Raw genomic sequence first — 72089 nt, 5'->3', positions numbered from 1 at the left:
AAACTAACATAGTCTATGACCCAGGAATTCCACATTTAATTATATGCCAGAGAAATGTGATATAAAGCTAGAGACAAAAACAAGTACATACTCTATACTTTCTTTTATAAAAAATTCAGAAACATAAAAGTAGCAAACAGTGAAAGAAGTCAACATAATGTTTTACTTTGGGCTTGGGAAGTATGGCTGGAGGGAAACACAAAACACTGGGAAGCCAGTAATATTTTATTTCTTGACCTGGGTGATGATTACATGGGACATGTTCATTTTGTGAAAAATATAATTATATGCTTACAATTTGTGCATTTCTCTGCAAGTATGTAGTACTTAAAATACATATATTAGATAAGGAAAACACTTGTTAAAAGAATATATCAAATGATCCTTTGTTAGTTTAAAATACACATCTCCATAGGGAAAGTTTTAAATTATTTATATACCAAAATGTTACATTTTGGTGGGTGGAAATAGTAATGATTTTGATTTTCTGCTTTGTACTTTTATTTTTTGGGGGTGGAAGTAATGTGGAAAGACATGGACATCATGAAAGTTTAGTCCAAACCTTTAGTAAACCAAAGAGATTTATACTATGCCTTTAAGTTGAACAGATTTGAATCAGGCAGGCAAGAGAAGCAAATGCTAGAGAAATATCTCCATAGATCAGCAGCTTCCGGGTTTCAAGGTCTGTGCAGGAGCCCATTGTAAAGGCTCAATATAGATCCCCTCTGTGCTGGTACTACACTGCTCATTCTTGAAGCACTGAGGTACTAGGTTGAGTTAATGTTGACAGTGAAACTTGAGGGTGATGTAGGGAGGCTGAGACAGGAAAAGAACATTTTTCATATTACTCTCATGGCCCTTAGGGATTTTAGATTTGGTACCTTAATAAAAGAATGAAAAGGAGGGGCTGAAAAATATAGAGGATACTTGTAAGAGACCTTTTGAGTGCTAAATTTCTATGTACCTTTGAAACCAATTTCTTTATTTTCCTTTCAAATGCATCGCTACCTACTTTGTAGTTGAACCTTAAATATTAAATTTGTGATTTAAAGAATAGATATATGAGTTCAATTGGTGAAATTTTCTTAGCAATCTGGAAAAGGTCAAAGTTTTGGCCTCATGATTTGCATGCTTTGTCACAAGCCAACTCAATCACACATGAAGTAAACAGGTCTAACATGATTTGACTGGCCAAAAGCCAGCCAGTTGCTGTGGCACTGTCTCTTAGCTCACAAGTTTTGAACAGTGGTTGGGGCTCTCTAGTTCCAGGTGCATATGAAGTACAGGTTCTTTGGGCAGCTTCAGTGGGTGCCACCATTGTCCTAGCCTATTTTTCTTTTATAACCACAAATAAATTAAAAATTGAGAAATTCATTTTCCTGTTAGAAATAAGAAAGCTAGATTCCATTCAGACAGAATAATTATTCAGGCAAGTTTCTATGGTTTATCTCATAACGACAGATATAATACCACATTTTTTTTTTTTTTGGTATTTTCAAAATCAAAACATCAAGGTGGGGAAAAAGAATACTAGTCAAACAGGTTTCCAAGAGGTTTTTTTTTTTGTTTTGTTTTTTACTTAGAGGGAGCTATCTTTTGGGGGTATTTTATTTACATTCTATTATTGAACCATCACAACAATCCAATGAAACAAATACTATATCAAAATCTCCATTTTATAAATGAGGAAACTGAAACAAAGAATTCCTAAGAAACTTATCCAAATTAGTTAGCAGAGCAGGGATTCACATGAAAATCCATATTATTGTAGAGACTAAATTCTTAACCATTCCAATATATTCCCCAAATATAGGTGCTATTCAATAATAGAGCAAATATATTTTTCTTGATACTTCTTTACAGCAATTCATTAAGGGAGACATTAATATCATATCTATTTATAGATATACCTATTACTTTAACCACCGCTGCCCAACCCAGTGACTTTCCTTACTCTCTTCTTTACCCTATCCACCAGCTTTGAATGGAAACTGGAAGCAGTACCTCACTAAAGAGTTAATGATACTTTCTTGAGAGAAGTAGTTCTCAACTGGCAGATATTTTATCCACTACCTTCCCCCTACCTGGAGGCACATTTGCCAGTGTCCGGAGACATTTTTTGTTACAACTTGGGGTGGGAGTGCTTCTGGCATCTACTAGGTAAAAGCCAGGGATGCTGCTGAACATCCTATGATGCAAAGGACTTCCTCCCCCCGCCCCAAAGAGAATCACCTGGCTCAAAATGTCAGTAGTGTTGAGGTTGAGAAACTTGGGGGTAATCATAAATTGCCTTACAAGGCTTGTTGTATGAGCTTATCTGGGACAATACCAGTTCTGTAACTAGGCTGCTACCTTATAAATTCTCAACAGCTTTAATGTACTCATGTTGGCTCCTGTGAACAAAAAGAATTGTCTCAAAGATTGTTTCCCAAATGTTTATAGGATTCTCATGCAATGGGATAATAATTTATTCCAAGTAACGGGAAACAAACAACTGAAAAGCAAGCCACTCCTTTTAAGGGAAGAAAGAGAGGGAGATGCTCTGAAAGAAGTTGATTCATACATTAGATTATTTCTGACCTCATGTTTAGTAACATATACCTTGACAAAGATAGTCAAATACTGCCCCCAGATATTTGTGTGGAACTCTTAGATGTCAGCCAGAGATACAATGAGGGTATTCCAAGCATTAATATTCTCCCCAAATATTGTAAAATAAGAAAATGCACACATCTACAGGTAGACTAATAGATAACATTAAAATTGGAGCCACTGGGTGTAAGTCACTCTGTCTTAAGCATCTTTAATGTCCTATACTTTATATAGGTGTGTTGTTTTAAGTGGCTGTGTTTGGACTTCTAATGTGCTGTGCAATCAGTTACTGATACATCTTCAGAATATTCCTGGTGTAATATTAGTGCATGGTAGAAGGTTTTGGATAGAAATAGACTCAAACATAGTATGAGGTATTAGGGAGCTGATGAAGATTATTGATCATAGGAGGTGGTATCTCTTGTGTTGACTTAACTTTACAGAATTCAATGGAGTGAAGTGGAAAGGGCTCTTTTTTAAAAAATATATTTTTTCAGTTTTTATTTTTCAATTACAGTTGACATATATTATATTAGTTTCAGTTGTACACTCCAGTGATTAGACATTGTATAACTTACTATGTGATCATCCTAGTAAATCTCATACACATCTGACATCATACATAGTTATTAGAATACTAGAGGCCTGGTGCACGAAATTCGTGCATGGGTGCCATCCCTAGGCCTGGCTGGTGATCGGAGCATGAGAGTCTGGCATGGAAGGGCAGGTCCCAGCTGACCTCTGGGCCCTGGGTAGCACCTGGGCCTCCAAGCCCCTATGCACTCCCCTCCACCTGGCTCTGGGACCCTAGGTTAGGAGGCCTGGTGTGGGGCTGGGACTCCTCACTGCTCAGGGGGACCTATGCAGCTGAGATCTCACTCCTGATTTTAAACTCCCACAAGTGGGTATGGAACTAGTCAATTCCTCTTCTCCTCCCCTCTTACCAGTCTTGATGTGGCTTCTTTTTAAAATACCTAGTTGTAGGACTTCCATTCAGCTATATTTCAGGTGGTTATGAATGATGGTTGTTCAGTAGTTTACTTGTAATTTTGATGTAGCAGTGGGAGGATTTGAGTACCACATTTACTTACACTGTCATCTTGACTGGAAGTCTTGGAAAGATAGACCTGGATCTCAGTTGTGGCTCTGCTATTTTCTTGTGGATTGAGTAGAGTTACTTAGTTTCTATGCCTCAGTTTCCCCACAAGTAAAACAGCATACTGTGAATTTTACCTAAGAAACTTGTGAAGATTAAATGAGATTATATATGTAAAATGAGAAGCACACACTACCTGGCACATGTTACCACTCAAGATGTATTAGTCTTCTCCCATATAATTTTCAAAAAATTAATTGATGAAGTTAATGAAACTTAATACACAAAACAGTATGGAATTACATTTTACATTTATTTGGTGACCTTTTTGACCATCTGAAATCACACTAGCAGCTAGTAAAATTTTTTTATTACATTCTAGTGATATTCAGGATGTAAGTGAAATTTACAGAGAAATGTAAGTAAGAGATTGATCAGATAACAAAATCACTAATTTGACTTCATCTATAATAATAAATGTGTAATATGCTAATTAGACTGGACATCCTTCCGTATGACCTTCTGGACGAAGCCGGGGCTGTGAGGGCCAAGACAGCCACTGTGGCTGCGAGGGCTGAGCCTCTTGCATGAATTTCATGTATCATGCCTCTAGTCCTATATAATAAAAAGGTAATATGCAAGTTAACCCTCATGCCCTCAACAAGATGGCTGTCTATGACCAGGCCAGTAGGAGGGTGAGTGAGGGATAACCAAACAACTGAACAAGCAGGCTACGTGGGATGACCAGGCCAGTGGGGGGCTGTGAGGGGTGACCAGACCAGCAGAGGGGGAAGCTGGAGGTGACCAGGACAGCAGGGGGGTACTTGGGGGTAACCAGGCTGGCAGGGAGGGCAGTAAGGGGTGACCAGGCCAGTAGGGGGGGCACTAAGGGGTGACCAGGCTGGCAGGGGCAGGCAGTTAGGAGCAACCAGGTTGGCAGTGGGGACAGTTAGGGGTGATCAGGCCAGCATGCAGAGGCAGTGAGGAGCGATCAGGCTGGTGGCGGGGGGGCAGTTAGGGCCAACCAGGCAGGCAGGCAGGTGAGCGATTAGGAGCCAGCGGTCCAGGATTGTGAGAGGGATAGGGCCTAAACCGGCAGTCGGACATCCCCTGAGGGGTCCCAGATTGGAGAGGGTGCAGGCTGGGCTAAGGGGACCCTCCCCATGCACAAATTTCATGCACTGGGCCTCTAGTTGTTATATAAAAAAGTAATTTTCCATAAAGATCAATAGAGCATCTTTCTGAATATAATTAGTAAATTACAGTAAATGTGGGATGCAAATAAATAGGAAATATTCTTTTTTTAAAAAAATCTAGGACTGGGTCAGGGTTTTTAAACCATACTGTGAAAATATTGGCCTATAGCTATTATGTACCAAGGATTGTCAATGTTCTCTGATATACTTCTGGGGGTAATGTGAGTTGGTACAATTTTGGATGGTAACTTAGAAATATGTCTTAAGTGTGAAAACAATTATTCTTTTTTATTTCTAATCACAATTCTATGGACGTATTTTGAGGAAATAATACTTAACAATTTATAGACAAGGATGCTTATCTAAATAACTTTTATAACAATAAAAACTTAAAATATTATAAATCACCAAAAATAGGTCAAATAATTTATCATATCCATGTGATAGGATGCTATGAAGCCACTTAAAAATGTTGACACAAGAAAATGCCCAAATATAATAAGTACAAAAAAATGGAATCTAAAACTTATTTTACAACATAAAACTGATTTTATTATATATATTAGAGGCCCAGTGCACAAAAATTCATGCACCAGGAGGGGGTGGGTCCCTCAGCCCAGCTTGCCCACTCTCACAGTTTGGGAGCCCTCAGGGGATGTCCAGGCTGATCAGGGGAAGGTGCCACCCCCATCACCACGCTGCTGCTGCCATTGCTGGCCGCTGTGGTTGTGAGGCCTGAGCCCTGGGCCTCACAACTGCCAGGGCTCATGGCTGCCTGAGCCCACAGCTGCCTGAGCCCCAGGCTTCGCAGCTGCTGTGGCTTTGTCCAGATGGACGTCCAGATGGACGTCCAGAAGATGTCTGCTCTGATTAGCATATTACTCTTTTATTAATATGTATATATATATATATATACACTAGGGGCCTGGTGCACTAAATTCGTGCACTGGGTGTGTGTGTGGGGGGGAGTGTCCCTCAGCCCAGCCTGCCCCCTCTCACATACTGGGAGCCCTCAGGCGTTGACCCCCATCACCCTCCAATCGCAGGATTGGCCCCTTGCCCAGGCCTGACGCCTCTGGCTGAGGCGTCCGGCTCGGGCAGTGGGGACCCGCAGCTGCAGTGGCCCCACGATCGTGGGCTTCACTTTAGGCCCAGGCAAGGGACCCCTAGCTCCTGGGACTGCCAGCTTCGACCGTGCCCAGCTCCCATCGCTGGCTCCACCCCTACTTCCTGCTATCACTGGCCAGGGCGGCAAAGGCACCTGATTCTCCGATCATGGCTGGGGCCCCAGGGCCGCCTTTGCCCTGCCCCCCAGCTCTTAGCTCCCCCCGGGTTTCTGATCACTGTCAGTGGCAGGGGGCTTCTTCCTGCTTTCCCTTTTGCCTCCCTGCATTGTGCCTACATATGCAAATTAACCGCCATCTTGTTGGCAGTTAACTGCCAATCTTAGTTGGCAGTTAATTTGCATATAGCCCTGATTAGCCAATGAAAAGGGTAGCTCTTACGCCAATTACCATTTTTCTCTTTTATTAGTGTTGATATATATATATATATATATATATATATATATATATATATATATATAGACACATTTACATAAATAAAGTGAATGTTCCAACAACAGTGGTTGCATCTGGGTGGAGGTATTATGGATGACTTTTGTTTTTACTTTATACTTTTATTTTGTAATTTTTTTTAGCAAAAAGAATTACTTTTATAATCAGTATATAAAATAAATACTATATGATATATAGTTTTGGAGGGATTTCAGAACATGCAATTTTACTTCAGCTCTGAGGGATGGGCCTGCTGGTCTGTCAGGAAAGAAGAGAGCCAAATTAGTGGGCTAACCAGCCTTGGAGAAAAATCTAGAGCAACAGACTCTTTAAGGGCCTAATTAACAAGTAAGCTGTGTCTAACTAATTTAAATAATAGGCTTGTGTACCTGCAATTTACCTAATCAGTGTATGGTTTATACATTGAGATTGCCAAGCTGTAAGTATTTTTTTACTCCAACTGGCTGACTGAGCAAGTGTGTGCAGTAGACATGGTGCAGAAGAGTTTGGCAAGGGAGAAATAAATAAAAAATACTGGGAGCCATAGGGCACAGAGTTCAGAAAATAACCAATCTATTTGTGTGTATGTTTACATTTTTATGTTATTATTCTACAACTAAAATTTTTTTGGTTGACTAATACTATAAAATTTAGTCACAAAATGTTCATTTAGTGTGTTATCAGCTTTTCTCAACTATTCTAAAATTTTGTTTACATCTTTGTTTCCTTGGTACATTCTATAAGGAATACTACATCAAAGGGTATGAAAATTCTTTAACTTTTTGATACATGTTGCCAAATTGCCCCCCAGAAATTTATACCAATTTGCAGTCCTATCAACTATGCAATTGATTTACTTTATAGACTTTGAGATATTCTTAAGTAGAATAGGATAAAGTCTGGATACAAAATAAAATTTGAAGTAATTTTAAAGGCACTTTAGAAAATTCTCATGTGATTTTGTTCTTGATGATAACTCTGAAAGCTCCCTCTTTCCTATATTATGGAATCTAGATTAAAGCATATCTATTCTTCGGTTCAGCAAGCAACAAATATTTATTGAGCGTGCTATGCTCCAGGCCTCCTTCAAGACACTGAGCATACACTGTTGAACAAGACAAGGTCCCTTGTCCATGAATCTTGTAGACTGGTAATCTGCAATAAGCCAACCATTTCTTCTACACCCCCTTTCCAACACAAAGTCTTTTGCTCTAGTCAGAACTGTATCATTGTTTTCTGCTCATTCTTGCCTGATTACAGTTAACTTGTCCCATAAGTCCTAATTGTTTCAAGACTTATCCTATGTCCTCTGTGAAACTTTCCCTAGCTATTCTAATTATCTGAGCACTTAAATCTGTACTCACAATTTAGCACTTGATTATTTATTGTCTTACACAATTTTCTAATACCCTCCTTAAAAAGCTTCTCCATAGCACTTAGTGTGTTTATGTGCCAAGTAGCCTTTTTTCCCCCCCAGAACCTTGCTTTAATACAGTAGAATGAGATTCTAAATAAGGCTTCTTTGTCTTGGACCAACCCTTTCCAAGAAGACTTTATTACAGAGGTCCCAAAGGTTTTCATGTCAGTCTAGTTGCATGTATGAGGCAGAACCTCTGAAGTCAGTGTTTGAGTGGGGCTCCAGCAAATAGCATGGGCCTGGGAATCAGTTTCCTCAAAATGATACAATTGCCACCTATTTCATAGTGTTGTTAGGAGGATCAGATGAGAAGTTATATGTGTGAAGTATAAAATGTTATATGTGTAAAGTATAAAGTGTTATAGTTTTCTATTTTTTTTTCTTAAAGGGGGAAAGGAGAAATGCTCCAACACCAAGTACAGGTGGAGAGGACTCTAAGATAACTGCTTGCCAGAAATAGCAGGGCTGGGCATAAAAGGACACTGTCATGCCATTTTTTTTTGTTTTAACCTTTTCTTATATAATGGACCATCTGATTTGTCCCCTATGACTTTTTGGTAGCAGGAAAACTTAATAGAAGAGATATGGCAAGGCAAAGAAAGGAGATGTCAATGGGACAGCTTGAACTCCCAATTTGACAAAGAAAGTATGTGTGTTTTCCATTGGTCAAATGGATGCCACCAAAGGTAGCCAGGCTTGAGTCTTCTTGCCAGTATGCTACCCAAGGGCTTCTAGGTGATGGAGGTGTTCCCTGCAGTCAGAGGCTCTGAGGTATATTAGTGAGGCCGGCTTGGAGGAGGGTGCAACTGTATGTCAGAGAATAGTGAGAAGAGGAGCCACGTGCACATACAGTTCCAGACGACCTCACACGCCCTCCTGACGTGGATACCTGCCTTGTAGAAGGCATTGACGACCAGTAATTCATAGGCAGGAAAGCAGTGCCAGTGAAATGCCGATTAGAACTGGAGCTCTTCTCATCCCCAACCCTGCAAAGGAGAAAGGGACTCTAAAAGAGAGGGGGGGAATGAAAGAGAACAATTTATTACCTCACCACTCCAAGTTCCTTGAGCTGAAGTCTGGCTGTTACTGGAGGGAGAGAGAAAATGAACAGTAAACAGGCAATGAATTCAAGTTTTAAAATGGATTGGACTAGTTTGGACTTTTTAATACCTATAAGTGACCAAAAAGCTACGGGATATGCCTGAGGTATTGTTTTGTTTTCCTCATGTGTTTTTTATTTTTTTTAAGTTGAGGAATAATTGACATATAACACTATATTAATTTCAGGTGTATAACGTATTTGTATATATTGTGAAATGATCATGGCAATAAGACTAGTTAACATCTGTCACCATAGTCACAAAATTTTTGTGTATGTGATGAAAACCTCAAGATCTACTCTCTTAGCCACTTTCAAATATACAATACTTGGCTCATAGCTCAGTGGTTGAGCTTCGACCTATGAGCTGAGAGGTCATGGTTTGATTCCAGTTGAGGACACATGCCTGGGTTGTGGGCTCAATCCCCAGTGGGGGTGTGCAGGAGGCAGCCAATCAATGATTCTCTCTCAGCATTGATGTTTCTATCTCTCACTCTCTCTCCCTTCCTCTCTGAAATCAATAAAAAAACAAAACAAAACCCACCAAATATACAATATTAGTAACTATAGTCGCCATTCTGTACATTACATTCCCATGACTATACATTTTATAATTGAATGTTCACATCTCTGACCCCCTTCTCCCATTATACCTATGACACCCCCCTTGCCTTTGTTAACTACCAGTCTGTACTCTGTATCTATGAGCATTTTATTTTTGTTGTTACTTTTTAGATTCCACATATAAGCGAAATCACATGGTATTTTTTTTCTCTGTCTGACCTATTTCACGTAGCATAATACCCTTAAAGTCCATCCATGCTGTTGCAAATGGCAAGATTTCATTATTTTTTATGTCTGAATTGTATATGTATACCGCATCTTCATTATCCATTCATCCATAAATGAACACATAGGTTGTTTCCATATCTTGAATATTGTAAATAACACTGCAATAAAAATAGGGGATGCATATATTCTCTTAAGTTAGTGTTTTTGTTTTCTTCACATAAATACCCAGAAGTGGAATTGCTGGGTCTTTTGGTAGTTATATTCTTAATTTTTTGAAGAAACTCTATACTGTTTTCTATAGTGGCTGCACCAATTTACATTCCCACAAACAGTGGACAAATGTTCCCTTTTTCTCCACATTCTTGTCAACAATTATTATTTCTTATGTTTTTGATAGCAGCCATTCTAACAGGTGTGAAGTGTTGTTTCATTGTCGTGTATAGAAATACAACACATTTTTGTATATTGATTTTGTATTCTGCAACTTAATGAATTTGTTCAATACTTCTAACAATTTTGGGTTGAGGAGTGCTTATGGTTTTGTATATATAATATCATGTCATGCAAATAGTGTCAGTTTTACTCCTGAGGTATTTTTAAGGTTCAGAAAATAAAGATTTAGCACACCATGGTTAAAAGCAGTAGCTAGAAAGAAGTTCCATGCATATCCACTATGATTCATCTTAGAATAGGTAATAGAATTTAATACCTATATCAGGAAATGTTGCTGTTTTCTAGCTCCACAGATTATTTTTTCATGATGAAGTCATGAAACAGCAGTGTGAGTGTTTTGCTCTTAGTTATTTAGAAAAATGAGACTAATACGCATTGCACCTATTTCACTTGGTACACCTCATTGGAATGAGCAATTAAAATTGGTAAAATGATTTAATGGAAAGGTATTATGTAAGAAGTTGTATTATAATTTTTCATTCATTCAAAAATAATATTTCCCAGTAAGTCTTAATTATATAGCTCTCATTATTTCTAGACACAAAAGATCTAAACAAATGAATCAGCCTGTAAATGCACACTGAGGCATTAGCTAGTGTTATGTAATTACAAGACGGGTGTATCACCACTCTTAAGCCTGAAAACAATAGTATCCCCAAAACACAGGGTAATGGGAAGCCTAAAATCTTAACTACCAGTGACTGGTTGCAGCACTCCACTGTGTCAATAACTATAAGAATACTTATAATAGACCTGGACTTCATTTTATTTATAAGCCCTCCTGACCATGGGTGTTGGTAGAGATCTTGGTACTGGTTTCATAAACTCATCTCTGATTCTAGGAAGTCCATGTAACTGATTCAATTGATTTGTACACTGAATCAGCCCTCCTCTCGTCAGTAGTATCCCAAAGTGATTCCTACCTTGGAGAAGTGAGATATCTGGCAGATGTTAAGGTGTTATCATTTCAGGCTGGTGATGAGTACTAATTATCCTTGGTTTATATTTTAAGAGGAGACTAACTGAGAAGGAGGGACAGATGGAGGGGAGACTGCCAAGAAAGGGAAAACAGTTTGATAAGAGACTAGGTTAGGCATGATATGGGTGAAAGGAAGGAGAAATAGAAGTAAACAACAAAAAGGAGGAATGCTGAGAAGAGGGAATGAACTTATAGAATAATCAACAAAGGCTAAAATGGGAAGGAGAAGCTCCATAGTATGACTACCGGGAAAAGCTCAGGTTCTAATAGAATTGTGTTTGAGTATCAGCCGCTGCATTTTCCAGCCCGATGACCTTGGACACATCATTTCACTTCTCTGTGCCTATTTATTCATCTGTAAAAATGGAGAGAATAATGGTATGCCGATTTGGGGGAGTTGTGAGGATTGAAAATAACATTTATAAAGTACATGTCATATGGCAGCTAGTCAAACAAAGGGTAGCTGATGCTATTACTGTTGTACTGTTGTGGTGGTTATCATTATTGTTAGAGGAAGTAACAGTATTGCTGTTAGTGACAGTATTGTTTGACAGTAATGAAACAAACAAATCAGATAGCCTTCCTTCTAGAAGTCAGTTTAAGCAAAGGAAGCTAAAACATCACTGTACATGGTGAAGGAGGAAAGAAATCATTATTTTATTCACATATTAGACATTCTATGAACATCACTTGTATATTAAAGGATGTCAGCCAAGCAAGAAAAAATAAATGTTATATTTTATATCAGCGATTTTCAACTGATGTGCCACAAGAATATCTAAAACATGCAATACCTGACTATTAAGTCAGGGGCACTGACCTCTTTTCCCTTAGATTGAAAAAGAATGAAAAGAAAAGAAAAGAAAAAGAAAACAGCCAACAAAACAATAGCTTTCTGGTGCAAGTGAATTAAAATTATATCTATTTTTTTTGTCAGATTGGTAAAAAATATATTTATTGGTGTGCTGCAGAATTTTAGTAGTTTATGTGCACCATGACATGAAAAAGGTTGAAAATTGCTGCTTTATACACATGATTGTTTTTTTTTCTCATAGCAATTCTTTTTCCGGTTCTCTAGAATATGTAGTAATGGCAACTCCCAGTTTGATCTTTATTAATTAGAATAAGATATTGAAAATTTCTGCACATGAACATAGACAATATTAACATATTCTTTAATTTGTTTTATCTTCTAAAAGGACTCTAGTAGTTGGATTTCAGTTAGGTCCCATAATGAAATAATCTTTTAATGCTTGCTTTTATTTAAAAAGATAACAAGAACAATTATTCTATTGATCATATGAAGTAAATAATTTCCTTAGGTGAGAAAGCAAAAAATTAGGCACTGAATTTCTGAAGAGCTAGAGCACATAGTTCTGATACAAAATGCAAACTGGCAGTAAGCATGCCTTACAACAATGATTTTAAAAGGAGAAATACAAATGTATCAAGGGTGAAGACTAAATATTTCTCTCCTTTAATGCATCATTACAATAGTATCAGACAACTAGTTCAAATTAAAATGTTTATTCACTGTTGCTAACAATTTAAAGAGTACCCCTATTGGCTCCATAATCAAGCTTTCAAGGTAATAGAATTAGTATTAATGTACCAAAGAAAGCCCTTATCTGTCCTGGGAGAGAATTTTTTAAATTTATTTTAAAAAAATCCACATTAGCTCCATTACCTAAAGTGATTCTGATATCTCTTATATAAAAGATTGGTTTAGTTAAAGATACTTCAAAAAGGGGGGAGGGGGAAGCTGCATTACATGGTGGTTAGTTAGTGAAGTATCTAAATGTTCAGTAGGCTCCAAATCCCATGTGTTTGTTACACCCCAGAGAAAAATATGTGTCTCCCTTTGTTTCTTAGCTGTAAGTACTAAAATTCAGCCCTCTGAACACCCAGGACTGAATGTCTTCAGTATGAATCAGTTGAGTCTAAATCTCTCAATGGTGAGTGACCCTTGCAAATTAACTATGTGAGACTCAGCTGGGAAGGAAGCACCAAATGCTGTCTGAGTTGTGACTTCTTCAAGGAGGAAATACAGATCAGCTTATTCAATATTACTGAAGAAGAGATTAAACAGAGTTTCATCTATGTGTACTGTTCTTTTGGATAGGGAGGGTCAAATGATGCTTAATTATTTCATGTCATCATTAATGCTGATGGACACACCAAGACTCATGCAGCAAAAATCCTGCAGAAAAAGCATTTTTAAACATCTTGTCTTCATGTTTGTATAGTAAAGTGGTTTGTGAGCATAAACTTTAGTCAGATAGTCTGGGTTCAAATATCAGATCTGTCACTTACTAGTGGTATAACTTTGAGCAAGTAACTTAACTTCTCAGAACCTCTCTCTCTTCATTTGTAAAATGGGGATTATAATAGTTCCTACCTCAAATGGAGTTCTATGAGAATTAAATGAAATCATAAATGTATAGCGCTTAACACAGTGCCTGGCTCGACAAACAACTATATCTTCTCTTTTCCCATCAAGTATCTCCTTCCTTCCATCTTCCTTTTTTCCCCCCACAGCCCATTCCATTCCACATGGCCTTTAAAAATCTATGTAGTAGTGTGAGTAGGAATGTAAATTGGAATCACTTTGGAAACCTGTTTGGCAACATCTACCATGATCCAGAAAGTCCACTCTAGATCTACGCCTAAAAGAAATATACACAGAAGATATGTTACAACAAAGTTCATAGCCATACTCTTCAAAATAGCCCCAATCTGGAAACAGTCCAAATGTCCATCAGTAAAACAAATCAATTGTGGTATAATCATATATTGGAATATCATATAATATAAAAATAGACGAACTACAGGTTTATGTTATAGTATGATTGGATCTCCAAAATATTGTTGAGCCAAAAGAGCTCAGACATAAAGTGTACATGCCATAATATTCCATATAAAAAGTTAAAAAAACTGGCAAAACTAATTTATTATGTTAAAATTCAAGATAGTGGTTAGCCTTGAGGAGGGTAAGGAGGGGTCTTCTGAGGTCCTGATACCATTGTTTCTTGAACTTGATGGTAGATGCATGTGAGTATCATTTTTGTGAAAATTTATTAAGTGGTACACCTATGATTTGTACACTCAATACTTAAAAAAAAGCTGTATGGTATGCTACAGCAAATGTAAAAAGTAATAATGAAATTTAACAGATTCACTTTTCCTATTTAGAAAGTATGAAAGTATGCACTAGTAGCTATGGTTTTCTTTTAAGGTTCTCTGGTGTATATTCTCCTTTAGTATTCTCTAGGAAAATAGTGTACGTTTCCTCAGCTCATCCACTAGCTGATGCAGCTAGAAAATCATTTCTTCCTTGGCTGCCAGAAAGGAAATTTACATGATTGTCTTTCCTAAGTAAGTCTTGTTACCTAGAATTGAAGACAATTTTAAAGAAATAATGTATCAGTGTTTTGACTATGGGTGGAGTCTGATATTTTAATAAAGTGGTTAATGTCTGAAATTATAAACTTTAAAGGGCTATTTCATATATACATGTTTACTATGATAGTGTTTTAAAAATATATACATATATTTCCCTATAGATAGACTAATGGGGTTCTTTCCCATAGACTTTCAGCTGTTAAAGTTTAATAGGGTTCTTTCAGGATAGGGTTAGAAAAAATTTGTGCAAAATTTTCACATCCAAATAGCTAGAAAAAATCTTTAGGTAATGAGCCTGTTTTAATTTTAGTGACCAAAATCAAAATTGAAGAAATTTCCATGACAATGACATAAATTTAATTTTAGTAGAAGAGAAGAGTGTGGACTATAACTATTGGATCCATTTTTATTTTAACATTTTTTCCTGGACAAAATCACAATTATGAATAAACCTTTAAATTGCTGTCAGTGTTCTTTTTTTAACTGAGCAGATTCATGGCTGTGGTATGCGTGTCCTGGAAGGAAGAGATAGCCCATAGTTAAAAGTCCAGCATTGCACAACTCAGTCCATCGAGGTCGTTAATTATAATTTTGAAGTTTTTTTCCCCACAACTAGAGTATACTTTGTGACATCCCCAAATTAACAATTACTTTACTATTGAATATCAGGTCATGACTTAGGTTTAGATTTCAAAGCACACAAATGGCCACACTTTCTCTCTGAAATGTTTCTTAGTACTCCAATAATTAACAGTCTCCCCATGTTCTTCCACACCATGCTCATCCATGCCCCTGTGACTGAGTTTATGTAGTTCCCTCTGTCCTGTGCCCACTCAATTTCTATACTTTTTCAAGTCCCCAAATAAATAAAAAATTCACAAACACAATTGTCTCTCAGTTAATGTCACATTAACCTAAAGAAGAGAAAACATACTTTTGGTGTTTTATGACTTCTTGGAGATGCATTCTAGACCAGTTGCCCTTTCTCTTTTTTGAGCACAAAGTAATTCAATGGCTCTTCTGAGTAAAATTTTCTAATAATTATTTGCTGAGTGCCTGCTCTGTATCAGGTTTTGTGCCTGGTGTTGGGAATACAGGAATGATAAAGGGAACAGTTGTGCAACCCTCAGAGAACTTGAAGTCCTGAGGACTAAACAAATAGTCTCACATAATGTACAATACGTGTCGGGTAGCCTAGGATTACAGAGGAGAGGCATCTAAACACAGTCTGCAGTAATGGAGGTACAACCACTGTGGAAAGCCCTGGAGGAGGTGACACCTAAGCAGAGTCTTAAAGGATGAGTAGTTGTTAGCCAAATGAGCAGGGCAGGAATTTCCAGAAGTAGAAATAGTATGAGAAAACATGAGTACAGAAGTAAACATGTATGTGCATACATAGGAAAGGACACACAAGCTCAAGAGTTTGAGGCAAAGAATGACACAAGATGACACTAAAACGGTACACAGGAGCCATGTCATGAAAAGCCACGCATGGCAATGGGAACAATATCCCCTAAAACAAATAAGTAAACAACAGCACATTCTCTAAAATAAGTTTACCTTAATGTTATGTCTTTGATGCTCTAAACTCTCATGGTTGGTAGAAATTTTTCTACTGTGTAATAGGCAGGGAAAATAGCTGGTGGTTTCCTGTGCATGCCAACAACCATTGCCTTGCTATCCCCATACTCTATCTACCCTTAAGATTCCTATTCTCTTCCTCTTCCCATGGTTACCAACTGTTTGCAGTGCCCCATGGAAACAGAACTTGATACAGGACTTTGATAGTTTGGTAAATGCTATTAGATTTGCTTTTCAGCTTACCCTTTTATAAAGAGGTGTATAAGTCTCTCTTCCTCTCCTCTTTTCTATGTCAAAGATAGGCTGTAATTCCTTTATCTTAGCCTTTAGATCGTATCAGTAGTATTTCATACTAATAGACACACACACACACAAACACACACACACACTCACCAACCTGTCTATGTTCAAGATCAGTTTAGATGAAATATCTTGTTATTTTCTCCTTACTGCCTTCCCACTTCCCTCATAGACTTTCCTCTACCTTACCTGCCCAGATTCCCCAGGGCGTATTTCTATTGCAGTCAGCGGAGAACAAAGGCGCTCCACATAGGATACAGACTTTGGCTCTCTGCTGGTATCTCTGTGTGCCCGATTTGTACTGTTTCAGAGACTGCCATAATCTTTTACCTGGGAAGATGTCATTTAAATTTTTTGAGTTTTCTTATTAAGAGGTGTTACATTGGTAAACAGCATAAAATAATTCTTTCCTCCCCAACCAAGTTACGATGCTTCCTTCTAGTTTACTTTCTAGGCCTTACTTTTCTTACAAAAGGGAGTCTTTTGTTAGGGTTAGAATTTCCCATAAAACTGCTCAATAATTTGTTTTTGTTTGATGTCTTTGAAGTACTACACAAAGCAATCCCTGTAAAGGGCAATGCCTCCTGAAGGCTGAGAAAGGTGCCTGAGACATAGGCTCAAATTTGCTCTTTTCAGTCAGAGCCAGCTGAGTAATAGTATCTAAATTGGCTGCTTTTCAAGGTTCCTAACTCAGGAACTTTTCTTCTGGGAGCAGCGTTTGCCTCAGGGGATCGAGTGCTTTCTAGTGAGGGCAAATTTTTGGGAAACCCCAGTGCCGAGGGTAGTATGGTCTATTCATGAAAATCTTGGGGAACAGAATGGGCCCCACAGACCAGTGGAGATCAGCACTTGGTCCCAGGACAGAGACTAGAGTAAAACAGGAGGCTAGGGGGAAGCTGGGAACCTGGGAAAGCAGGTGAGATTGCGAAGGCACCTGCTGGGCTCTGAGTCAAAGGCTGTCAGTCCTCTCGCTGGGGCTGCTCTGCTCTCTCACAGCCCAGCCCTTTTCCTGGGGCTCGGCAGGGGATTGCTACATGCCAGCTTACCTGGGGAAAAACACGTTGGTCTCTTCCAGTAATTGACACGACAGGTCGCTCCGGAGAGGGGAGGAGATAGCTTCGCTTCATAAATGGTCCCACCCCTGGACAAGGTAGCTCACTCTGACAGGTAACAACTGGGAGTGTGCACCTGCCACCAGTCCAGCTCAGCAGGACTGTGAGACGAGGCGGAGCTCGAGCAGAGGGAGTGAGTGAACAATGGACAACTTGAAGTGCCCCAGCTTCTTCAAGTGCAGAGGGAAAGAGGTAGGGTTCTGGGAGCTGCAGAGGTACGGAGGGCCTGGGAAGGAAAATTTTAAGGGGAGGCAAGTCTCAGTTTTTGCATTCTGTGCTTATTGCTTCTCCACATTTCTTTCAACTGCCGTCCAGTGTGCCTGAGACGTCTTCAGAGAGTAGAGGAAACATAAAACAGCTCTTACTCCAGTAGCTAGAAGACAGGGGCACCTCATCCTCTGCCTTGAGTGTGCCCAGAAAACCCTGTTTTCTGTTTCGCTCCAGACTGTGTCCATATGCTGGAGAAAAAGAAAATACTCTGTTCTTATCTGACTTGAGGAACCCTCCATAGCCCAGAGCAGCTAACACGTTGGGAGACAACTCCTCTCCTCTGAAGTGGAGAGAGAGCTGCTCCACCTGGTGGGACAGGAGAAATTGTCTCTGAATATTATCCTATAGCTTTCAGAAAAGCACTGATTTTACTCTCCAAGATAGGGGTTAAGTTAAACTTCCCCACATCCAAAACTATCAGCCTATGAGAAAAGGAGTTTATTTCTTCTTTCATTCCTTCTTTTCTGTCTTTCTCTCTTTCTCTCTCTCTCTCTTTCTCTCTCTCTCTCTCTCTCTCTCTCTCTCTCTCTCTCTCTCTCTCTCTCTTTCTTCTTTCTCTTTTCTTAGTGGAAGCTATAGCTGATCTTTCTCAAAAATCTTCTACAATCTCAAGAGTATTGAGTTTTACCTAGTTCATCTTTAAGACTTTTCCATTTGCAAACTTATTTGTCCACCTTTATTTACCCTTCATACTGCGTGCCACATGTAACCTTTCCACCAAAATTTGGGTGATCTCACCTGAAGAAGTAGTTCAAATATCTGCCTACAGAGCTTTTTCACTTCAAGAGGTAAATGTAAAGTAAAAGCAGTCATTAGCAGAAATTTCTTCAACCTTGGATACCATTCCCCTTAGCTCAGGTTCTCCGGTTTTCAGGCTCTCTCTCTCTCTCGATTAGTGAAATTATGCTTCTGTGGAATTTTTAATAGTAGAAAGACAAGCTGTTGATATTTTCCCTTCTCCAGAAAGTGACAGCGTCATCTGAGAATTTCCATGTTGATGAAAATGATGAGAATCAAGTACGTGGCAACTGGTCCAATAAATCGGATTATCTTCTATCTATGGTTGGATATGCAGTTGGATTGGGGAATGTGTGGAGATTCCCGTATTTGACCTACAACAATGGCGGAGGTATTTCCCCTTGCCCCCACGTCTTTCTCATCCAGCTTTAAGTGGAGTGCTGTAAGGCCTCTAAGGATATTTTAAGAACTGAGGAAAGGTATATGATGTTTTGGGTTAGTGGGAGAATGGGAAACAAGCATACTGTATTTATTATTAGACTGTAAATTGCTAGCTTGTTAGAAAGGTAGCTTCACAAAATCCTCACATCTAAACATGATAAAAGTTGTATATTTACAACTTCTGTGTTTTGGATTTGAGATCTTGTATAATCTACAACTGTGACTTACTATTCTTAATTTATACATTCCTGTGATAATCTGTTCAGACTTTAGTGTTAGCAAAAGACAGTGATTTCTAGTTCTAATAAGAAGTTTGAGTAAATTGTTTGTGTGCGTTTTGGAAATTTAGGTGTGGGAGCAGTTGATTAAAAAATAATTAAAGGTTTAGTATTTGAAGCTGCAATATTCAGTTACATGTATCCCTAATTGAATTGATTATGTAGAAGATCCTTTTAAAATGCAATAGAATTTAGTTCAAGACAAGGTGTTTAATTTCTGCAAAACAATACTGTTTATACCTCAGAAATTACTAAGGAAGACTCAATTAGAACAACAAGAAAAAATAATTCTGAGATAACACACAAAGGGATACAAAATGAGTTGCATAATTCTCTAGTAATGTTGAAATAACTTTTCACTTACACCATATTTTACTCACTTGTAATTACAGGTTCTTTTAGAAGTATAGAGGTGCCATGCCCTTATATTTCATAATTGGATACAAGTGAAACTGTGCCACTGTAATTATTTTCCTTGGTACAATAGGATATTTTGTGGTGATATTTCAATCTTATATTCCTTGTTAATTGGTTGCATTAAAAGATTCACACCAACCTTCAGAGACTTAAGAAAGAAGTTCTGTTTATAAAAAACTTTAAGTGTGGTGTGGCAAAAAATTCCCCTAGGTAGAGCCTATGTCATTTTGTCATGGGTTTGGTATACGTTTGAGCTGGAAAATGGGTCAGAAATCACAATCTTTTTGGTGTCTATATCCTAAGGTCCAGTGTAGTGAAAAGAAACATTCAAGCTCCTTTCCAGCCTCTTGTATTCAGTTTTAGAATATGAATTTCCCTGTGATTTGACATCATACACAGACCAAGTAGTTGCCATAAATTTTCAGGAACTATATGAAACTAGGTTTAATAGAGTTTTTAAACATAGCCAAAAATAAAATAGTATCATTTATTGTATGCCATTATCTCATCTACCATTTTCTCTAAGAATTAATACATTATATGAACTCTCAGTTTTTAAAGATCACATCATTTGGGTAATAGATGATCTCTAGACTCTCTGAATTGCTTCTTTCTCTTTTTGCTCAAGGGTAGAAGATGAACATAAAATTCAAATTTGTCAAATATTACAAAGCCGATTTAAAAAATATGGTCAGGACACATAAGTAATAACTTAATCAATAAAGAAATTAAAAAATATGGTCAGTTGAGTTAAAAATACGCTAAAACATGGAATCATTTTAATCTATAAATTCTTTTTAGCAGTTTATGAAAAAGAAGTACTATACTTCCTTAGAGTCTACGCCAGCAGTGTTACCAATGTGTACTACTGTACTGTATTACTTTACCAATATGTTTGTTATTAATAATGAAAAATATAATGGGTGAAAAGCCATATATAACACTGGGGAAAATAAATCCCTTTTCTCCCCCCCAAAAACTATTCACACTGGGCTAGTAAGCCTTTGATTACTGTTGTATTTAAACAGGGATATTTTGTATTACATTTTCTTCATAAATATCATTGGCAGGACTTAAACTATTAGTCATAATAATGACGGTATGTTTATTGCAACATCTGTAAAAGCATATTTGTCCATATGTTCTTGTGACTAGTGACTTATAACTAGTTTATTGTCTCATTATTTTTAGTAAAATATATTTTGAAGGTTTCAAAATGTAATTCTCAGGTATGATGTTACAGTATCATAATATGAAAAATATATGAGGAAAAAATGTAACATGGTAAATAAAATGTACATAATCCAAAAGCCCATTTTTATACACTGATTCTCACATTTTCTTATTAAATTTGTTTAGACTTCTAGAATACTTAATCAATGAGCTTAGTGTTATGTCCCTGTTTCTACCCACAATATGATAAAACTTCTAATGAGCAATATTATGCCTCAAAAGTAGGCAGAAAAAAAGTAAAATAATAAAAGATATTTTTTAAAAAATCAAAAGGGTCCTGGATAATCTACATGTAAGATAATTAGTCCTCATAAAATTAAAAGCTAACTCTGAATGCATCTCAAAAGTTCAGGCTTTTCTAACAAAACAATAAATTTCTTATTAAATTGAATGAAGGCCCTTATAACTGTTTGAAGACTAATGACCTTAACTGCAATGACTTCCACTCTGAACCACATTTAACATTTTCACCCTATTTCTTAAAAATAGGCCATTTATTTTTAAAAGAGAAAGGAGGGAAACTAACTTGGAACATATGTTATGCGCCTGCCATTTTGCCAAGTGTTTTCTCATAGGCTCTGTAATTAAACCCTCACCATACACTGATGAGTTGTCACACATAATTCTTCCCATTTATGAAGAACATTAGATTCAGAAGTTAGGTAAATTGCCTCAGGCCACATAACTAGTGAATGGTGGAACCAGGATATACACCTCATTCAGTCTGGCTCTAAAACATAATGATCATTCAACTCCTCTGGATTGCTTCTTATGGGCTATTGTTTTTAACAAGCACAACAACCACATTACTTATACAGCCAGTCCTCAAATAATGTTGTTTCGTTCAGCATAGTTTTGTTATAATATTGATGAGTTGCTCTAGGAACTTACCTCTTGGTTCTATTAATTCGTTTTATTAAAATTGTTTTTATTAATGTCATTTCACTTAAAGTTGCAGAACCTATCGAGGATGTTAAGTGAGGACTTACTGTACTAGCATCCTCATTTCATAGATGAGGAATCCAAGGTTTAGAGAATAGAGGACTTTTTCCCAGAAAGTAGTAAATTTGGGGCCTAAACTCAGAAATCTGACTCCACTGTATCAAAATGCTTTCAAAATGTTATGCTGGTTATTAATTGCCATCAAAATTTTGGGATATAATAGTGCTTTGTTTATTTTTTGCATTTTCTAGGTGCCTTCTTGATACCTTATGCGATTATGCTAGCATTGGCTGGTTTACCATTGTTCTTCCTAGAGTGTTCACTGGGACAATTTGCTAGCTTAGGTCCAGTTTCAGTTTGGAATATTCTTCCATTGTTTCGAGGTTGGTATTAAAATGTGTTTCCTATTATAATTGCTGGTCTATTCATGTATATAGCTATCCTCACTCTGAGAAATAAAATTGTTTAAAATTTGGACAGGTTAAAAACAAAGACCCATACATTTTCTGCATATTGACACTGTAGACTTTAAAAATTAAATGTTAATTTTTATTTCTGTTTGTCTCAGGCTGCAGATATGGAAGGGGTAAGGAAGAACTAGAGAGGGTTGTAAGGGTGTCATTCTTTTCCTGTTTTTCACCCTTTCAATTCTCTTGGCACATGGTCCTGCTGTGCATTCATTTCGTGGCTCTGGCATTTTTCTACTTCAGGTGGTCTTTGCCTTCTTGCTTTTGCATATCTTTTACAATGCCTCACTCAGAAAAGTTAAAAGGTCACAATTTTATTTTTCTTGGATGCTCTTAATAGAATAAAGCACTGGTAAAGTTCTTTTAAAATATATTTTTATTGATTTCAGAGAGGCAGGGAGAGGGAGAGATAGAAACATCAATGAGAGAGAATCATTGATTGGCTGCCTCCTGCACGCCCCCTACTGGGGGAGGATCGAGTCCACAACCCGGGAATGTGCAGGAATCAAACCTGGGACCCTTCAGTCCGCAGGCTGACACTCTATCCACTGAGCCAAACCAGCTAGGGGTGGTAAAGTTTTTCTTTAATGCCTTGATTGTTATTAAACATAAAACAGCCTTTCTATCTGTAGCTATATCTTATTTTGGTACGTGCTAGCAGCTGAAAACTATTTGTAAAAGCCTCAATGCATCATCAAAAATAAATTTATAGTGATGTAAACAGTATATTTTGCTGGAATATTAAGGAAGCTACCTCAAAAACTAGTTTTAGCATAGGAGTTACATTTGGTATGCTAAACATTTTGAAACAACTGAGTTAAAAAAACTTCAGAAGTTTAAATTCAGGTTGTTACTGAGTCATTGAATTTTCTTCACATGTACTGTAGAAATGGTGTACACTATCCTTTCAGGACATTAACTCATAGGCTTTATCTTTTATTTGTCAAAATGTTAGTTTATGGATGAAGATGTAAGTATTGGTTAGTGAGTCAATAGAATTTGAGCTTTGACTTGTTTTTCTTTTCTTTCTTAATTATTTTTAAGAATAGTACCCACTCTGACAAGACTTTACAGACTTCATAAGTAAGAGTAATGGACATGTATTTTTCCTTCTCTCAGTTTAATGGATTAGTACCATCTTCTGCCCTGATCTTAGAACTTTTTTCTAACCAACTGAAAAACTGTCTCAGAAAGCTAATCATCAAAATAATTTGAAATTTGAGAAGAAAACTATTCAGAGAATAGTACTGCCTCCCTACCCACCCCAAAAGAAAAAGTTATTTGAAACAGCCTTCCCATTTTAAAATAGATTTTGTGGAAATTGAGATGCAGCTTTTTATGAACCAGCAAAAGAAACTTCACTTTTTTTTTAACTTTAATTGTTCTCTTTTTCAGGTGTGGGAATTACAATGGTCCTGATATCCGTTTCTGTGACCATCTATTATAATGTCATAATTGCCTATAGTATTTACTACATGTTTGCTTCTTTTCGAAGTGAACTACCATGGAAAAATTGTTCTTATTGGGCAGATCAAAACTGTAGCAGATCACCTATCGGTAAAATTCATTTGTTTATTTTTAAAAATATTGTTAACTCTGCTTCATTCTTTCATATTTTCTAAGAAGCTTAAAGGGTTAGGTTATTTTCTAACCAATTTAGGATAAGTTTTAAGTGAGCCATGGGTTACTGATAAAAACTGAATAGAGCATGTATAACCTGAAAATTGATGAATGCAATGTTAATTTCTGAGGACAGCCAGTAAGGCTAAACAGCTACTAGAAGAGTTCTTGCAGGCCCTAGCCATGGGCAGGAGAGAAAAAAGATAATGGGAAAGTGATAAAGAGAGAAAAGCACTATCCATGGTCATTGTAGTGTGTTTCAAGAGACAGTCAGTATTGCCCATGCCACATGTTGCTAATCTTTGGAATAATGTAGCATTGATATTGCAGACTATTACCACTGGGATTTGCCTTTGTATATCAGAGGGTGAAGTGGTAAAGACAATACTTCTTAACTTAAAGGTGTAATTTTCTATATAGGTTAAATAAATCCACATACTAAGAGTCCCTTAGAGCACTAAATCCCAACTGAAATTATTAACTTTATAGCTTTTATGACTAGAAATATAATCATAGTTTAAAAGGACAAATATTTTCATACTCACTCCCAGCTTAGTAGTTGAGAAGATTTAAGATGCAGAATGTGCATGTCTTATTCCATTTGTATGATTTTTACCCTACCCTCACCAAGTAACAATTTAGACTGTACTTTAAATATTTTACCATGAAAACTTGTTTTCCAGGAAAGTACTCTTTTAAAACTAAGTACGTGTTTGTATGTGCATTCTTTTTTATAATTTTCAGTAACTCACTGCAATGTGACTACACAAATAGAGACACTCATCCATGTGAATAAAAGCTGGGTAGACTTCAACAATTATACCTGCGACAACGGAACTGAAATTTATCAACCAGGGCAGCTTCCCAGTGAACAATATTGGAAGTAAGTACCCTAGATGATCCACTTCTTAAACAGATGTTACTAAAATTTTTTTTATAAATAACAATAAAATATTAATCGGCTCTTTTCTTAACTCATATAAGTAGAGAAAAGGGAAGCGGAACAAATTCTACTCCATTTGATTCAGATGTTTACCTTATCTTGTGTGAGCAGTAGTAACATGCAAATTTAGCTCATAGTCGAAAAATTATCATTTATAAATTACATAAATGGAAACACATTGTCAGTAATGATTTATTTAGCACTATTAACTATAAATTAGGGACTTTATTTGAATAAAACTATTCAAATTTTAGGCTATAATTAGCAAGTTTTAATGATAAACAGTTGTATGATAAGTAATTTGTGGATAAAATTTCTATTTTAGGCTGCGATTCTTTATTATCCATTTTGCTAATAATGGTCACTATATGATAGAAAGAGATATTTTGAGTTATATTTACTTTTATTAATTTGAAATGCTCTCTCTTTATTTTCTTTAATATACACCTATCCTTTACCCTGACCCAACTTCTTTGAATATTGCTGTAATGAGTTCTTCCCCATCTATATATTAATGCTCTTTTGTGACCCTTTTAAAATTTGGATCTTAAAATGTTCCCAAAGACCAAGCTAAGAATTAAAATCCTAGATCCATTCATGTTCCTAGTGGAAATCATAGAATTTGATAGAGAGCCTTTGAAAAAGTTATAAATAGTGAGACCATTTAGATTTGATGATAAATATAAGTACAATAAATAAAACATTTAATGCAATTTTAAATGGTATATTTGTTATTTTAACTTAAGACAAATATTGTAAGTAAAATGAAATAATCTAATGTAAGGTTAATTGGGGGTTTTTTTTGCATAAAAGGAGCTTTGAAATATTAGGGCAAAATCATAGCTAAAGGAATCAGTAAATCTTTTATTCCGGGGTTTGGAACTTTGGATTGGTTTCACTTAAACCTAAGCCAGAGCCAGGCTTTTCATTGAACTATTTTTTGCCCCTCCAATGTCAATAAAAGGTTCACATGACATTGATGTGTTAATAAACTACTCACGAAGCTTCCCACTGGATAAAATGTATGACAAAAGTCAATGTATTAAGACAGGTGATTCTGTGTTCATAAAAGGGCTTATGTGTTTTCAGCAAAGTGGCACTCCAACGCTCAAGTGGAATGGATGAGACTGGAAAAATTGTGTGGTATTTAGCACTTTGTCTTCTTCTGGCTTGGATCATAGTTGGTGCAGCACTATTTAAAGGAATCAAGTCTTCTGGAAAGGTAATTTGGAAAATGCATTAGTAATGGAGCTGTTTTCCAATATCATTGTAGTTCATTGATGAGCATTATCAAATGCATGTCTTTTCTATAATGGGAACATTCAAATATGTGAAAACCTTTCAAAGTAGGCATCCCACTTCTAAAAATTGTATAATATCACTACTATTGTTAAAAATAAAACAAAGCAAGCACAAACTAATACTAGAGTTATGTAGTTACTCAAAACTTAAACCCTTCTAGCTGATATAGTATTCTGAGGCTTGCAAGTATATTTTTAAATTTTCTGTCCTATTATATAAATAAGCATCTTATATATTGCAACGTTTAGTTTCAAAAGTCTAGATCCTTGTTCTACAGGGTAATTATGCCAGGATTCCCCTAGTTGGAGGAGATAAAAAAAACAACTATATAATTATTCTCTTAAAGTTTGCTAAAATTGACTCAGAACTCTCTCTCTCAGCAAAGAATCCCTTTCTGAAAAACACTATATTTTCCCCTTCATTGTTTTATTTTTTAAACTTTCAGAAAGCATCATGGCAATTTCAGAGAACAACATGAAATTTCTCTGTGAGAAGTTGTATAGCATCCAGAAAAATGGATGTTTATGTGTTTGTAACTACTACAGTGAAATTTCCTTAAAAAGTGGAGGACAGGAATAACTGGATACTATCTTTGCATTCCTGGTATAATATCTAGCACATTCAGTTAATGTTAAGTTGTGATGAGACAAGCTATTAGATCACAAAAATATTGTGAATATCACAAAGTCAGTGGAAACTTTCCAAACTAATGTTTTAATTGTACACTTTTGAAATGACATTAACTTTCTATTGTTTTTCTTGATAGGTGGTATATTTTACAGCTCTTTTCCCATATGTTGTCCTACTCATCCTGCTAATACGAGGTGCAACTCTGGAGGGTGCATCACAAGGCATTTCATATTATATAGGAGCACAGTCAAATTTTACAAAACTTATGGAAGCTGAGGTAAGACAATTTGAATTTCAAATTATCTGAGAAGGTAAATCTTAAAAGCAAATACCAAAAATCTTTGGTTTCAGATAAGAGTATCATAATGTAGTAGCTTGCAAAAGATATACAGTTAAATTTATTAGTGTTTCTGTCCAATAGGATGTCTGACTTAGCTATTTATATTACACTAATGCTCTCTTATTGGAAGTGAGATAATCATTTTAGCAATAGGACTCTAAAAGTCCTTTTATTCACATAACTGATTCTATTTGACCACAAAGATTTGGAGCTTATTAATCTGACAAATAATATTTCATGCATGAATACCTACAAATTGATGACTACAACCATGTGACTTATTGGATAAACTCATAGGAGATTTAAATATTGCAGTTGAAAGTTTAATAGACTAATATATATTTTAACTTTCTTCAAAAGTTAATATCCAAAAAAAGTAAAATCACATTTTGCCGAATGGATTATCAAGTTAAAAACACAAAATTGAAATGGATGAATCATTCTATAAACAAAATTGTTACTGTTATCAGACACACAAACATGTGCCATGAATATGAATTGGGTAACCCTATTTTAACTTTGATCCACCTCCAGATAATGGCTGTCGGTATCACAGGTACATAAATACTTTTATAATTTTGATTGTAAGGAACATTAAAAATAAGTGTAGTCTATACACCAAGCTTGTATTGATTAAAGTGAAATGCTTTCACTTTTTTAGTCAAATCTAGTAGTGTTATCCCAAATGGATATTTGTTTTAGTTTGCTATGATGTTCTTTGTGCAACCATGCTTATTTCCAGTAATCGCTATTTTCTAAATACAGTCATACCTCGTTTTATTGCACTTCACTTGATTGCACTTCCCAGATAATGTTGTTGTTGTTTTTTACAAATTGAAAGTTTGTGGCTACCCTGTGTTGAGCAAGTCTATTGGCACAATTTTTCCAACAGCGTTTGCTCTCTTCATGTGTCGGTCACATTTTGGTAATTGTTCCAATACTTCGAACTTTTAAATTATTAATATATTTGTTCTGGTGATCTGCAACCAGTTATGCTTCATGTTACTATTATAAATATTTCGGGGTATCATGTGTTCTGACTGTTACACCCACCAGCCATTCCCCTGTCTCTCTCCCTCTTCTTGGGTCTTCTTATTCTCTGAGACATAGCAGTATTTATATCAGGTTGATTGACAACCCAACAATGGCTTCTAAGTGTTCAAGTGAAAGGAAGAGTTGCACATCTATCACTTTAAATCAGAAGCTAGAAATGATTAAGCTTAATGTGGAAGGCATGTTGAAAACCAAGATACACTGAAAGCTAGGCCTCATGCATCAGTCAAGTTGTGAATGGTGGAACAAAAGGGGATGTGTAATATTTTCAACAATAAAGATAAATTAAAAAAATAAAAAGTTCTTGAAGGAAATTAAAAGTTCTATTTCGGTGGGGCACAAATGATAAGAAATAAAAACAGCCTTGTTGCTGATATGGAGAAAATTTTAGTAGTCTGAATAGAAGATCAAAACATCCACCACATTCCATTAAGCCAAAGCCTAATCCCGAGGGAAGCCCTAACTCTCTTCAAGTCTATGAAGGCTGAGAGAGGTAAGGAAGCTGCAGAAGAAAAGTTTCAAGCCACCAGAGGTTGGTTCATGAGATTGAAGGAAAGAAGCCATCTTCATAACATAAAAATGAAAGGTGGTAAAGCAGCAAGTGCTCATGTGGAAGCTTCAGCAAGTTATCCAGAAGATCTAGCTAAGATAGTAAAGGTGGTTACACTAAACAATTCTCAATGTAGAAGGAACAGTCTTCTATTGGAAGAAGATGCCAACTAGGACTTTCATAGCTGGAGAGGAGAAGCCAATGCCTGGCTTCAAAGCTTCAGAGGATGGTCTGGTGACTTGAAGTTGAAGCCAATGCTCATTTAGCATTCCAAAAACCCTAGGGCCCTTAAGAGTGATGCTAAATCTACTCTGCCTATGCTCCATAAATGTAACAACAAAGCCTGGAGGATAGCACATCTGTTTACAACATGGTTTACTGAATATTTTAACCCACTGTTGAGACCTACTGTTCAGAAAAAAATTCCTTTCAAAATATTACTGCTTATTGACAATGCACTTGGCCACCCAAGAGCTCTGCTGGAGTTGTACAATGAGCTTAATGTTGTTTTCATGCCTGCTAACCCAACATCCATTTTGCAGCTGAAAAATCAAGGAGTAATTTTTATTTTCAAGTCTTATTATTTAAGAAATACACATTGTAAGGCTATAGCTGCCATAGGTAAGTAGTGATACCTCTGATGGATCTGAGCAAAATCAATGGAAAACCTTCTGGAAAAGACTCACCATCTAAATACCATTAAGAACATTTGTTATTCATGAGGAAGCCAAAATATCAACATTAAAAATATATGTCAACATTAACAGGGATTAATACCAATTATCATGGATTATTTTGAGGGGATCAAGACTTCAGTGGAGGCAGTAATTGCAGCTGCGGTAGAAATATCAAGAGAACTAGAATTAGAAGTGGATCCTGAAGACTGACTGAATTGCTTCAATCTTCTGGTAAAACTTTACCAGATGAGGACTTGCTTCTTATGAATAAGAAAAGAAATCAGTTTCTTGAGATGGAATCTACATCTGGTGAATATGTGGTGAAGGTTGTTGAAATGACAACACAGGATACAGAATATAACATTCACTTAGTTGTTAAAGCAGCAGCAGGGTTTGGGAGGATTGGCTCCACTTTTGAAGGAAGTTCTACTGTGGGTAACATGGCATCAAACAGCATCACATGCTACAGAGAAATTGTTCATGAAAGGAAGAGTCAATCCATGCTGCAAACTTTATTGTCTTATTTTAAGAATTTGCCACAGACACCCCAACCTTCAGCAGCCACCACCCTGGTCAGTCAGCAGCCATGAACATTGAGGGAAGACCCTCCACCAGCAAAAAAATTACTAATCACTAAAGGCTCAGATGATGGTTAGCATTTTTGAGCAACAAAGTATTTTTTAATTCCCCCCTCCCGTTTCACGTGTTTTTTTTTTTATTAGTAGGCTTTATTTTTTTAGAACAGTTTTAGATTTTTCAGAAAGATCAAGCAGATCATACAAAGGGTTCTCATAGTCCTATTATGATTATCTTACAATAGTATGGTCCATATTTTATAAGTCACTCTTGAGTGATTTACCATGGCTCTGAGCACAAAATCCAGAGTCCTTGTGATGGTCTATAAAGTTCTGCATAACCAGGGCCTGCCCACCTCTCCAATGTCCACCTTGCTCATTTTTGCCAGAGGGGCCTCCTTTCTCTTCCTCACACATACCAAAATTGTTTCTGCCTCTGAACCTTTGCACATTTATTCCCTTTGCCTGGGATGCTTTTTAGCAGTGAAGTATTTTACGTTAAGGTATGGACATTGTTTTTTAGATATAATGCCATTGCACATTTAATAGACTACAGTATAGTGTAAACATAATGCCTATATGAACTGGGAAACCAAAAAATTCATTTGACTCACTTTATTGCAATATTCACTTTATTGTGTTATTTGCTTTATTGTGGTAGTCTTCAACAGAACATGCAATATCTCTGAGGTATGCCTGTACTTACAATTTGGATATTTAATTATTTGCTATAGAAATTTTCTTTTAAGCATGTCAAATTTATTCATGGAATAAATTTGTTTTTATTCATGGAAATCCATCTATTATCTTTTTGAAAATTGACGTGTCTATCTCTGGTCTTTGCTTACCTTTCTTGTGCCCAAATAATTTTCACTCCATAATCAACCACAAGAGACCTAACTTGGTTTAGACCTATGAGGTTTTATGATTTTAATCTTGGAAATTAACATGCTTTGATGTGTTCACAGACCATCTGTTGATTTCTTTGTTTATTTTAGGCCTCTCATCTTTTAACATTGTTTGTTAATCTCTTCCCAACTCAAAGACCATATTTCATGATGAATAAAAACAAAAATATGGATTAGATACATTATCTTCTCTATATTAGGTTATTCTTCTCTATATTAGGTTATTAAACAAGATTAACTGTTAATGCATTTTTGGAATGGTAAAGTGTTATATAAATATGACCACACACATATTTAAATTATTGTCATTATATTATACTACAAGGGCAGACAAAAGTAGATTTACAGTTGTAAGTACTCAAAACAGAGTTCATAAATCTATTGTAACAATCATAACCTGCATGTCTTTTTTCATACAAACAACTGTAAACCTACTTTTGGCAATCCCTGTATGTTATTATAGATGCAACATTTTCCCTAAGAAGTGGAACATTCATTTTCTTTCAACATCATAACTTTGATCATAGTTGGAAAGTTCTTTCCCTATTCTTTAAGTGTCTTTTACAAGACTCAGATCACCTGGGCTTTACAGTTCCTTGAAACTTTCCTGAAAATATTCTATGAATATTTTATATTGGTCTGTGTTTCTGTGTCTGAATTAACTTTATTTTTCTCTATTTTTATTGTTGACACTGTTACAGATATCCTCATTTTCCCCCACCCTTTGCTCTTCTACACCTAATCCCCACCCCCCTTTCCCTCTGGCATTCACCACACTGTCCTCTGTGTCAATGGGTTATGCATATATGTTCTTTGGCTAATCCCTTCACCTCCTTTCATCCAGTCTGCCCCTCTGCCCTCCCCTCTGGTGGCTTTATAAGATCAGAACTAAACCTAATGCGCTTTGTGAACATAAAATTTAATCCTCCCACCTCCCCACTGCACTACCTCTACTTCTTTTTCTTGGGGTTTGCTGGCAATTAGAATTTTTTCTTAGATTTTTAAAATTTCTCTCTGGCCACAGAGCATGGGATCATAAGTATATATTTTTCCTTATCATTGATTATGTGATCTCTATTGAGATCTCTAGAAGAGTAGAGAACCCTACAAATTTATAGCCAGAGGGGTCTCCAGTGATTATTTTACTAAATCATTTTACAGTGATAATATTGAGACCCAGAAAGATTCAGATTTAGTTAAGTTTAGACAGCCAGTTTCTGCATCTTGAATTAAGATTTCCTAATTCCTAAAGCAATGATCCTGTATATAGCTATGAGATTGGTAGGCATGGGTATTACAGCTATGTTTGGGATTTTGATTCAGTGTTCTTTACAATCTTAGGTAAACATTATGACTCACACCTGTCATACCATTTCCAGCTCTCCCTAATTCACATATGAAAACATAATATCAACTAAAAGAAGCTGAGACCAACATAAGCACGTTATCTTTTAACATATACAACTGCCTAAGAAAAAAGAGAGTACTTTATTTATAACATATTTTTATTATATCTAAGTAAAATAACCATGTTCTATCTATCTAGTCATATATTTCCTACTGGCTTCCTGACATTATAAAGCAATTATAGTGCAATAATAATGTAACATCAAGCTATATTCTGAAGACCTAGTAATATTTATTTTACTGCCTAAAAACTTTATTTCTATTGTAATTGAAAATAGATTATATACATTTCAGGGAGAAAATTATTGTTTTTAACTTCCATAAACAACAACTATCAATTTATGATTTTTTTCATAATAACAACAATAGCTACTACTGAGCATCTGCTAATTGCTTCGCATATGCCTCACATCATTCCTAGGATACATTAAAATTTTTACTTTTGCCATTTCCATTTTATAGATGAAAGAACAGGTTTAAAGATGTTAAATACATTGAAAAACAGAGTGGGAGTTATTGGATAAAACTTCATTCTTTTTGACTCCGGAGCTAGAACTACTCATCCTGTTATATTGCCTGCTTTCACTGATGAGTCCTGTTTTCAGATAAACTAAAAATTATTTTTGCCCAAGTACAGGGTGTTACAAAAATGTATACACACTTTAACAGCTGATAGCTCAATTGATGTTTCTTTCTTTTCAGATTTAATCCATTGGAATTAATAATCGGTTAAAAGTGGGTATACATTTTGGGGGGCACCCTGTATATGCCGACTCTATTATTTAAAATCTGCACAATTAGATTTTTTGGGGGGGGGCTAATGTTATAGCTGCAGAATTTCATTGTTAAATGGGTTTATCTAGATTAGTTTCTAAGATTAATCACTGTCCTTTAGCAAATACATAGGAGGGGTAATTGTGAAATAATAAATGGGTAGGATTAGATGAAGAATGGGGATGCTACTTAAAGTGATGAGACCAGCTACATGAGGCTCTAATCAAAACATGGAATGAGGGCCCTAGCCAGTTTGGCTCAGTGAATAGAGCATTGGCCTGCAGATTGAGGGGTCCTGGGTTTGATACCAGTCAAGGGCATTTACCTTGGTTGCAGGCTCGATAACTGGCCCTGGTTGGGGCATGTGCAGGAGGCAACCAATTGATGTGTCTCTCTCACATTGATGTTTCTCTCTCTGTCTCTCTCCTCTCTCCCACCCTCCCATTCCACTCTCTCTGAAAATCAATGAAAAATAGCCTCAGGTGAGGAGTAACAACAACAAAACACATGGAATGAGAGAATGGGGTGATCTAAGGGCTGCCTCAATGTATCATCATTGTTCAAAAATTGCCTAGAACTATCCATGTTAAGAATTATGATTTATTGTTTCCAAATTGATATGTAAGAATTCCAATACATTTCCAGTACAGCTGTCTTTTTGGTGGAACTTGAAAACTGATTTTAAATTTATGTGAAAGAGGAAAAGGCAAAAGAAAAAACAAAACAAGGTGTTTTTGAGGAAGTGAGGCACACTTGTCTTACCAGATATGAAACAATTTTATAATGCTATAGGTATTAAAATAGTACAGTGTTAACATAGATATAGACATACAGGCCAGTGGAAAATAATAGTAATCTCAGAAATATTAATGAATATATGGAACTTGATATGTGGCAGAGGTGGCAATGAAAATCAGTGGGGGCAAGGATGAACTATTCAATTGTATAATTGATATCCAATTGATATAATTGATAATATCAATTATCTTTGGAACATTGATATGTCATTTGGAGAAAAATGAATTGGGATTTCCAATTTAATATGCACAATATAAATTTCAGGTGAACTGAAACTTAACAATATAAGCAAAACTTTAAATCTTTTAGAAGAAAATATAGCATAGTATCTTTATGACCTTGGGTTAAGGATTATTATTTTTAAGGGTTATTTTTTAAGTCAGAGAAATCAAGGACAATACAAACAGGCAAGGATGAACAACCTTAGCTACATTAAAAGAACAACAAAATCTTTGTTTCATTTAAGAACACAATGTTAAGAGGTGAAAAAAATAAACCACAAAGTGTCAGAAAAAAATTAACATATATAATAGACAAAGGTTAGAATCCAAATTACATTATATATTCATAGAGATCCAATAAGGTAAATAAGCCACACAAAAATGGCAAAAGACATGAACAGGAATTTCACAGAAAAAACAACAACTATGGAGTAGAACACATAAAAACATGCCAAAATATATGTCATTAGGGTAATCAACTCTCACTTCAGTCACTAGATTAGACTGTATTAAAAATTCTGACCAATGTTACAAAAAATGTGCAGGAATGGGAACTCTCATAACCAGCTACTGGAAGTGCAAAGTGGTACAACAACTTTGAAGGATAATTTGGCAATATTTAGGAATGGGGAAGATTCATATACCCTATGACATCACAGTGCCACAACTAGGTATGAGGACACACACAAGAATATTCACAGTTACATGGTTTCTAATAGCAAAATACTGAAGAAACTGAATGTCCATCAACAGGATAAAGGGTTAAGTGTGGCATACACAGTGGGGCAATACAGCAGTAAAAAATGTTCTCTCTCTCTCTCTCTCTCTATATATATATATATATATATATATATATATATATATATATATATATATATATATATCTGAACCATATGAATTTGCTTATATTCTTTCATTTTTGACTTATAAAATTGAAATACCTTATGGTTCAAATTGATAAGGGATAAATTTCATACAATACTGACTGAAAAGGGAAGTTGTATAAGTTAATATGTATTAAGAAAACTTTTCTATAAACTCAAAAACATGCAAAGCTAAATGCCATTGTGTTTAAGTTTACATATTTATGTAGTAAATATACAAAGAAAAACAAGAAAATGATAAACACAAAAGTCAGGATAGCAGTTACTACCACTGGAGGTGATAGGATTAAGAAGGGGGAAACTGGGTCTTCAAAAGACTGCTAACATTTTATTCCTTAAGCTGAGTAGTGGGTATTATATTTGTTCATTTGTATATATAAAATATTTTATGCAAATGAAAATTAAGAGTGTATGTTTTAAAATATCAACTTATTTTCTCATAGATTTGGAAAGATGCTGCCACACAGATATTTTACTCCCTTTCAGTGGCTTGGGGTGGCTTAGCTACTCTATCATCTTACAATAAGTTCAATAATAACTGCTTCTCAGATGCCATTGTGGTATGTTTGACAAACTGCCTCACCAGTGTGTTTGCTGGATTTGCTATTTTTTCTATATTGGGACACATGGCTCACATCTCTGGACAGGAAGTATCTCAAGTTGTAAAATCAGGTATGGAATGCTATATATTATTAATTTTTATTAACTCAATGTAGTTCATTTAAGCAATACTAATATATTTTAGAGAAATTTACTTAAAGCACTCAAGATTTAGGGTATTGCATTTCTTATTTCATCTTATATACTTTGGTTATTTTAAGGGTGAAGTAATTCTTAAATGTTTGAGAAAATAAGACTATACCAGGGAACAATTTAAATTTTTTTTTCTGAATTTTGTTTAGTTTTTAATATGAATTACTTTCTACACAATTATAAGTATCAGAAATCATGATAAGCACTTTACATGCATTATCTTTATTTGTGTGTATGCATATATATAAAAGCGATGATATATGTGTGTGTGTGTGTATTGATCTGAATTTTAAACACACATTAATATCATATAGATAGAAACCCAAGTGACTTTGCCCAGCTGCGTCCAACCTGAACATCATTTGGTTAATGATTCTTTTAGAATTTCTAGGGTAAGATAATTTAGGTTTCTGGAGTTTAAGAAAGATATTATTCTTCATCAATCTTAAAATAAGAGTCAAAATCAATGAAATAATTAAGATTTCTTATGTGAGAAATGTACCATTTCTAAAATTGACCTCTGTAGCTTAATTCACATCATGGATTCACATCGTAACCAAATCAAATATTTTTAAAAGTGAAAGTGAAATAGTTGCTAAAAACATAGTTCATGGATTGTGTTACCAAATTAGAATGAGATTTTTCTAGTATTTTATTTTGAAAATGTCCAAATATGGGGATTTTTTTGGCAACTAATTTAAAATGTCATGCATTTTTTCTTAGGTTTTGATTTGGCATTTGTTGCTTATCCAGAAGCTCTAGCCCAACTCCCAGGTGGACCATTCTGGTCTATATTATTTTTCTTCATGCTTTTGACTTTGGGTCTCGACTCTCAGTTTGCTTCCATTGGTAAGTAAGACTCCCACTGTTAACCTATCTCTTTTATATTGTACTCATGATTCTTCTACTTAAAATTATCCTTTTCTTAACCCTTGTTGCCCCCCTAGGTTTTACTCTCAGAAAAATCTTTCTGAAAATTTTTTAACTTAAATTAAAAAATAAAAAGTATTCATGAATCAAACACCCAAAAGGAACAAACATTAATATGTTATCATATTTGCTTCAGATATTAAAAAATGTTGATACATAGACATATAGGTCTAGATAATTCACAATTTGTTGCCATTGTGACAGGCAACTGGATTATTTCCAGTTTTTAAAACTTACACAAACTACTGCAATGGCTATTCTTGCACATGGCTCTATGTATTCATAAAAATTTTCCTTAGGTATACAACAAAAAATTCTGAAATAGCTTTTATTATATTGTCTTCTTACATAAAACATTTTAATAGTTTACTGTTTATGGGGCAAAGTCCAGCCTCCTCTAATTGACTTTCAAAGCCCTCAAAAATTTCAAATATATTTCTTAATCCTTTCACTCAAACACCCTTCTACTTTTAGCCAGTACCCTGTTTCATGAACACTTTCTTTTTTTTCTTTTTTACATATACTGATATGAAGTTCAAATTCTTCTATAAGATTTTTAGATTATTGTAATTATTTGTATAAAATAATCAATGATTGGGTTAGGTGGCTTATGGGAATACATTTATTTCTTAACCTGGAAGGCCTTTCTGTATCCATGTTATTTATTCAAATACTCACCTTTTTAAAAAGTTGTATTAGACTTCTTCCTTCCCTATAACTCTTTCAAACTACTTCAGCCCCCAGAGACCTGTTACCTTATAGTTGCTACCAATGAAAAACTTTATAAAACAGACTAAAAATGACAAATCGAGCTGCCTTTGATTTTTATCAGAACCGACAAGTGGTGACTGCCAAGAGAAAGGATCTTAAGGGTTTTTTAAAAGCTACGATTAAGGCTAGACTATTTTCTCAATATATATTTGTAAATTTCATTAATAGAAGTTGAATTCTGTGATTAAACTTATTGGCAAATGAGTTGACATATAACATGCCATTTTTCCCCCTTCTGAAGAAACAATTACAACAACAATTCAAGATTTATTCCCCAAAGTGATGACGACAATGAGAATTCCCATAACTTTGGGTTGCTGCCTGGTTTTGTTTCTCCTTGGTCTCGTCTGTGTAACTCAGGTATATCATAGTATTTTTTCCCATAGACAAAGTATTACTTGGAACATACTTTATAATCTCAATGAGAAAACCACAGTTTAAGAGAATGTTTAATGACAAGTCCAAATCTGACTTGGATCAAGGTTTTCTGAATTTTAGTTCAGATTGTTTGCCATTATAGCACAATTTCAATAAGTATATTTTGCAGAGGGGCAGGAAGCTCACTAATGAACAATTTCCCCAATTACAATAAAGTTAGAGACTTTAAACATACACTATATTTATTGGCAACTATTACAGAATACACATATCATTTTAATAATTAACTATTCTAATTGCTTTTTTCCAAGTTACTTCATACAGAAAAAAAGACATCATTTTTGAGAGTTAAATCCATATTTGTGTTCACATTTGAAAACATTCCTTTTCACATTTTTGGCAGAGGTGAAATCAAGGAGCATATGCTAAAATAAAATTAATAAATTCAATTTGAATGCTTAATAAATCATAAAAATAATTAAAACTATACTTATAAGTAATTAATTTTTTGATAGGCTGGAATTTACTGGGTTAATCTGATTGACTACTTCTGTGCTGGATGGGGCATTATGATTGCAGCTATACTGGAATTAATAGGAATCATCTGGATTTATGGTAAGTGGTAACTCTTAGAATTACTCTTTCTACTAAAGTAATTTTTATTTTCTTCCATTGTGTGTATTATAATAGTAAAGTATAATATAACTAATACAAATATAGTATAAATAAAATGTAAATGTGTATCCTTCATTGCTGTAGTATAGGAAAATGTTCAGACAAAACTTGAGGCCACAATGATTAATGGAGAACACATGAGCAAGGACTGAATGCACTCTGTTGGTTGTTTTGTTAGGAGGGAACAGATTCATTGAAGATATAGAAATGATGATTGGAGCAAAAAGGTGGATATTCTGGCTATGGTGGAGAGCTTGCTGGTTTGTCATTACGCCTGTTCTTTTGATTGTAAGTATTAATATTCCATCCATGAATTTAGTATAAATAATATATATTTAAACATCTCTGAGATAAAATTGAAAAATAACTCACATTGAAGACAAAAAGGCAAACAAATGTCATAAATTAATGATTTTTCAACTTTTGCTTTATGACTGGTGCCTCCAAGTTGCCTAAATTAAAATGTCTGCAGTATTATTTTTGAGCCCATAGGTTTAAACATTTACTATTTGAGAAAATAGACAGGCTCCTATAGACTTAAAATTCTAACATATTTAAGAATTACCAGTAGGACAAATAAAAATAAATCATTCATTTTTTCATTCTATAATAAATATGCTAGGTACAGAAAAATACAAATATGCATATAACCCATACTCTAAATATACTAATTGCTAAGAATCAACAAAGATTCCAATGCATATTTTTTCTCTTTATGGGAGGTACTTAGTATATAAAATTACTAAAAGAAACTCACCTGTGTCAATAGAGGCAACAGTTTATGTTAACAAATTCAACAGTTGCTATTTAGGAGCTGAGGGAAAGCAAAATATGTCTTCTGGAAGACATGACATATAGACATACTATCTATACTAATAAAAGGGTAATATGCTAATTAGACTGGACATTTTCCGGACATCCTTCCGGACAAAGCCATGGCGGCAGGAGCTGAGGCAGAGGCGGTTAGGGGAGATCAGGCCAGCAGGGGAGGGCAGTTAGGGGGCAATCAGGCCAGCAGGGAAGGGCAGTTAGGGGGCAATCAGGCTGGCTGGGGAGCAGTTAGGTGCATCAGGCAGGTGAGTGGTTAGGAGCCAACAGTCCTGGATTGCAAGAGGGATGTCTGACTGCAGGGATTGGGCCTAAACTGGTAGTCAGACATCCCCTGAGGGATCCCGAATTGGAAAGGGTGCAGGCTGGGCTGAGGGACTCCCCCCCCCCCCATGCACAAATTTTGTGCACCAGGCCTCTAGTCTTTAAATAACAGTTCAGGGTAGTAAAGGCCAAATGCCAAAATAACACATAATGAGATGGAAATTACTATTGACTAGAGATAACAGTGGATGTGTGGTGGTTACAAAGCTTCATAAAGGATGTGTTCTAATTCTTATTGCCTCCATGCTTCAAAGGTTTTCCTACAAAAGAACAGTAAATAACTTGATCTAGAATTTCCTTCACATCTGAAGTATCATGTTTGTTTTTAGAGGGAATTAAGTTGTGTGTGTGTGTGTGTCTCTCTGTGTGTGTGTGTGTGTGTGTGTGTGTTTAACATTATAAGGTCAGTTTTAAATTGTGAGCAGTTTAAGACTAGATGTGCTGAATTAAAATATTTGAATGCCCCATATTTTTTGCTAAATGACTTTGACAGTGCTACTAAATATTGTTTGGCCTTTTTGACAAGTCTCCATAATAAAATAAAACCCTTATAAATTTAGAATACCTAACTAGTCTTTTAGCCAGCCAACTTTGATTACATAAATTTGACAACTGAATTTATCTATCATCTATCTTCTATTATCTATCTATCTATCTATCTATCTATCTATCTATCTATCTATCTATCATCTATCATTTTAATCCTCACCCAAGGATATGTTTTTATTGAATTTGGAGAGAGAAGAAGGGAGAGAGAGAGAGAGGGAAAAATTGATGTGAAAGAGAAGCATGGATTGGTTGCCTCTTGTACACACCCTGACCCGGGTCAAATCGGAAACCTTGGTATGTGCCCTAACTGGGAATCAAACCCACAACCTTTTGGTGTATGGGATGATGCTCCAACCAACTGAGTCACTGGTCAGGGTGACAACTGAGTTTATTTATAAATGCAAAATTATTAAATATTAAATGACATACATCATAAGCCATTTATATAAAGTTATGCATATTAGACTCCACTATCCCTCATTTATTCTCTTTTAGCTATGTAAAATTATGGTAAGTGTAAAATATATTTAAATTTCTGTAATTAAATAAATATATTAAATTGTAAAATGAAATTTGAGTATCTATTTTATAAAGATTCTTGTATTCTAAATACATTTAAACTAAATTTAGAGGAACTACTAGGTGATTTTTGGTTTTGATTTTGTTTTACAGATTTCTAAATATACAATTAGTTTAATGCTGCAACATGTTTTTTAAAGACATTTTTTAAAAAACGTGGCCTTAACGTGTTTCAGCTTTAAGATTCAGATTTCACTGTTTTACCAAACACACATTGAGCTTGTTTTTTTCTCAAGAGGCTGGAAGTGATGTGTGCTTTGGTAAATATATATGTAATACTAATAAGTGAATGTGTGTGAGCTTGGGTTTGGAGTAAGGGATGCTCTGTGCAGTGAGAAATAATAGAAATAATTGCTAAGCAAGGAGCAAAGCATGTTCACTAAAGTGTATTTTACATTCTCATTAAATTAATTGATATGCTCGCTAGCAAATGGATTAAAATAAAACCATGATATTATAAATAAAAGTTATAAGTTCATTAACAGAGTATCTCAGATATTATTTTACTTATAGTCTGCTATATTTTATGGTAAAGTATTTTATTGAAATACATGTTGGACAAGTATTGTATTTTTTATAAATATGCGGAGGTGCTAATTTTAATCTATTCAAAGCCAAATATAAGTCATTTAGATTGGTCCACTTAGTATTGTTATCTTCTGGCTAGTTATCTGATTATCTTAGTTGCTTGAATGTATTTTCATTGTAATTTCTTTTGATAAATTATTTCTAAGGAATGGAGTCAAATTGCTAATAATTAGTGCAATTGGAATCATTAGTGCAATAAAGTCTGATCTTTAGCATTGACCTTTCATATGTTAACTTTCACAGGTAATTTTTATCTGGTCACTGGTGAAATTTAATAGACCTACTTATGGCGAAATTCCATACCCGGACTGGGGAGTTGCTTTAGGCTGGTGTTTGATTATTTTCTGCATTATTTGGATTCCAATTATGGCTATTATACAAATAATTCGAGCTAAAGGAAACATCATTCAAGTAAGTACATTATTTGTTCACCACACCAAATCAAATGTCCTTCCATCACCGTTTGTCCCCCTTTTACCCCCTTTTTTTTTTCCTTTTACCCTTTCTTACCTTTCCCCAGCTCCTTTACTTCTGGTAATCACCATACTGTTATCTATGAGTTGTTTTTTCTTGCGGGGGAGGGGTGGGGGGAGGGTTTGCTTAATTTTTCACCCTTTTCACCCAGTACCCCTACCCCCTCCCTCTGACAGCTGCCAGTCTTTTCTCTATATCTATAAGAATGTTTCTATTTTATTAGTTTACATATAGGTGATGTATTATAGAACTGTACCCCTGAAAGCTATATAATTTTATTAACCAATGTCACCCCAATAAATTCAATTAAAATTAACATTATTTGTACTTCATTTAAATCACTATGATCAAACTAAAGATTAACTTACCAATATGTTGGTAATATGAGCTTATGACCATGAGATCAAATTAATCACTCTTTCCATTAGGCTACTTCTGTATCTGAGACAAACATCCATTACTATGTGCATAGCATTGTATTACACTATACATATATTTGTGTGTCTCCTTGTACTAGACTATAAGGTCAGTTAAGAAGAAGTCTTGTCTTGTTTGTTGCTGTAGCCTCAGGTGCTATTAGAGTGCTTAGCTAGCACATAAGTTATCATGTCTACACTTGTACTAAGTTGTTCCTGAAGATGATGCAAAAGCAAAGCAAATGACCTTTTTTTTGTGTGTTATATCTATAATCTTCATTTGTAAAACCTGGTCTGAAAAAACAACAAACCCACTCTGTTTATAATATATATCCTAATAGGGCAATAATAAGGTAGGCTCAGTAGTCAGATTTAAAATATATATATATATTTTCCGAGAGGAAGAGAGAGAGAGAGAGAGAGAGAGAGAGAGAGAGAGAGAGAAACATCAATGATGAGAGAGAATAATTGGTTGGCTGCCTCCTGCACGCCTCCCACCGGGGATAAAACGTAACCTCCTGGTACATAGGTTGACACTCAATCATTGAGCCACGCCAGCTGGGCTCAGTAGTTGGATTTAAAATAAATGTCTAAGCCCATTCAAGAATGGATCTAGATTAATTGTTTTACCCTGGAACTCCCTTTCTTTGGTTCTTTAAACTTTTCAGGTATACACTGGTTTAGATCCCCACCAGACAGTCACCCTGAGACTAGGGCAAAGAAATTTAACATTCTAAAAAAAAATGTGCTTTGATATTTATTTACAGATTGTAGCACTTAAGTTCTAAGACAGCTTTTTACCCCCTCATTTCAGCGTATTGTAAGCTGCTGCAGACCAGCTCCTAACTGGGGTCCATACCTGGAACAACACCGTGGGGAGAGATATAAAGACATGGTGGATCCTAAGAAAGAGATTGACCATGAAATACCTACTGTCAGTGGCAGTGGAAAACCAGAATAACTTCTAATTTTAAAAAATATGTGCTTGTGTAATGTGATTATTTTAGAGAAAATTTTTATTTATTTGTATGTTAATTGAATAAAATGTATATATTATGTTCATAATAGTATAACAGCTATTTTCTCCCATTTAAGCACGAATGTAATATAAAAATGTTTAGCAATGTGCCTATTATATTTCTTTTTAGATGATCTATCTGTATTAACACACACATAGCTGTCTCTATTTCACAATAACATTTTTGTACACATTACCATAATATACTGAAGGCTTTAATTTGAGCAGGTTATTTAGAAAATAGTTATATTTGCTATTGTATAAGTTTTATAATATTACTTGTTTATATTTTCTTGTTATACAATCTTTTATTCCCCATAAAGCTGGGGAAAATAAATCAGTATATTTAAAAGAAAGTATTAAAATTGAAGGCCTCACTTAATTAGAAATGGTATACATATATGGAATAAATGGACTCTTTATATAACATGTGGATATAGTTTAATACTTTTGATCCAAATATGTCTAAAAACTTTAGGTATTAATGGCTAACTTTTTCTATGTGAACATAGTAATTATGTCCTTTATTTACAAATAGCAAAATAAGACAGAAAAATAAGGACCCTGTGTATAGTAAGTGATAAATCTAGAAAATAGAAACCAGAATCTTTAAGTACTTCCTTCCCCATATAATCTCTTCCTTAGGTTATATTTGGAAGAAAAATATGACCCATCTAATTTCTACTACTTTAGAAAATTAAGAGTAGTTCATTGTACTCTTTGAAATCTAGCTGTAATTTCAAATAGAACATGGAACAAACTATGAGTGAGGAAATGGCTTCAATCAAATTTAAAAATTTATGTTGTAATATATTAATAGATCAAGTAGAATGCTTTTGTCTTATTTGAATATGTTACTACTTATAGGTGATAACTTGTTTACATCTTTATAAATTTGTTAAACTTGTCAAGAATGAAAGAAACCAAATTAGAAAGTCCTATGTCCCAGTTTCCTTACAGAAGATAATGAAAACATATTACATCATTCATAGTTTTTTACAGTGATTACATATTATTGACAATTGGTTGAAACATCACAGCCTAGGATGATGAGCATTGCCTTAATATGTAAGACATTTTTCAACTATTTTTAAAGTTTTTAACCTGGGCTTCAGAGAACATATGGAAGGCAGCAGGAAACACACCAGGTGTTAGACTGGTGGGGGTCACACTGGTCCTGGATTCAACAACCTTGATACTTGAGTTCTGGCTAGGAAAGAATTCGGAGCCAACACTTATTTATGTATTTATAAAATCACAGAGATGGAAGAAGTAATTTGTAGGAGAAATGGGCTATGAAACAAGTTATAGAGGTAAAGGAAGGGCCCTTGGAGTTTGGGAGTGCGGAAGGTAATGGTAAGTGCCTGGGGACAGGGAAAGGAGAGGGGAAGGCAGGGAGTGCTCCCAGGAGGGAGAGCGCACTGGGTCCCCATCCTATAGGCTTTAAGGGTGGAAATTTTAGGGGAGGTTCCAAAGGAAGATTTTAACAGAATAATTAGCAGCTTTCCAGGTGTTTCTTTTCAGGATCTAGGTCTCCACTGATTGCTTGGTTGGCACCAGGGCAAGGGGTCATTATCCAATGCAGCTGGTCCTGAGGTCAGCCATGGGGCCACTTGTCTGGTTTTGCTGCTTTTCTGGGCTTGGAGCTGAAATGCAACTGAGGCCTAGATGTTACCTCTAGGGAGGAAAGGTCAGGGGGTCCAAACTGCAAGACCACAGATATGCTAGGGGAGGAAAGGTCACCCTGGGGGTGAGGTCCCACCCTACTATTGTCCTTTGCTAGGCACCTGGGGCTTTCCACCCTGGTGCCCTTCTGTACCTGGCCCATCATCCTTGCTCTGCTCATGGCTGTCTAACTGCTACCACCTAAGTAAAATGATATGCAATATTATTCTATGTGTATGTATGCATGCATTTTTCTAAGGAAAGTATCCATAATCTTCAACAGAATATCAAAGAGGTCTGTGGCTCAAAAGTTTAAGAACCATACATACCACTGCTAGCTTTTCTTCTTGGCAAGTAATAAAAGGAATAATTTTAAACTTTAATTTCTTATACATTTTAAATTCATTTTCTTCCTTTAGATTGAAGATTATAGGAGTAAGGAATTAAAGCATTTTTAAATTTATACTAATAATTGGTTTTGAGAGGAGTGGGCATGTAGGTAGGTAAGCAGGTAAGCCTGTAATTGAATGATCTCAGTGAGTTATGTACATACATGTAAGATAAACTCATCTTAGATATTTTAAGGGTTTTCTTTGAGGGAAGGTAGGTCAAATGCTGTTAGTGAATTTCCATAGATTGTTAACTGAGTTACACTGGATTTTATAAAGTATTATATGAAATAGATGGGTGACTAGAGCTTAACAGTACTTTATTCCCTTAATTTTAATCCATATTATACCACAGGCATTCTGACATTATATTTTGATGCTATTTGAGGTGTGGATTTTTTAAAATCAAATATAAAAATGCATGCTATTTTCTATAAGTGATTCTTGCAATTCAGGAAAGATTTAGGTACATTTCTAAGGAAATCTATACTAATAATAGAGGAATATGCAAATTGGCTGGGATGCTGTCAAGTAATGTCTAATCAGGATGGGGGCCAGGGCTCGGCGGAGAGCTCTCAGCATACCTGCGCCTGGGTCTGAAGGGCACAGAGAGGAAGGGAGAGCAGATAGGCAATTAGTGGGATCAGGCCAGGAGGGGAGCACAGATAGGCAGTTAGGGCCATCAGGCTGGCAGGCAAGAGCAGTTAGAGAGATCAGGCCGGCAGGGGGGGAGCAGTTAGGGTGATCAAGCCAGGAGGGGAGAGCAGTCAGGGGGATCAGGCTGGCAGGGGAGAGCAGTTAGGGCCATCAGGCCGGCAGGGGGGCAGTTAGGGGCATCAGGCAGGCAAACAGATGAGCGGTTAGGAGCCAGTGGTTCCGGATTGGAGAGGGTGCAGGCTGGGCTGAGGGACACCCCCCACCCTGGGCACAAGTTCTGTGCACCGGGCCTCTAGTAATATATAATTGGCAGTGGGAAAAGGATGATGGGGAAGAAACCCCCTTTAAAAGCTTACTACAAAGAGTAAGAGTGTGTCTGATTCTTTTCACAAAGGTGTAAAGCACAGATCTTAACAGAGTGCCTGGGTGCTCAATGACAGCTTATTATTACTACTACACAGATTTCACACAAAAATAGTATTCTGCATTAATGGAAAGTGTTCCATCAAATCCATTTACTTTAATGCAAACTTGGAGACATGTGTAGTGCTGTATTGTAAACTATTAGGGAAAACCATTTTTCACACAAGTGAAATTTCAAATCACTATACCTTAACTCGATAATTTTCCTTCTCTATTGTGCTTTCATTCTTTCCCCAGTTAAATATATATTAGCAACTTCTAATCAATTCTTTAAATGTAAATAAGCAAATTGATAAATATCTGGATTTTGTATCTTACTTGGCATCCCCTCCTTTTTTAAAAATAAACTATTTGGTATAAACACACACAATCAAATTAATCCACTCAAAGTGCCTTTAATGATTGACTTCATAGTCAATACATTCTATACACATGCCAGTGGAATTAGTGTCAACGAATGCACCATTTATATGCTCAGTAACTAGGAAATGTTCCAATTCAACCAGGTTATATTCTGCCATCCCGAGATTTACCAGGATTAGTTTCTGGATGACAACTGATTGTGGAAAATTAATTAATATATCCTGAGAGAGATTGCTGATTGTAAGACTGTTAACAGTATTGCGCTTAGTTGACCAAGTAGAAGAGGATGATCTTAATAGTACAAAAACAGTTGAATCTGATGATGACATTTGATGGTTTCTCTGTAAGAGATGGAAATCACACATACATACTTTATTGAGTTTAGCAATTTAAAAATGCTATCAAATAACAACATGCTTAGTCTTGGTTACCAAAATCAACTGCCTGTGCTCCCCTAAGAATCAGAGATTAAAAATCTGTTGAAGATCCAGAGACAGAGAAGCATTGATCAGACTGTCAAACCCCAGAGGGAAGGTAGGGGAGGGTGGGGCTAAGGGGGAAAGATCAACCAAAGGACTTTATGCATGCATATAAGCCTAACCAATAGATACAGACAACAGGGGGGTGAGGGCATGAGTTGGGGAGGTGGGGGGGTTATGGTGGGATAAGGACACATATGTAATATCTTAATCAATAAAGAAATTTTAAAAAAGAAATAAATGTTCTTATGGTAGTTGATTAAGTCAAATGCTAGAAATATCTAATCCCAAGTGAATCTTAAACCCAAGAATTTTATTCATTGCGCTTGAAAAGAAAGATGGTTTTTGATCTGAGATATCTTTATGAGTTTAATAAAGTACTCTACTTATAAATGAAAAAATAATATGTTGAATGATTACATTGATTTGGAAATGTGATATTACCAAACAGACTGAGAGGGAAAATATTTAAAAGTGCCTTTTAATGCTAAAATGCCATGTCCTTGCCTTACATTTCTTGGGCAGTTCAGTAGGTCTGTATTTGGACTCAGTCTGACCCTTACCTAAAAGTACTTCATTTGCAACTTTAAATATCACCAGGAATATCACATTTTGGCTTGAATGATTTGTGAATGCCCCTAAAGCTCTCATAAAGATGGCTGAAAAGGAAAATACAGGGGAGGAAGAGGAAAACAGAAACATAGAGGCAGTAAAAGCCAGAGAAGAGAAGGTACAGATTCCTAAAACAGAAGGTAGTGGTGGAGAGTGGGCACTTTAAGCTGTACTTTTCAAGTGGGTAAAAAGCTGACCATATCACTTAGTGACTTGGGATTTTTTTTTCTATAACAAATCACAGCTGTCAAATCACGAGTCAAGATGAGAAAAGTGGGGGTAAAGAATAAACATCTGGGGCTCTATCAAGAGAAGGGGAATGAGGTGACCTTCCCTTACCCTTATTGTACCATTTTACTATCTTTTTACTTTCTTATACAACTCCCACCTCCACCCCCCACCCACCACATCCATGTATTCACTTAGTTTCAACTCTTTCCGATCTCTCTTACGCACTTTACCTGAAGCCGGTCTTTCCAGAAAAGAAACATGTAGGCGAACAAAATACCGCCAATTAGGAGCAACAGGATACACATGGCTCCTCTTCGTCCTCTTCTATCTCTCTTCTCAGGCACTCGGGGGCCACTAGCCACTGGAACTCCAGAAGCCCCTGGCCAGTGTGCTGGTCTTCCTACACTGCCTGGTGCTACTGGGATACGCTTCAGCGTCCCGCCTTATATACTGGAGGGCACGTGACCTCACAATTGAGCATGCACGTAGGAGAGCTATGTCACAATTTGATGACGCATAATCCACCTGGGGGAAACCAGGCGGCGAGTAAGAGCCATATGGGGTGAGTTCAGATTTCCAGGAAGCTGAAACATGGTAGAGAAGTACAGACACCGAATTGGCTGGTTAAATGTAGTATTTTAAAAGTGCTCTTACCTCCTCTCTTTCTTCTTTTTAAAGATATGTCTTTCTCTACTGCAACTACTCCACTATTCATTTAAAAAAACAAGTTAAAAAACAAGTTGGAAATGTACCGTAAAAAGTAATTACCCACAAATTATAAGACTTTGTCAGAGACCTCCTCCATGCTCCCATTCCTATTTTAGGATTCACGCCAACCCTATAGAATTTAGATAATTATGTAAATTTGTGTTACTGTACAGTTTAAAAAAGTAATTCAACAGACATGTCCCCAAATAATTCTCACACTATTTTAAGCTTTAGGTGTTTCTAATACTGTGAGTACTTCTGGAAATGCAGAAACAGATTTAGGCGTTGAGTAAACTCATTTGAAACTAATACCTAAATCCACAGAGTTTGGGTCCAAAGAGAAACTCTTCCATTCCCTCACTTTCATCCCTGGCCCTGCAATCTCTCTACCTCCACTGGTTAACTTATGAGCATCAAGTATTTCATATTTTCCACCCAAGGACTTGAACACTATGGAATAGTATTCATGAAAACTAACAGATACAGAAAACATTGTACTAAACAAGTTAGAAACGTTCAAGAAATTCAGGTAAATGTACAAGATGACACTGAACTATAAAAAAGCCAGGATAATCTTAAGATGAGTGTCAAACTGCAGCTCATTAACTGCTTGGGGAATAACTCATCTTCATACAGATAGGATGGAGAAGAATTATATGTATAAACTTTTCATAACAAACTTATTTCCCAATTATGACTTCAAAGCTTAAAAGATTTATTTATTCAATAAGTATTTATCATATACCCAAGCAAAGATTAGGCACTGTGATGTATTCTGGGAGCATGATTATGAGCAAAAAATAAAGTCTCTGCTCACCTGGAATATGCATTCAAGCATGGGAGATAAGATATTGATCAAATACCCACAGAAATGAATGTAAAAGTGCTAAGATAATCATGTATCATGCTTGTAGTTCTCTGAGTTTCCTCGATCTTGAATTCATGTCTGACATTAAGTTGGGGAAAATTATTAGTTCTTATTGCTGAAAATGTGTCTCCTTCTCCACTCACCTCTTATTCCTCCTCCTGTAGCCTCCTCCTCCTCTCTCTCTTATTCTGGTATCCCCATTATGAATGTTACACCTTTTGTAGTTGTCTCTCAGTCATTGGTACTCTATTCTGGTCTTTTTATCAGTTTTTTTCTCTTTACATTTAATTTCTTTCACTTTAACTTGTTTCAGTTACATTTGGTGTATAATATTATATTAGTTTCAGGTGTATAACCTCATTATTAAATATAAATATATAACTTATGAAATGATCACCAATAAACCTAGTACGCATCTGACACCATACCTAGTTATCACAATATTGTTGACTATATTTCCTATGATGTACTTTACAAGCCTGTGACTATTTTATAACTACCAATTTGTACTTCTTAATCCTGCCATCTTTTTTACCCAACTCTCCACTCCACCCTGCAAATCTGGCAATTGTCAAAATATTCTCTATGTACAAGTCTGTTTGTTTATTTTATTTTTTGGATTCCATATATAAGTGAAATCACCTGGCATTTGTCTTTCTAATTTATTTCACCCAGCACGATACCCTCTAGGTTCCTCCATATTGTTGCTAATGGCAACATTTCATTATTTATCATGACTGAATCATATTCCATTGTATATATACACCACTTCTTTATCCATTCATCTATTGATGAGCACTTGGGCTGCTTCCATATCTCTGCTATTGTAAATAATGCAGCAATAAACATATAGATGTATATGTCTTTTAGATTTAGTGCTTTCTTTGATAAATACCCTGAAGTGTAATTGCTGGATCCCTCTTTGTCTTTATATAGCCTTTGTTTTAAAGTCTATTTTGTCTGGTATAAGTATTGCTACCCCAGTTTTTTTTGTTTGTTTCCATTTTCATAAAATACCCTTTTCCATCCCTTTACTTTCAGCCTCTGTGTATCTTTTGATGTGAAATGAGTCTCTGTTAGCATATGTAAGGGTCTTATTTTGTTATCAATTAAGCCAATGTATACCTCTTGATTGGAGCATTTAATCCATTTGCATTTAAAATAGTTACCAATAAATATGTATTTATTTCCATTTTATTATTCATGTATTTTTTTTTCTTAAAAAAGTCCCTTTAACATTTCCTGTAATACTGATTTGGTGGTGATGAACCCCTTTAACTTTTTCTTGTCTGGGAAGCTCTTTATTTGTCCTTCAATTCTAAACAGTAACTTTGCTGGGTAGAGTAATCTTGATTGTAGGTCCTGACTTTTCATCACTTTGAATATTTCATGCCACTCCCTTTTGGCCTGCAAAGTTTCTGTTGAGAAATCACTGATAGTCTTATGGGAGCTCCCTTATTGGTAATTAGCTGCTTTTCTCCTGCTGCTTTTCAGATTTGTCCTTTGTCTTTAACTTTTTGCATTTTAATTATGATGTGTCTTGGTGTGGGCCTCTTTGGATTTATCTTGTTTGGGACTCAGCACTTCCTGTACTTACTAGTAAATGTTTATTTCCATCACTAGGTAACAGAAGTTTTCCATCATTATTTCTTCAAATAGGTTTCAAATTTCTTGCTCTCTCTCTCTTCTTCTGGCATCCCCAAGATGCAAATGTCGGTACACTTGAAGTTGTCCAAAGGCTCCTTAAACTATCCTCATTTTTTGGATTCTTTTTCTTTTTGCTGTTCTGATTGGGTATTTACTGCTTCATTATCTTACAAATCTCTTATATGATATTCTGCTTCATCTACTCCACTGTTGATAGCCTGTAATGTATTCTTCATTTCACTTCATGCATTCTTCATTTATGACTGGTTCTTTTTTATGTTTCCTATTTCTTTGTTGAAGTTCTCACTAAGTTCCTCTACTTTTCCCCTAAGTTCATTGAGCATCGTTATAAGCAGTGTTTTGAACTCTGCAGCTTGTATATTGCTTGTCTCCATTTTGTTTAGTTCTTTTTCTGGAGTTTTGTTCTGTTTCTTTCTCTCCTCATTTTGGATGCCTCTCTGTTTTTGCTTCTGTGTACTAGGTAGAGCTGCTATGTCTCCCAGTCTTGGTAGGGTGGCCTTATATAGTAAGTGCTGTGTAGGGACTAGTGGCACAGACTCCCTGGTCACCTGAGCTGGGCATTCCAGGTGCACCCCCTTTGCTCATGTGAACTGCATGCTCCCTCCTGTTGTAGTTGAGCCTTGATTGCTATTGGTACATGATTAGCTGACCTTCCAGCCAATCAGCTTTGAGAATGGGCTGCAACCATGATGGAGAAGCTGCTGTTCAGGGCCAACTCCATGGAATGGAGTTACTTCAACAGGGTTCCAGTGCTCAATAATCTTCCCCTTGAGTGTGTCATTTGTGAAGGTGGTTGGATGGTGCTTCAATGTGATCTGAAGCTGTCCACTGGGGGCACTGACTCTAGGGTCTCTCATAGGTGCAGGCCAAGGTTAGCTGCCACCTGTGCCTTCCCTAGGCCAGCCAGCCTGAGCTACAAAGAGATCTTAAGATGATTGTTACTTGTGCTGGGCTTGAGGGTGCCCAGAAGAGACCAAGCTGTGAACCAAGGCTGGCTGTCACTAGTGCCAGGCTGGGGTCACTTAGTAAGAGGTCCGGGGCATGCCCAAGCCAGATGCTGCTTATTTTAGAGATTTTAGGAAATTTTTAACATGTGCCAAGACAGGCCATTTCTATGGAAAAGATACTAGAAACAGCTTGGTTGAGCCCACAAGTTAAGTGGGACTATTACAGCTCAGGGGCCAGCCAGAACAGGCCTGCCTCAGGTTGACCTGTAACGTGTGGATCCTTTACTTCATGTAGGAAAGATTTTGCAACATGAATCCAGATAGGTTTGAGAGTATGTTTATTAATGTTGGGGGCAATGAAACAAAGAAAGAAATTAGAATAGAAGAAACAACAGGGGAGACCATAGGCAGTGTTCTGCTTTGACTCTCTAGAAATGTTATAGGAGAGAAGTGAGCCAAGGTGGAGCTGCTGTTAGCTCACTGAGAAGTCAGAAAAAAGAGGCCCTTGGAGACAGCATCAGGGGTGAGCCCTGGTCAAGCTGCCACTGCCCACCACTCCTATGACTACAAGTCTTGTGGGGACCCTTAGAATTCAGGAAGAAAGAAAAAGTTCATGCCCAGGAAGGGATGTGGGCATGCTCTAGACTAGAGCAAGCCCCATTGAATCTTTGCCCTGCGGGCTTTTAATCCATTTTTTTTCCATACAAGCAAGAATCTTAGGGGAGGGTTTCAGTAGAATATTCATCAGCTTTCCAGGTGCATTTTTAATATGCTGATGCATTAAAATGAGTGTACAGGGGAGTTTTGGGTTATTTTTTGGTCTGTTTTACTGTCTTACTTTTATCTTAGGTCTGTCTGACATTAGTGGGGTTTTTGTTATTTGTTCCCCAACTTCATCTGTCCTTGTTTAGCTGGCACAAATGACATTAATTGGGCCTTTGTCCTCTATTTCTCCAGGCCAGAGTGATTTAAACTATGTATTTTCTAGTTATGGAGGAGGGTATAAACCATTTGCTCTTAAGTTTGCTTGGTTAAGGAATATAGGGCCTTGCAATTCACAAGCTGGCTGCAAGCTGTCCAAATTGTTTGGATTTTCCTAGCCTCTTACTGTCCTATTTCAAGGTGAGGTCTCAGGGAATCATTAGGGCAGGGTGAATAGTGTGATCCAGGTTGATGGTGCCCGCTGCCAGCTCTGTAGAGGGAGAGCTCAGCAAGGGAACAATGGCCTCTGCCACCACTTCTGTCTCAGAGAAAGCTGCTCCTCAAGCTTTTACCCTGAAGCCAGTATTTCCCTGGCACCTTTTGAGTTGCTGCCCCACTGCTGGAGCTCAGAGTGTATGAGTCTGAGTAGGTCAGTGCACGGGCTTTTTAAGAGGATCACCTGGGACTTCAGCAGCAGATCATCTCACTAAGTCACAATCCCTGCTGTTTTTTAATTTATTCTTATTTTTAAAAATTTCTTTATTGATTAAGTTATTACATATGTGTCCTTATCCCCACATTACCCCACATACCCCCCACTCATGCCCTCACCCCCCCCCATTGTCTGTGTCCATTGGTTAGGCCTATATGCTTGCATATAAGTCCTTTGGTTGATCTCTCTCCCTTACCCCCACCCTCCTCTACCTTCCCTCTAAGGTTTGATGGTCTGATCGATGCTTCTCTGTCTCTGAATCCGTTTTTGTTCATCAGTTTATGTTGTTCATTATATTCCATGAATGAGTGAGGTCACGGGATATTTATCTTTCTCTGACTGGCTTATTTCACTTAACATTCTCTTCAGTTCCCTGCTGGTTTTTATAGCTTGACATTATGGGGCACTTCTCTTCCTGACATTAGAGCTCTGGGCTGGTGTGGGACTGGGATCATTGCTCCTCAGGAGGAAACCCTGCAACTGAGATATCTCTCCCGATTTCATCTGCCACAGATGGATATGTGACCAGCCTGTTCAGTGTCTCTCCCCCTCCTTCCACTCTCAATGTAACTTCTGTATTCCTTAGTTATAGGACATCTGTTCAGCTAGATTTCAGAAAGTTCAGAATGATGGTTGTTCTGAAGTTGTAATTTTGATGTGGTTGTGGGAGAATGCAATTACTACATTTACCTACTCCCCCATCTTGACTGAAAGCCCACATTTTAGTTTTGGATATTTCTATTGACATATCTCAGAGATTCTTTCCTCAGCCATGTCCACTCTTTGATATCCCATCAAAGACATCTTTTATTTATATTATAGTGTTTTTGACCTCTAGTGTTTTTTTCTTAGACTTTCCATTTCTCTGCTTATATTACTCATCTGTTCTTACATGCTGTCTACTTTTTGCATTAGAGCCCTTAGTATATCAATCATAGTTGTTTCAACTTCCCAGTCGTATAATTCTATCATCCTTATTTTATATATATATATATATATATATATATATATATATATATATATATATATATATATATTCTTTTCTGTTTATTTTATTTTTTTGTTAATCCTCACTGGAGGATTTTTTTTTCTATTGATTTTTTTAGAGAGAGTGTAGGGAAGGGGGAGAGACAGAGAAGCATTGATGTGTGAGAGACACATTGATTGGTTGCCTCCTGCATGCTCCCAACCAAGGCCAGAGATGGAGCCTGCAACCAAAGTATGTGCCCTTGACCAGAATTGGAACTGAGACATTTAGTATGTGGGCCGATGCTCTAACCACTGAGAAAACTGGCTAGGTCAATATACTTTTGTTTAGGTCTTAGTGTTTTAGTGAGCTTGTACCTATAGATTGTGAACTTCGTATGTGCTTCTCCTCACCACTACCTTAGGTGGGACTGGAGGGCTGGAGTTGTTGGAGTTCAGTATTTCCTTTCTGTTATGTGAAAGGCTAAATGAGGCTGGAGCTTAGTATTTCCTTTCTTCCATGGAAGGCCAAAGTCTGCTTGAATTTGGACTGGGGTGCCTGGCCAGCCTGGGTGAGGGGCTTAGGGCTGTTTTTAGGCTGGCCACAGCCCATTCAGGGTGGGGGGCCCTGCTGGGGTGCCTGGCCAGCCTAGGTGAGGGGCTGATGGCTGTTTGCAGGCTGGCCACAGCTCCTTCAGGGTAGGGGTCCCCATTGCGGTGCCTGGCCAGCCTGGGTGAGTGGCTGATGGCTGTTTGCATGCTGGCCAAGCCCCAGAGCAGGGACCCTCACCCCATGAGGGTGTGGCCAGCCTGGGTGAGGGGCTGATGGCTATTTGCAGGCTGGCCATGGCCCCCAGCCACCCAAGCTCCCAGCGGAGGCTGGCTGGAAGCAGGTATCTGGGGTTTGTTTATCTTCTATAATTGAAACTTTGCTGCCTTCCGCAGAGACTAGAGCCAGCCAGGGCAGGAGGGAAGCTTGGCTTACTCCATCGCCCGGGCAACCAAGCCTCCTGCTTGCTCCAGCTCCGTGGCTGCTGGCCGAAATCTTGGTTGGGTTAATTTGCATATAGTCGCTCTGATTGTCTGGTGGGCGTGGCTTGGGGCATAGCAAAGGTATGGTCAATTTGCATGTTTCTCTTTTATTAGATTAGCTAAAAATTAACAAGTTGAAAAGGCTTGGGTAGTATTAGTATATGGGTTTATTGTTATAGTACTTTAAAATGGTATATATATCCAACATGAATACCACCAGGAGGTCCCTCTCCCTTGGGCTCTGTTTAGGGGCTCTGTCCAGGTGGGGTAAGGCCCACAAGACAATAAATGTGATAGACCACATAAACAAATGGAAGGATAAAAAACACATGATCATATTGATAGATGCAGAAAAAAGCATTTGATAAAATCCAGGACTCATTTACGGTAAAAACTCTCAGCAAAGTGAGAATAGAGAGAACATACCTCAACATGATAAAGACCATATATGAGAAACCCACAGCTAACATTACACTCAATGTGCAATAACTAGAAATATTCCCTTTAAGATTGTGAATAAGACAGGGATGTCCACTTCACCACCTTTATTCAAAATAGTACTGGAAGGCCTAGCCACAGTAATCATACAGGAAGAAGAAAGAAAAGGCATCCAAATTGAAAAGGGGAAAGTAAAACTGTCATTATTTGCAGATGACATGATATTATATAAAGAGAACACTAAAGATTCCACCAAAAACCTCCTAGAACTGATAAATGAATTTAGTAAAGTAGCAGGATACAAAATAAATATCCAGAAAATCAGTTGCATTATTGTTGTTGTTGTTAATTCTCACATGAAGATATTTTTCCATTGATTTTTACAGATAATGGAATGGAAGAAGGGAGGGATGGAGGGAGGGAAGGAAGGGGAGAGAAAGAGAGAGAGAGAGAGAGAGAGAGAGAGAGAGAGAGAGAGAGAGAGAGACATTGATTGGTTGACTCCTGCACAGGATTGAACCTGCAACCCTGCAACTCACGTATGTGCCCTTGACTGGGAATTGAAACCCCAACCCTTTAACCTTTTGTTGCATGGGCTGATACTCTAACCACTTAGCAACACCGGCCAGGCTAGTGCTCTCTATCTCTTTTTTCTTGATTAACCCAGCCAGGGAGTTATCTGTAATATGTTCTGGAAAGTATTAAGGACTTGGAAGAGAAATTGCTTTTAGCTTTTTCACTGAGAATGAGACTTTAACCTGATATGAAACTGTATTAGAAGGCCATAGTAAATCAAAACAGCATGGTTCTGGCAAAAAAATCAGACATAGATAGATGGAACAGAATAGAGAGCTCATAAATAAATCTACACCTTTATGGTCAGTTAACATTTGAAAAAGGAGACAAAAACATACAATGGACTAAAGATACTCTAACCCATAAATGGTGTTGGGAAAATTGGACAGACACATGCAAAAATGAAACTAGACTACCTTCTTACACTGCATACAAGAAAAAACTCAAAATAGGTTAATGTCTTAAATGTTAGACTTGAAACCATAAAAGTGTGGTTTTAATCTATAATAATAAAGTGTAATATGCTAATTCGACCATACAGCCAAAAGACCTTCTGGACATCATTCTGGACGTCCTTTCAGACAAAGCCGCCATGGCGGAGGCAGAGGTGGTTAGGGGCGATCAGGCAGGCAGGCAGGCAGGCAGGCAAGCAGTTAGGGGCAATCAGGCAGGCAGGCGAGTGGTTAGGGGTGATCAGGAAGGCAGGCAGATTAGTTAGGGGTGATCAGGCAGACAAGAGAGTGGTTATGGGTGATAAGGCAGGCAGACTGGTTAGGAACCAGAGGTCCTGGATTGCGAGATGGATGTCTAACTGCCAGTTTAGGCTCGATACCCTGGGATTGGGACTAAACTGGCAGTTGGACATCCCTGAGGGGTTCCAGATTATGAGAGGGTACAGGCCGGGCTGACGGACCACCCCCATGCACGAATTTTAGGCACTGGGCCTCTAGTTAGGTTTTAATAAGCTGTATCTGAGACCCAAAATAATAACTTAAGCAAAAAAAAAAGTTAATTAAGAAACAGGTAGTTTGGGTAGGTGAAATTCATAAATGTACTGGGAACCCAAGTTTGTTACATTCTATTGCTTCTTCATCTTCAACATATATCTTCCACCTCATGGTCCAAGATGATTGCCTGACTGCTCTAAGTTACCAGGTTGGTAGAAAAGTTGAAGAATAATGCACCTCCTCTCTTTTAAGGACACGTACCAGAAGTTGCATATAATACTACCACTTACTTTTACATGGCCAAATCTACCTGCAAGGGGGGTTAATTAATATAGTATTTATTGGGGGTACCAATATGTACAACCAAAATTTATGGTTATAGTATAGAGAAGGAGAAGAGGAAGAGTTACCAAAGGATATCTATCTGTGTAAAATTTTCTAGAGGAGGGAATTTAGATTTTTGCCTCAGGGTGCCAACCTATCCTTGCATGCAAAACCCACAAATGAATTCCATAATTTGTGATAACTTGGCTGATATTTGAAGATTAGAAAAAATGGGAGAGCAGCCATCTGGCTTGTTCAGAATAGCACCCATCTACCTATTTCACCTTGCCTTAATTGAACTTCTCTAAAAACGGCTCTGTCCTTTCTATTGTTGTTCTTCCAGAACAAGGCCAAACTAGATCATACCCATTCAAATTCATGAAACTGGAACTCTGCATTAACCATTTATATTTTGATATTTTTTTCTTTTTCTTTGTTGTTTAAGGTACTACAAATGTGTCCTTATCCCCACATTGTCCCCACATCCCCCCAGTCCTGTCCTTAACCTCACCCCCTGTTGTCTGCGTCCATCGCTTCTGCTTATATGCATGCATACAAATCCTTTGTTGGTCTCTCCCCCTTACCCTCACTCTCCCCTACCTTCCCTCTAAAGTTTGAGCATCTGAACGATGCTTATATATCTCTAGATATGTTTTTGTTCTTTGGTTTATGTTGTTCGATATAATCCACAAATTAGTGAGATCATGTGATATTTATCTTTCTCTGAACTGGCTTATTTTGCTTAGCATAATGCTCTCCAATTCCATCCATGCTCTCCAATATCATCCACCAAACGATAAGAATTCCTTCTTTTCCACATCAGTGTAGTATTCCATTGTGTAGATGTACCACAGTTTTCTAATCCACTCATCTGCTGATGGGCTCTTAGGTTGATTCCAAATCTTAGCTATTGTAAATTGTGCTGCTATGAACATAGGGATGCATATATTCTTTCTGATTGGAGTTTCTAGCTTCTTGGGATACATTCCAAGAAGTGGGATCACTGGGCCAAATAGGAGTTCCATTTTTAGTTTTTTGAGGAAACTCCATACTGTTCTCCACAGTGGCTGCACCAGTCAGCATTCCCACCAGCAATGCACAGAGGTTCCTTTTTCTCTGCATCCTCGCCAGCATTTGTCATTTGTTGATTTGTTGATGATAGCCATTCTGCCAGGTGTGAGATGGTACCTCATTGTCGTTTTTATTTGCATCTCTCAGATGATTAGTGACTTTGAGCATGTTTTCATAGGTCTCTTGGCCTTTCTTATGTCCTCTTTTGAAAAGTATCTATTTCAGTCATTTGCCCATTTTTTGATTGGATTGCTTATCTTCCTTTTGTTAAGTTGTATGAGTTCCCTGTAAATGTTGGAGATTGAACACTTATTGGAGATGTCGTTGGCTAATATGTTCTCCCATGCAGTAGGTTTTCTTGTTGTTTTGTTGATGGTTTCTTTTGCTGTGCAGAAGCGTTTTATTTTGATGTAGTCCCATTTGTTTATTTTCTCTTTAGTTTCCATTGCCTTGGGAGCTGTGTCAGTAAAGATATTGCTTCTGCATATATCTGAGATTTTGCTGCCTGTGGATTCCTCTAATATTTTTATGGTTTCCCATATTACATTAAGTCCTTTATCCATTTTGAGTTTATTTTTGTGTATGGTGTAAGTTAGTGGTCTAGTTTCAGTTTTTTTTTTTTTTTTTTGCATGTGTCTGACCTAATTTCCCAACACCATTTATTGAAGAGACTGTTTTGACTCCATTGTATGTTCTTTTCTCCTTTGTCAAATATTAATTGAGCATAGTGGTTTGGATTGATTTCTGGGCTCTCTATTCTATTCTATTGATCAATATGTCTGTTCTTGTGCCAGTACCAGGCAGTTTGAGAACAGTGGCTTTGTAATATAGCTTGATATCTGGTATTGAGATCCCTCCTACTTTGTTCTTTCTCAGGATCACTGCAGCTATTCGGGTGTTTTTTCCAGATGAATTTTTGGAGAGTTCTTTCTAGATCTGTGAAATATGCCTTTGTTATTTTAATGGGGAGTGCATTGAATTTATAGATTGCTTTGGGTAGTATGGACATTTTAATGATGTTGATTCTATCATGCCATGAACACGGTATATTCTTCCATCTGTTTATGTCTTCCCCTATCTCTTTTTTCAACATGTTGTAGTTTTCTGAGTACAGGTCTTTTACCTCCTTAGTTAAGTTTATTCCTAGGTATCTTAATTTTTTGTGTGCAATGGTAATTTGGATTTTTTAAAAATCTCTCTGTAAGTTCACTGTCGATGCATAAAAATTCCATAGATTTCTTGGCATTAATTTTGTATCCTATTACATTGCCGAATGCATTCATTAAGTCTAATAATTTTTTGATGGAGTCTTTAGGGTTTTCTATGTACAGTATCATGTCATCTGTGAATAATGACGATTTTACTTCTTATTTTCCAATTTGGATGCCTTTTATTTCTTCTTCTTGTCTGATCTCTTTGGTTAGCACTTCCAGTATGTTGAACAGGAGTGGTGAATGTGGGCATCCCTGTCTTGTTCCTGTTCTAAGGGAAATGGTTTTAGTTTTTGCCCATTGAGTATGATGTTGGCTATAGATTTGTCATATAAGGCTTTGATTATGTTGAGGTATGTTCCTTCTATTCCCACGTTGCTGAACGTTTTTTATCAGAAAAGGGTGTTGGATCTTGTCAAAAGCCTTTTCTGCATCAGTGGATATGATTATGTGATTTTTATCTCTCAATTTGTTTATGTGATGTATCATCACGTTTATTGATTTGTGGATATTGTACCAGCCTTGCATCCTTGGAATAAATCCCACTTGGTCATGGTGCATGATCTTTCTAATGTAATGCTGGATCAAGTTTGCTAGAATTTTGTTGAGGATTTTAGCATCTATGTTCATCAGGGATATTGGTCTATAATTCTTTCATTGTGGTGTCTTTATCTGTTTTTGGGATTAAGGTAATGCTGGATTCATAGAAAGAGCTTGCAAGTGTGCCCTCTTCTTGAATTTTTTTGGAATAGTTTGAGAAGGACTGGCTTTAGTTCTTCTTTGCATGTTTGGTAAAACTTCCCTGTGAAGCCATCTGGTCCAGGGCTTTTGTTTGCTTGAAGCTTTTTGATTACTGTTTCAATTTCATCAGTAGTTATCGGCCTATTCAGGTTTTTTTATTCTTCCTGATTTAGTTTTGGAAACTTGTATTTTTTCTAGGAATGTGTCCATTTCGTAGAGGTTGTCCAGTTTCTTGGAGTAGAGTTGTCTGTAGTATTGTTTTTTTTTTACAATCTTTTGTATATCAGTGGGGTAAGTTGTTATTTCACCTCTTTCATGTGATATTTATCTTTTCTCTGACTGACTTATTTCACTTAGCATAATGCTCTCCAGCTCCATCCATGCTGTTGCAAATGGTAGGAGTTCCTTCCTTTTTACAGCTGCATAGTATTCATTGTGTAGATGTGCCAAAGTTTTTTAATCCACTATCTGTTGATGGGCACTTAGGCTGATTCCAAATCTTAGCTATGGTGAATTGTGCTGCTATGGACATAGTGGTACATATATCCTTTCTGATTGGTGTTTCTGGTTTCTTGGGATATATTCCTAGAAGTGGGATCACTGGGTCAAATGGGAGTTCCATTTTTAATTTTTTGAGGAAACTCCATACTGTTCTCCACAGTGGCTGCACCAGTTTGCATTCCCACCAGCAGTGAACTAGGGTTCCTTTTTCTCCGCATCCTCACCAGAATTTGTCATTTGTTGATTTGTTGATGATAGCCATTCTGCCAGGTGTGAGATGGTACCTCATTGTCGTTTTTATTTGCATCTCTCAGATGATTAGTGACTTTGAGCATGTTTTCATAGGTCTCTTGGCCTTTCTTATGTCCTCTTTTGAAAAGTATCTATTTCAGTCATTTGCCCATTTTTTGATTGGATTGCTTATCTTCCTTTTGTTAAGTTGTATGAGTTCCCTGTAAATGTTGGAGATTGAACACTTATTGGAGATGTCGTTGGCTAATATGTTCTCCCATGCAGTAGGTTTTCTTGTTGTTTTGTTGATGGTTTCTTTTGCTGTGCAGAAGCGTTTTATTTTGATGTAGTCCCATTTGTTTATTTTCTCTTTAGTTTCCATTGCCTTGGGAGCTGTGTCAGTAAAGATATTGCTTCTGCATATATCTGAGATTTTGCTGCCTGTGGATTCCTCTAATATTTTTATGGTTTCCCATATTACATTAAGTCCTTTATCCATTTTGAGTTTATTTTTGTGTATGGTGTAAGTTAGTGGTCTAGTTTCAGTTTTTTTTTTTTTTGCATGTGTCTGACCTAATTTCCCAACACCATTTATTGAAGAGACTGTTTTGACTCCATTGTATGTTCTTTTCTCCTTTGTCAAATATTAATTGAGCATAGTGGTTTGGATTGATTTCTGGGCTCTCTATTCTATTCTATTGATCAATATGTCTGTTCTTGTGCCAGTACCAGGCAGTTTGAGAACAGTGGCTTTGTAATATAGCTTGATATCTGGTATTGAGATCCCTCCTACTTTGTTCTTTCTCAGGATCACTGCAGCTATTCGGGTGTTTTTTCCAGATGAATTTTTGGAGAGTTCTTTCTAGATCTGTGAAATATGCCTTTGTTATTTTAATGGGGAGTGCATTGAATTTATAGATTGCTTTGGGTAGTATGGACATTTTAATGATGTTGATTCTATCATGCCATGAACACGGTATATTCTTCCATCTGTTTATGTCTTCCCCTATCTCTTTTTTCAACATGTTGTAGTTTTCTGAGTACAGGTCTTTTACCTCCTTAGTTAAGTTTATTCCTAGGTATCTTAATTTTTTGTGTGCAATGGTAATTTGGATTTTTTAAAAATCTCTCTGTAAGTTCACTGTCGATGCATAAAAATTCCATAGATTTCTTGGCATTAATTTTGTATCCTATTACATTGCCGAATGCATTCATTAAGTCTAATAATTTTTTGATGGAGTCTTTAGGGTTTTCTATGTACAGTATCATGTCATCTGTGAATAATGACGATTTTACTTCTTATTTTCCAATTTGGATGCCTTTTATTTCTTCTTCTTGTCTGATCTCTTTGGTTAGCACTTCCAGTATGTTGAACAGGAGTGGTGAATGTGGGCATCCCTGTCTTGTTCCTGTTCTAAGGGAAATGGTTTTAGTTTTTGCCCATTGAGTATGATGTTGGCTATAGATTTGTCATATAAGGCTTTGATTATGTTGAGGTATGTTCCTTCTATTCCCACGTTGCTGAACGTTTTTTATCAGAAAAGGGTGTTGGATTTTGTCAAAAGCCTTTTCTGCATCAGTGGATATGATTATGTGATTTTTATCTCTCAATTTGTTTATGTGATGTATCATCACGTTTATTGATTTGTGGATATTGTACCAGCCTTGCATCCTTGGAATAAATCCCACTTGGTCATGGTGCATGATCTTTCTAATGTAATGCTGGATCAAGTTTGCTAGAATTTTGTTGAGGATTTTAGCATCTATGTTCATCAGGGATATTGGTCTATAATTCTTTCATTGTGGTGTCTTTATCTGTTTTTGGGATTAAGGTAATGCTGGATTCATAGAAAGAGCTTGCAAGTGTGCCCTCTTCTTGAAATTTTTTGGAATAGTTTGAGAAGGACTGGCTTTAGTTCTTCTTTGCATGTTTGGTAAAACTTCCCTGTGAAGCCATCTGGTCCAGGGCTTTTGTTTGCTTGAAGCTTTTTGATTACTGTTTCAATTTCATCAGTAGTTATCGGCCTATTCAGGTTTTTTTATTCTTCCTGATTTAGTTTTGGAAACTTGTATTTTTTCTAGGAATGTGTCCATTTCGTAGAGGTTGTCCAGTTTCTTGGAGTAGAGTTGTCTGTAGTATTGTTTTTTTTTTTTACAATCTTTTGTATATCAGTGGGGTAAGTTGTTATTTCACCTCTTTCATGTGATATTTATCTTTTCTCTGACTGACTTATTTCACTTAGCATAATGCTCTCCAGCTCCATCCATGCTGTTGCAAATGGTAGGAGTTCCTTCCTTTTTACAGCTGCATAGTATTCATTGTGTAGATGTGCCAAAGTTTTTTAATCCACTATCTGTTGATGGGCACTTAGGCTGATTCCAAATCTTAGCTATGGTGAATTGTGCTGCTATGGACATAGTGGTACATATATCCTTTCTGATTGGTGTTTCTGGTTTCTTGGGATATATTCCTAGAAGTGGGATCACTGGGTCAAATGGGAGTTCCATTTTTAATTTTTTGAGGAAACTCCATACTGTTCTCCACAGTGGCTGCACCAGTTTGCATTCCCACCAGCAGTGAACTAGGGTTCCTTTTTCTCCGCATCCTCACCAGAATTTGTCATTTGTTGATTTGTTGATGATAGCCATTCTGCCAGGTGTGAGATGGTACCTCATTGTCGTTTTTATTTGCATCTCTCAGATGATTAGTGACTTTGAGCATGTTTTCATAGGTCTCTTGGCCTTTCTTATGTCCTCTTTTGAAAAGTATCTATTTCAGTCATTTGCCCATTTTTTTATTGGGTTGTTTATGTTCCTTTTGTTAAATTGTATGAGTTCCCTATAAATGTTGGAGATTAAACCTTTATCTGAGATATCATTGGCAAATATGTTCTCCCATGCTGTGGGTTTTCTTGTTGTTTTGTTGGTTTCTTTTGCTGTGCAGAAGCTTTTTATTTTGATGTAGTCCCATTTGTTTATTTTCTTTTTAGTTTCCATTGCCCTAGGAGCTGTGTCAGTGAAGAAAACTTTTGGCATATGTCTGAGATTTTGCTACCTGTGGATTCCTCTAATAATCTTATGGTTTCCCGTCTTACGTTTAAGTCCTTTATCCATTTTGAGTTTATTTTTGTGTATGGTGTAAGTTGGTGTCGTAGTTTCATTTTTTTTCATGTGTCTGAACAAATTTTCCAGCACCATTTATTGAAGAGACTGTCTTGACTCCATTGTATGTTCTTGCCTCCTTTGTCAAATATTAATTGAGCATAGTGGTTTGGGTTGATTTCTGGGTTCTCTATTCTATTCCATTGGTCTATATGGCTGTTCTGGTGCGAGTACCAGGCAGTTTCGAGAACAGTGACTTTGTAGTACAGCTTGATATCTGGTATTGAGATCCCTCCTACTTTGTTCTTCTCTCTCAGGATCGCAGCAGCTATTCAGGTTTTTTTTTTTTTTTATTCCAGATGAATTTTTGGAGAGTTCTTTCTAGATCTGTGAAATATGTTTTTGGTATTTTAATGGGGAGTGCATTGAATCTATAGATTGCTTTGGGTAGTATAGACATTTTGAAGATGTTGATTCTACCATGCCATGAACATGGTATGTTTTTCCATATGTTTATGTCTTCCTCTATCTCTTTTTTGAATGTCCTGTAGTTTCCTGGGTAGAGGTTGTCTACCTCCTTGGTTAAGTTTATTGCTAGGTATCTTCATTTTATTTTTGGTGCAACTGTAAGTGGGATTTTTTAAAAAAAATTTCTCTTTCTGCAAGTTCACTATTGGCGTATAAAAATTCCATAGATTTCTTGGCAATAATTTTGTATCCTGCTACATTGCCAAATTCATTTATTAGGTCTAATAAATTTTTGATGGAGTCTTCAGGGTTTCCTAAGTACAGTATCATGTCATCTGCGAATAATGACAATTTTACTTCTTCTTTTCCAATTTGGATGCCTTTTATTTCTTCTTCTTGTCTGATCGCTTTGGCGAGCACTTCCAGTACTATGTTGAACACGAGTGGTGAAAGTGGGCATCCCTGTCTTGTTCCTGTTCTCAAGGGAAATGGTTGTAGTTTTTGCCTGTTGAGTATGATGTTGGCTGTAGGTATGTCATATAAGGCTTTTATTATGTTGAGCTATGATCCCTCTATTCCCACTTTGCTGAACGTTTTTATCAGAAAAGTGTGTTGAACTTTGTCAAATGCCTTTTCTGCATCTATCGGTATGATTATGTGATTTTTGTCTCTCAACTTGTTTGTGTGATGTACCACGTTTATTGATTTGTGGATATTGTACCAGCCTTGCATTCCTGGAATAAATTCCACTTGGTCATGGCGTATGATCTTTCTAATGTAATGCTGGTTCCAGTTTGCTAGAATTTTGTTGAGGATTTTAGCGTCAATGTTCATCAGGTATATTGGCCTGTAATTCTCTTTCTTTTGGTGTCTTTATCTGGTTTTGGGATTAGGGTAATGCTGTCTTCATAGACAGAGCTTCAAAGTGTGCCTTCCTCTTGAAATTTTTGGAATAGTCTGAGAAGGATTGGCTTTAGTTCTTTGCATGTTTGGTAAAACTCCCCTGTGAAGCCATCATGTCCAGGGATTTTGTTTGCTGGAAGCTTTTTGATTACTGTTTCAATTTCATCAGTAGTTATCGGCCTATTCAGGTTTTTTTTATTCTTCCTGATTGAGTTTTGGAAGCTTGTATTTTTCTAGGAATGTGTCCATTTCATTGAGGTTGTCAAGTTTGTTGGAGTATAGTTGTTCATAGGATTTTTTGACAATCCTTTGTATATCAGTAGGATCAGTTGTTACTTCACCTTTTTCATTTCTGATTTTGTTTATTTGGGTCCTATCTCTTTGTTTCTTGGTAAGCCTGGCGAGAGGTTCATCAATCTTGTTAATCCTTTCAAAGAACCAGCTCTTGGTTTCATTGATATTTTGTATTGTTTTTTTCATCTCTATATTGTTTATTTCTGCTCTGATCTTTATTATTTCCTTCCTTCTGGATACTGTGTGCTTTTCTTGTTGCTCTCTTTCTAACTCTTTGCGTTGTAGGGTTACATCATTTATTGCAAGTTTTTCTTATTTTTTTGAGGTAGGCCTGTAGAGCTATGAACTTCCCTCTCAGGACTGCTTTCATTGTGTTCCATAGATTTTGGATTGTTGTGTTTACATTGTCATTTGTTTCCAGGATGCTTTTTATTTCTTCTTTGATATCTCTGGTAACCCAGTCATTGTTTAATAGCATGCTATTTAGCCTCCAAGTGTTTGATTTTTTTCAATGTTTTTATTGTAGTTGATTTCTAATTTTATGCCATTGTGGTATGAGAAGATGCTTGTTATGATTTCTAAATTTGAAGAGACTCTGCCTGTGTCCTAATATATGGTCTATCTTTGAAAATATCCCATGTGCACTGGAGAAGAATGTATATTCTGTAGCTTTGGGGTGAAATATTCTGAAGATGTCAATTAAGTCCTTCTGATCTAGTGTGTCATTTAGGATTGCTGTTTCTTTGCTGATTTTTTGTTTAGAGGATTTATTCAGTGGTGTCAGTGGGATATTGAAATCCCCTACTATGACTCTATTGCTATCTATCTCTCCCTTGATATCTGCCAGAAATTGTTTTATGTATTTGGGTGCACCTGTATTGGGTGCATATATGTTTACCAGAGTTATATCTTCTTGTTGAATTGCTCCCTTTAGTATTATGTAGTGGCCTTCCTTATCTCTTGTTATGGCCTTTACTTTGAGGTCTATCTTGTCAATATAAGTATTGCAACCCCAGCTTTTTTCTCATTTCCATTTGCCTGAAAAATTTTTTTCCATCCCTTCACTTTCAGTCTGTGTGAATCCTTTATTCTGAGGTGGGTCTCTTTCAGACAGCAAATATATGGCTCATGTTTTCTTATCCATTCAGCTACCCTGTGTCTTTTGATTGGAGCATTTAATCCATTTACATTTAATGTTATTATTGCAAAGTCCTTGTTTGTGGTCATTTTTATTCTTAATGTTTGTGTTTCTTCTTGTCTTTCTGTCTCTTCTTTTTACAACCGTCCCTTTAGCATTTCTTGCATTGCTTGTTTGGTGGTAATTAACTCTCTTAGCTCTTTTTTGTCCGTGAAGCTCCTGATTCCGCCTTCAAATTTGAATGATAGCCTTGCTGGGTATAGTATTCTTGGATTTGTTCCCTTGCTTTGAATCACTTCGTATATTTCATTCCATTCCCTTCTTGCCTGGTGCGTTTCTGTTGAGAAGTCAGCTGATCTTCTAATAGGAGATCCCTTGTAGGTAACTTTCTGTCTCTCTCTGGCAGCCTTTAAGATTCTTACTTTGTCGCCGAAACCGGTTTGGCTCAGTGGATAGAGCGTCGGCCTGCAGACTGAAGGGTCCCAGGTTCGATTCCGGTCAAGGGCATGTACTTGGGTTGCGGGCATATCCCCAGTGGGAGATGTGCAGGAGGCAGCTGATCGATGTTTCTCTCTCATCGATGTTTCTAACTCTCTATCTCTCTCCCTTTCTCTCTGTAAAAAATCAATAAAATATATTTAAAAAAAAAGATTCTTACTTTGTCGTTGGTGTTTGCCAATTTAATTGTGATTTGTCTTGGTGTTGGTCTTTTGGGGTTCATCTTGTTTGGCACTCTATGTGCTTCTTGGACTTGTGTAGTTTTTTTTCTTGCCAGTATCAGGGAAGTTTTCTGTCATTATTTCTTCAAATAGGTTTTCTATTCCTTGATTCTCCTCCTCTCCTTCTGGTATCCCTATTAAACGAATGTTGTTTCGTTTTGTGTTGTCCTAAACCTCCCTTAGGCTCTCCTCTTGCTTTTTAAGTTTTTTTTTCCAGTTGCTCCTGTGTTTGTGTGTTTTTTCCTACCTTGTCTTCTAATTCGCTGATGTGGTCCTCAGCCTCTTCTAGTCTTCTGTTTAAGCCTTCCATTGTGTTCTTTATTGCAGCTATGTAGCTATGTAGTTCTTCATTTCCTCTTGGTTCCTTTTCATGTTGGTGATATTCTCATTCAGCTCCTTATATTTCTCATTGAGTTGTGTGTATTTGTCATCCAGCCGTTTGAGCATCCTTATAACCGTTACTCTGAATTCTTTCTCTGATATGTTAGTAGCCTCAATTTAACTCCCTTTCTGGTGATTTCTCTTTTTCTTTCCTTTAGGGATTGCTTTTTTGTCTTCCCATGTTTTGCTGTAATGTTTTAATTGTAGTTCTGATTGGTTTTCTACCCAGTTTTTTTAGGTTATGGTGCTACTGGTGTGACCTCTCAGGTCTCCTGGGCTTGATAGTCTAGTGTGTCTCCCTACTTGAGCTATTTGGGTTCTTTTGATGTAGGCCTGCGAGCTGGAAAGGCACAACTGAGGTGTCTAGAAGTCCGCAGCCATGGAGAGGGTCTTCCAATTTTTTCTGTCTTATGCCCTTAATTGAAATCATGCATGCCCCGCAGGGACTCACAGTGGCACCTAGGAACCATCTATTGGGGTGGTGGGGCTCAGGAAGCCTACGTTCTGCAAAGGGTGACTGTGGTGTCCAGAGTTCTGTAGTTGTGGGGTGGGCAGACTCAGCTTTTGCTGCTGCCTCCATGGTTGGATATATGTGATCCCAGCGGCAGCTCACAAGGCACCTGTGATGTGTTTGCCAGCAGGGTGTACTGACACACTCTGAAGGGCCCTGGCACTGAAGCCACTGGATTGCAGTGTCTGTGGGCAGGTATCCCAGAAGAGGGAATTCAGTGTTTCTACAGCCCAGCAGTGCACTCCTCTATGTTTAAGTATGTGAACAGCAGGGCTCGCAGTGGGGCCCCAGGGCTGCCTGTGGAGCGGTGGTCTTGGGAGACCTGCACGCTGGAAAAGCCTGCACCTGTAGTGTCCAGAGTTCTGCAGCTGTGGGATGGGGAAACTCAGTTTTTGCTGATGAACCTGTGGTGGATAGGCTCGTGTTCCCAGTGGCAGCACACAGGAGCACCTGCAGTGAGTTTGCTAGCTCAGGTGCACTGAAGCACTCTGAAGGGCCCTGGCACACTTAATCGAGGTGTCTTTGGGCTGGTATCCAGGATGGGTGAATTCAGAATTTCTAATGCCCAGGGGAGTGTGTCCCTATTAGTCCAATATCGGACCCAGCAGAGGCTCACTGTGGCTTCCCAAAGTGCCCTGTGGATAGATGGGCTCAGGGGAAGTGAGCAACTATGGTAGTGCAGTTCACAGGCACTGAACCCTGATGCACTTTGAGGGGCCCTGGTGCTGAAGGGCCCTTGCACTGAAATTGCGCTGCTGGGTGTGTGTAAGCAGTTATTCAGGCAGAAGGAATTCAAAATTTCTACTGGGGGGCAGTGCGCCTGTGTCTGTACAAAATCACACCCAGCTGAGGCTCACAGTGACTCCTAAGAGAAGTCTATGGAGTGGTGTGCCTCAGAGATCTGTGCTCTGGAGAGGCACGAATGCGATGTCAGAGGTCTGCTGTTGGGGAGGGGGAGGCTGCACTTAATGCTGTGGGCGGGTGTGGTGCTCCTTTGGAGGTGGAGATCCCAGGGTCTGAAAGTCTGCGAGTGTGGCTACAGGATTTTGGCTGGAGTGGCTGCTGGGTCGGGGTGGGCAGTATCCCAGGCCTTTCTGGGTGGTGGTGCTGATGAGTTCCTAGAAGAGGCCGCTCTCACGTTTAAGATGGGGTGGGCTCGGTGCCTGAGTCCAGCAGTCTGGGGAGTGTCCGCAGCGGTGGTAGTCTCTCCCTGTCCCAGAGAGCCTGGTCTGCCAGCCTCTGCTGCTCCTGATTTAATTGTCCTTCACTCACTCACTCACACACACACAACATACACATCCACTCACTCTCCTTTCATCCCCTCACTCACTCACTTCCTATCCCGCACCTCTGTCCTGCCAGCCACCATCTTTTTTCTGGAAACATGATCTTTAAAATCAGTAATATTTAGCATATCCAATGAACACAAGACACTGGGAGGGTTGGGGTGACCGGAGGAAGGTCGATGGGGGAAAAAAAGAGGTATGTGCTACTATTTGTAATACTTTAAACAATAAAATAAAAAAAATAACAAAATAAAATCAATCATACTTGATTTAAAATTACTGGATTATATTTCCTTTGTTTTAAAAGAAAAGGGATAAAGACTATATATATTATGATCAACCTTAACCTGAGATGTTTTTTTGCTCCTCTACCCCATATCACCACTGATGTTGTAATATAGGTAAAATAAAAAATTTTATAATCTGAGTCAAGATGCTTAAACCTGGTATGTTGTTTTCAGTGACATTGTTTTACTTTGTGTGAAATTTAGAGCTTATTTTAACTGACCTTTGGATCTGTAATATGTTCTGGAAAGTATTAAGGGACTTGGAAGAGAAATTGCTTTTAGATTTTCACCGAGAGAATGAGAATTTAACAACTCATTATGTCTATCACTGAAACTTTGACATGTCACCTTGCAAAATTTTAAAAAATAAAATTTGAAGGCTTTTTATAATTTGTAATAAGAGAGAGTACTGGGGCATTTTGATAATTGTTCCTACTAACATAAGAAATTTTAGTTATAATACATGTTTTTTTCTAGTAACATCTACACTCAAGTTCTGTAAAATAAACCAGTTTTTTTGGAGTGTGTGTGTGAGAGAAAAAGAGAAAGAGAGAGAGAGAGAGAGAGAGAGAGAGAGAGAGAGAGAGAGAGACTCTAAAAGAGCTTTATAGAGCAAAACATGTGACAAGTCCTAAAAATGAAACCTGCCAAACAATGCTACAAATTGTGTGGGAAACTATTCATTACATTTAATGAACTAATTTTTACTGAAGGCCTACTCTGTGCCAGACCCTGTTCTAGACAGAGTGGATACAGGATCATAAATAAAACAGGAAAAAAAATCTTCCTTGCAGCTTATAATCTATTGGGAAGCTATATTTAAATCCCAGGATGATTATTTATGGGTGTTTTTATTTTCAGATTTTCATGGAAAATGTAATTAGATATTAATTTTAAAAAAACAGATCATGGTGAAAGAGGGAGAACTCTAATGCATTTTTTGAAGCTAACATAACCCTGATATATCTTGCCAAATATAGCACAGGAAATTTAAAAGATGTTTTACTTAAAATTTAAAAAGTCTAACATAAAACACTAAGCAAACAAAATATGAACAATATTAAGAAGTAAATATCACCCATTATAACTTATTCCAGAATGTCAGGATGACAACATTGAGAAATCTCTTAGTATATCATATCCATAGATCAGAATGAAACTAAGTTATAAGATTATCTGAACAGATGTGCAAAAGAGACATTTGCTAAATTT

General features: G+C 36.9%; 2 protein-coding genes, 1 long non-coding RNA gene and 1 pseudogene across 5 annotated transcripts; 2 read left to right on the top strand and 2 right to left on the bottom strand.

The window, feature by feature from the left end:
• Positions 1-14975: 14975 nt before the first annotated feature.
• On the bottom strand, positions 14976-17617 carry LOC132224484 (uncharacterized). The gene is made up of 3 exons (XR_009450690.1): positions 17510-17617; positions 16653-16793; positions 14976-15097 (listed from the first exon to the last, which is right to left on the bottom strand). It is a non-coding gene; the product is annotated as an uncharacterized LOC132224484 (long non-coding RNA).
• Positions 17578-43528, top strand: SLC6A14 (solute carrier family 6 member 14). 3 transcript variants are annotated; one of them, XM_059679686.1, is made up of 14 exons: positions 17578-17767; positions 18809-18974; positions 22146-22277; positions 23757-23918; positions 24726-24864; positions 26014-26146; positions 26993-27133; positions 35487-35715; positions 36520-36645; positions 37739-37857; positions 38391-38490; positions 38729-38838; positions 41662-41829; positions 43123-43528. In XM_059679686.1, exons 1-14 carry the CDS (start codon positions 17720-17722, stop codon positions 43267-43269), a joined length of 1920 nt encoding a protein of 639 aa, XP_059535669.1. In that variant the 5' UTR covers positions 17578-17719; the 3' UTR covers positions 43270-43528. The 3 variants fall into 3 exon arrangements, with proteins under 3 accessions (XP_059535669.1, XP_059535670.1, XP_059535671.1); XM_059679687.1 differs by lacking the exon at positions 36520-36645; XM_059679688.1 differs by lacking the exon at positions 41662-41829.
• On the top strand, positions 27143-34962 carry LOC132224482 (tigger transposable element-derived protein 1-like; annotated as a pseudogene).
• Positions 43529-46855: 3327 nt separating the features above from the next.
• On the bottom strand, positions 46856-48551 carry CT83 (cancer/testis antigen 83). The gene is made up of 2 exons (XM_059679689.1): positions 48376-48551; positions 46856-47164 (listed from the first exon to the last, which is right to left on the bottom strand). The coding sequence occupies exons 1-2, from the start codon at positions 48448-48450 to the stop codon at positions 46856-46858; spliced, it is 384 nt and encodes a 127-aa protein (XP_059535672.1). The 5' UTR covers positions 48451-48551.
• Between the last annotated feature and the right edge of the window lie 23538 nt (positions 48552-72089).

Source organism: Myotis daubentonii, chromosome X (genome assembly GCF_963259705.1).
Source record: "Myotis daubentonii chromosome X, mMyoDau2.1, whole genome shotgun sequence".
Classification (NCBI taxonomy): Eukaryota; Metazoa; Chordata; class Mammalia; order Chiroptera; family Vespertilionidae; genus Myotis; species Myotis daubentonii.
The sequence above is the reverse complement of the archived record's forward strand: the minus strand, read 5'-3'. Positions and strand labels throughout refer to the sequence as shown.

Bases quoted from the DNA above. Each gene is read 5' to 3' on its own strand.
- SLC6A14 (XM_059679686.1), top strand. From the start codon at position 17,720: ATGGACAACTTGAAGTGCCCCAGCTTCTTCAAGTGCAGAGGGAAAGAG. The intron at 36,646-37,738 runs GTAAGTAAGACT...CCCCTTCTGAAG, and splicing joins CTCTCAGTTTGCTTCCATTG to AAACAATTACAACAACAATT. The intron at 38,839-41,661 runs GTAAGTATTAAT...TAACTTTCACAG, and splicing joins TTACGCCTGTTCTTTTGATT to GTAATTTTTATCTGGTCACT.
- CT83 (XM_059679689.1), bottom strand. From the start codon at position 48,450: ATGTGTATCCTGTTGCTCCTAATTGGCGGTATTTTGTTCGCCTACATG. The intron at 47,165-48,375 runs GTAAAGTGCGTA...CATCTCTTACAG, and splicing joins TCTGGAAAGACCGGCTTCAG to AGAAACCATCAAATGTCATC.